The sequence below is a fragment of the Sylvia atricapilla genome, chromosome 4 (assembly GCF_009819655.1).
Source record: "Sylvia atricapilla isolate bSylAtr1 chromosome 4, bSylAtr1.pri, whole genome shotgun sequence".
NCBI lineage: Eukaryota > Metazoa > Chordata > Aves > Passeriformes > Sylviidae > Sylvia > Sylvia atricapilla.
In genome coordinates this window covers 2,199,975-2,272,063 of record NC_089143.1, presented here as the reverse complement: position 1 = coordinate 2,272,063, position 72,089 = coordinate 2,199,975, and positions in this window count along the sequence as shown.

Genomic DNA, 72,089 nt, shown 5'->3' with positions numbered 1-72,089 from the left:
TTTTAAATATAGTTTTATATAATACACCAGTAAAATCAATGGTATTTGGCAAATGTATCTATGTGTGCATGTGATTGGTTTGAATATATATTCAGGTATTTGGGTGAAAAGTCTCATTTGTGCTTGCCAAAAGCTACACCAATCCCAGCTCAGGTAGGTGATGAAGATGAGGGAGCCAAATTTTCCAAGCCAGAAAAGTGGGGCTTATTTTAGCCTGGCACAATTTCAAAAATGACACTACATCAGTGGAAAAAGAACGCTAAAGCAATACAGCTAGAGTCAGCATCTCATCTTGGCTATTTCCAGTTGAAAAATGCCTTGATAACAAAGAAAGAGGAAGTTACTTATCAATTACCAGATTTTTGTGAGCTATCTTGTATATATTAATATTTGTAAGCGATCTCCTACCAAGGTTCTTGAGAACAGGCTTCTTTATTTCATGCTTTTGCAACATCTGGAAATACTACATATTTTTCCCAGTCTCTTTACTTATTTCATTGTCATGCAGAAAAGGCATTTTTGCAAGATCTTCAGCGAGTTATCATGTACAGCTTCCGCAAAAATAAAGAGGCTTGCAGAGAAAAGGCAAGGAGATTTGACAGTGAATGGATGAATCTCAGAAGAATCCCTAGCAGTGTAAATAAACCTCCTTTGAGTGCTTACTCCATGCATGTGCATACAGCTGGTAATTACTGCAGGTCTGCAGGAAGGTATTAGACTCCTTAGTAAAGATTGGCCCAGTTTCTGGAAATCTGTTCATAGTATTAGTCCAAGAGTTAGAAACTACTCTCCAGGCTGCCTTGAAGACAGTGAGTCAGATAAATAGCTGAATGTATGCAGGTCTACAGATCCTGAATGATTGCACTTTCCCCTTGAACCAACAATGTAAAATTAATGTTTTGTGTTCCTCAAGAATTCAGAAAATCAGATAGAATTTTAAGCCCAGCTCTGATTTATTTAGAATCTCATTTATCATATCTGAAGCTAATTCCATTATTTTCTTTCAGTCGCTAAGGAAAGAAAATTACTCACACAGGTAAGAAGTGAGGCATATTAAATTATTTTCAAATTTTAAATGTAGTCAGTTTATCTTCAAATGTAAAGATATTTAAATTATATAAAAGACTTGTTTAACAGAAGAGATGGACTTGTCGTTGTAGTTAATTGAGAAGCATTTATCATGCATTTTTAATGGACATATAAGAACTCTGTTGAGCAATAAAATAGAAATGCCTCGAAAATGCCTTTAAAAGCTCCTGAGCAGCTTTTAAATGGTTATGATTTATTTAAAGCTACCACCTCAAAGTGTTACTTCACCAACTGGAATCCTGTGATCTCAGTTATCTTGAGCTTGGGATACAAGGGAGAGTATTCAGTCACAGGGTAATGTAAACAGAAAGCTTAAGAACTGACATTTTGTCAACTATCAACACTAATAATTGGTTTGATGACATTGGATATGCAGTAGTACTTCTTGCCTTTAGGATTATTCAAATATCAGAACTTAATATCACAGTATAAAAAGAATTTCTTAGAACCCCTTAAGCAGTTCCTAAAATTCATGCTTACATGTGTGGTGTCTGTGTGAAAGTTTTAATTTTATTTTACTTTTTTTAACTTCAGACCTCTTATAGTCTGCTTCCAAAGAATGAATGTCTGCTTGCAGCTGGAGTGCATTTTGTGATTCCTGGAGTACATCTTCTACCTTAATTTTATTTTAAAAAGTGCTGAAAAAATTCAGTTTCTAGTTTTTCAGAAAGGTTCACTATGCGAACTAGAGCACAGTAAATGGGAAACTTGCTTAAACTGCACTGAAATGTCTGTCTCTAAGACTGCTTAGGTATACAGAATACATCTTTTCAGACAGTCCTTCCCCTTTGCAGAGTAAATCCATATTAATTTTCATCTATTATGAATATTTTAATTGTTAGCCAGACTTGTACATTGATATGGGAGGATTTTCTTCTAGGATAAGAAACTTCTGAGTTTTGCAGAAATGGTCTGTGGTTTCTGAGTCATACATATTTCTATATAAGTATGTTCTTCACTATTCTGTTACCTGTGTAGAGTGGGTTGACTCTGTCTGGGTCAAAGCTGCTCTCCCTCCCCTCCTTCAGCTGGACAGGGGAGAGGAAATATAACAAAAGATTCATGAGATATGGAGCAAATACCATCACAGGCAAAACAGGCTTTAATTAGAGGTATTAATTGAATTTATTGCTGACAAAATCAAAGCAAGATAATGGGAAGTAAGATAAAACCTTCAAAGCAGCTTCCCTCAGTCCTTCTCTCCTTCCCAGTTCTACCTCCTTCCCCAATGGCATAAGGACACAGGGAATGGGGGTTATGGTCAGTTCATCACACATCATTTCTCCAGCTGTTCAGGGAGAGGAGTCCTTCCTCTTCATCATCATGGGGTCCTCTCCCATGGGAGATAGCTCTCCATGAACTTCTGTAATGTGAGTCCATCTCATGAGCAGTAGCTCTCTGTGAGCTGCTGCAAAGTGAGTCCATCCCAGAGGCCACTGTCCTCCCAAAACTGCTTCAGCTGGGTCACTTTTCCATGGAGGGCAGTTCTTCATGGACAGGCTGAAGCTGTGTGGGCTCCTCTCCCCACAGGTCTCTGGGGGGTTAAAACCCCCTCTCAGGCACTCACCCACTCTGCTGTGGGTCTCTGCAGCCCCATGGACTCCATGGGCTGGGGGCAGCTGCCTCACCCTGCTCTGAACAGGGGCACAGGGGAATCTCAGCTCTCCACCAGGAGCACTCCTCTCCCTCCTTCTGCACTGACCTTGGTGTCTGCAGAGCTCTTCTTCTCATTTATTCTCACCTGTTGTGGTTTGAAAACAAATCGAGTGAGAGGCTCCAAGTCAGAAAGACAATTTAATGAGAAGAAAAGGAAAAATATAAAATAAAATAAAATAATACAAAAAAAGACCACTGACAGAGTCAGAATACAACCTGAGCAGGGTGATGGAAGCAGTCCAGGTGAGGTGCTCTTCCTGAAGCAGTGATCCCATAGAAAGGTCTGGCAGCTCTGGTCCTCTGGGAATCCAGTGGATGAGAACTACTTCTACTGTCCCAAATCCCAGCTTATATCCAGGGGAGAATGCTTGGCTCCTCCCCGTGGGCGGAGCCTCTCCCAATGGGATGATGAGTCATCCAGGAGGTCCTTGATGGCCCATTAAAGAGAGATAACACCCGGAGGGAGTTATCTGTGAGTCATGCACAAGGCATTGATGGGCCATTGACTGAAGATGGTGATAGAATACATCCTAAAACACAACCCAGGACATCACCTCACCCTTCTCTGGACACAATTACATCTGTGCAATAATGGGCTTTTTCTGCTTCTAAATATGTTATCACAGAGGCATTAAAACTATTTCTAATTGGCCCAGCCTTGACCAGTGCATTCATCTTTGGAGCTGCCAGGGATTGGCTGTGCTGGACACTGAGGAAGCTTCTGGCACCTTCTCACAGAAGCCACCCCTGTAGCCCCCCCTACAGCCCCTCTCGTCAAATTAAATTAATTTAAAAATAATTTAATTTGTTAAATTAACAAAGCTTGGCCATGCAAAACCAGTACATCGTGGCACTAAAGTTAATGATATGTCTGCAACTGGAAAGGAGATGTCTAGTGCTAAGGCTGAGTCCTAAAAGTCATTGGAAAGCGTTGTGTCAGTGACAGAATACTAACAACAGCAGTTATTTTTTACCTTTATTCTTGGCAAGGTGAAAAGTAAGGATTTTTAAAGTGGGAGTTGTAGTTAAAAGGTACAAACTTTCCTTGAATGAAATATCCTTTTTTTTTTTTTTTTTTTTTTTTTTTGGGGGGGGGTATAGGACTAGTATAAGACTGAAAGAAATATATAACCAGAAAATATTTAGATACTTTTTTGGGATGAAAGACATTGATTCTAATGGTTAATCAAGATTACAATTTTTTTCAATGGGCTGTATTAGTCCTATGAGAGGAAAAGGTCTGCAGCCAAATAGCCAGTGTCCCAGATTACAGATCAAATCTGATTATCTCCGAGCAATTACTTTGAAATCCTTCTTGGGTTTTATCCATTTGGAAAGAGTTTTCATTTGACTTTTACTATTATTCATAAATAGGAAAAAAAGGTGATTCTACTGGAAATAATCTTTGCTCAAGAATAGAAAGTAAACTGGAAGATGCACAGTTTGTCAGTAGTGCTCACTATAATGCTTTTACAACTCTTACAGAATAATTATCAACATCACCTTTCTTCCTCCCTACTCCCATTATCTGAAAATGAATATTAGGAAATATTGTGTGCATTCTTTTTACTTACAATGACACGAAAACAAAAATTAGATTTTCAGCATTTACCCTAAATTTTTCTCATGTTTTGTCCTCAATTTCATTATAGCACCTATAGGCAGGTCTGGTCTTTTGCCATGACACAAAACATCCCACAAACTATAAGTTGTCTAATTCAAACGTCTGAATTTTCCACAAATATATGATCCAGTATCTGAATCAGTCCTCAGCCTGGTATTCTAAGGCATCTGAGATACTATTGGATGCTAGTGGGCAGCAGCTGAATAAAATCCTCAGTGATCAATGCAGATATGGTGGCCAGCAACTATGAATCATAAGTAGGTTTTCTTTTTATTATCTAGCAGACTATGTAGAAAAATTGTCCTGCATATGTTTGGAATTTGAATCTATAGCTTTATTTGAGTAAAATCCTCATCAAATTATAAATGTAAGTATTTTTCTTTGTGTTTTTTACCCCATTTTATTGACATGGGCCACAGCGATCCCAGATATGAACACAGACTGGTTGAACTCTTTGCAAGCAGCCCTGCAGAGAAGGATTTGGAGATGAGAGGCTGGAGATGAACCAGCAAAGTGCACCTGCAGCCTAAAAACACAACCACATCCTGGAGTGCATGGACAAAAGTGTCACCAGCAGGTTGAGGGAGGTGAGTCTGAGTCTCTGTGCAGCATCTGTACAGACTCCATCTGTAGTTCTGAGTCCAGCTTGGGGGTTCCCAGCACGAGAAAGATGTGGGCCTGTTGGAGTGGGTCCAGAGGAGATGGAGATGCTCAGACTACTGGAACTCCTCTCTCATGAACACAGGCTGAGAGCTCTGGGATTGTTCAGCATGGACAAGAGAAGGCTCCAGGCATGTCACTACTGCCTTCCAGTACCTTAAAAGGGCTTATAAAAATAAGACTTTTTAATGTAGGCAGTTAGTGATAGGACAAGGAGGAATCGTTTTAAACTAAAAAGGAGAGATTTAGATGAAATGTTAAGAAGAAATTTTTGAATGTGAAAATGGTGAGGCACTGGAACAGTTTGCCCACAGAAGTTGTGAATGTTCTATTCCTTGAGGCGTTTAAGGACAGGTTGGAGGCATTTGAGCAAGCTGGACTAGTAAAAGGTGTCCTTGCCCATGGGGAACTAGATGATCTTTGATGTCTCTTCCATCCATTCCATAATCCTGCAATTCTATTCCATCAGTGGATATAGTTTGGAACTCTCTGTGCAATAGTACACTGCCTTGGGCTTTACTGTGTTATTTAGTGCTTTTGGCTGCCATGTACAAGCATTGGCTATAGAAATTTTTTAAGCATATGTGTCAAACATATCAATATCAAACAGTGCAATATTAAGCAAGTAGAATGTCTCCTACCTTTTCAGAATAGTTTGATGTTTGCAAAAGGAAACTGATAGCCATGATAGTTTGATTTGATAAGTGATAAGCAACTGTACAAGGAATAAGAGATGTAATTCCACTAAAAATTAATAGCAGCTAGGGAATCTTTTTCCTTCACTTGGTAAACAGAAGTTCTTTAATTTTTTAGGAAAAATCTACAGATTCTTTGTTGCTGTTCTGTGGAATTGACAAACAAGGAATGAATAGCACCTTTTGTTTTGTTTTGTTTTGTTTTAGTTAACTCAAATTCTATGTTAAAATCAAATTAATATAAAGAAAAAAAAAAAACAAGAAATAATATAAATTACCCCAAGAAAGGCAAGAAAGACAATCCTCTCAACTTTTGGAATATTTTCTTATAAGTTTGCTTTTGAAAACTGCTTTAATAAATTTCTCTACTCCTAATCTAACATCTTTGGAAGATATAAAAAATAAATTCAAATAATTTTTCCCATAAGACAAGGTCTCCTAGGAAAAAATATTGATGGAAGGCATATTTGCTTTTACTTCTTTTTTTTTTCTGACCAACAAAATAACATTTTGTGTCCTTCATTTAGAAATGCTCATATTGTTATTTTTAACAGAAATATGATTTACATGGCGAAGAGTATGTGAGATAAGGCATTTTTATATACTGCTAGTTTTCCAGTCACAGTTACGTGTGCTTCACACACAAATACTGAAGAATATGTTCATTGGTTCCTGTTGGTGTAAATTTTCTTACATGCAATCATTTGGAGCAGTAAAAGAAGTCAGAGTGCCATTATGGTATCTGGTTAATGTGCTGAGGATGTCTGCCATTGCTGGTTCATTCCTTTGATATTCATCTTTTTATTGTGCTTTTCTTCTTGAATGAAGTTACATTTATTTTATGACCTTTTGGAAATGTGGCATTAATAATAGTTGAAATGGTGCCACCATAATGTGGTAATGGTTTGATTGCTGTTGAAATTCCATTTATTCTTGGTTCCTTTCTTCTGGAACTATTACAGTCTTATGTGCATAAACTTTGCATAAATTAAAGTTAAGCTGATTGTCATCATGTGTCTATAAATACCCTAAGATATATTTTTTGTTTATTTTTATATTTATCTTTTTAAAATAAGGAACATGCCCTCTTCAAAGCAAAGCAGTTAATATTACGGTGTAAAGAATTCAAGTAACTGGATGAGCAAAGCATATTTTGAAAACATGTTAGACAATAAAGGCTTATAATGGCTTGGTTTTCCTCAATTCTTACTTACATGTTATTCAGGAAATTATAGAATTTGCTAATTATCTAAGAGTTATTTTAACCCTATTGTTATTGAAATTTCTATAAAATATTTTCTATTAAATGAATATAACTTCAAATAGCTGCCTTTTAAAGACATATTCTTTATGAAATTGTTAAGCAGGAACCCTGAGTCTTAGCACACTTTCTGAACCCTTGTGATTTAAAACTGCAACCTCAGTACAAAATAGAAAAAGACTCAAAAGCAAAGTAAACCAGAGCAGTGATGGTCTAGTGAAGGTCCTGGTGAACACAAAAATCATGGTCAGATGAGGGCTGTCCCACATCCCAAAATGAAATCTTTACAAAGGGAACCCAAGTCAAAGAATATCCAGAGTTGAATGGGACTCACAGGGATCACCAAAGTTTAGGACACCCCCCAAGAGTCCAAATCTTCTTTAATCTCTGGCAGGCTTGTGCTTTGATTGTTTTCTCAGGGAGCCCTGGAATCTGTTCTGTTAAACACCAAAGGGCCCAATGGCAAGGGAACACAACACAAATAACAAATTAAGAAGTGCACACATACACACAAAAACAGATATAGACAAAGTCTGATTTTCCCTGGAATCTGCCCAGAGACAATTGCAGTATTGGACCAACTGTGATACAATCAAATCCTGAAATAAAATCTGGCTACATTTTAAGTCATTACAAATATTCTCTTCACTCACAAACTAGAAAAAAAAAACCTGCATCAAAATGCTGTGAAACCAGAATATTCAGAGGCAGTTCTGTACTTGAACTTTCCTGTCCATGTAATGAATATCAATTCATATCAAGGAGTTTCTAAGAATTTTATCTTCAAGTCCAGTTGAAAGCGATTTTGCTCACAAAAATAGTTTCATTTAAGTACTTGGGATGAATAAATGCTGCAGCATCAGACTCTTAAAATGTGAACTTTTGCATTACTAAGCTCATTGAGAAAGACATAATATTCCTTTGAACACAATGTTAACTGTTTTCATTTTTTTCTCAACAGCATAATGAGGTTCTTGTGTCTGCCATAATGTACCCAGTCTTTTAAGCACTCTTTTTGAGTAAAGGGCAGTGGCACCAACTCAGTACAGAGCAGGAATGCTGTACAGGATTTTTCCAGATTGTGGAAAATGGTTCCAGTGTGCCTAACAAGAATGCTAATTTAAAGAGAGAATCAAAAAATGAATACATATTTGCTTCTTTCAAATGATTCTTTCTAGCTTCTCCATGCAGGAACAAAAATATACCTATGGTGAATATTTACTTATCATTTTTTTTTCATATGAAATGCTTGTCTGCCCTTGGCCTTGACTTCATCTTGGGGCAGAATTCTGTTGAGCAAAACAAAAAAGATAAGATAATATTCATCTCTGCTTGGCAACTGCAGAAAAGCTAGTGAAAAATGCATTCATCTTTGTCCATAGAGCAGTAGCAAGAACTAAATATATTTGTTTCTTTCCATGTACGTTAATAAACTCAGGATAAAAAAATAATAAAAATATATATATATATATATTTCTATGTTGCTGATTCTATAGATGGTAAGGGTAAAATTACAGAAACCTCATTGATAAAGTTCAAGATATGCATAAGAATTGCAATTATGACACAAATATTTCAGCATTAATAAGTTTTGGACATTTGAGAATGTTTTTTCTCCTACTATCAAACAATTGAGAAGATATTATTTCCCTGTCAAAGATCATGATACTGGCTTGACAGGCCAGTCTTAATATCTTGGTTTCCTAGTCTCCTGGAGATGTTCTGAGGATATATTCTTCAAAGTCAGTCTGAAGAACCTTATTTGTCATGTCTGGTACAGTCAGATGCAACGACTGACTGACTAACTTACTGCAGTTAATGAAAGAAATTTCTATTTTCCTCCATGATTCCTTTTATAGGAAAAGCTTTGACAAGAAGCCTGAAACCTACTGCTCATGAACAATACAGATTTTTTTTTTTTTTACTCTGTGAAGTAATTTTGATTTTTTTTTTCCAGCTGTACAAATCACCCGTACAGAGAATGCACAGGAAATCCAGTGCACTCAGGAAGTGAAAAGAAATGAAAAGAAATGAAAAGAAACGAAGAGAAATGAAATGCCATTGGTGTGGCAGCAGCACAGCAACTTCAGTGTAGCTATAAGTATTTCCAGGTTTCTGAAAATCATATACTATTTTATATATTTCAGTAGTTCTCCAGGACATCTTGCACAAAACACAAAGGCCACAGAAAGGTTGATATGTGAAAACAATAAATTGGGGAAGGCAGCACACAGTAATGGTCATAATTAGGTCCTAATTACGGAAAAATGGTGTATAATTTTTCTTCAGATTGTAAACCAGTATTCAATATGGGTTCTATCAAATCTAGAATTTGAAATATAACTAGAATTTCTTTATTTTTTGTTGTATTTCGCAGCTTTTCTAGAGTGTACAAATGTTTGTTTGCAATCTTCAATAAAGAGGGGACAAAATACAATTCTGATTATATTTCACCTTCCAAATGTTTCTAACTTGCAAAGGTTGACCTTTTTGTTTGTTTGGGTTTTTTGTGGATTTTTTTTTTGATGGTTTTTGTTTTTGTTTGGTTGGTTTGGGTTTTTTTGTTTTCAGTTGGAATAAATTCTTAAACCAGGGAACTGCTCCCATTTCTTGCTGGTTGAAGTAAAAGAGTAGAATTGGAGACAAACATAACTTGAACAAAAATCATAGTAGTATATATTCTAACATTGGAATATTTTCTCCTAATGTGATAGGTGAATATGATACTCCAAAAATTTACTGCAATTTTATGTAGTATTTTTATTTGTTCTTCTTTTTGTTGCTTTCTTGGGGTTTTTTGGGGGGGATGAGGTTTTTTTTTTGATAAGGTCTCTAAGAGTAATTTTTTTTTTGTAGAATCATACTACTGAATAATTGTAAAAAAAGAAAGAAAAATTCCACAGCACAAATATCTTCCTCAGTCTATTATCTAGATTTTTTTTTTGTTTTGCTTTCACTAATTTTTGTTAAAATTGTGGATTTTATAAAGATATTTTTGTAATTTTTAGCCTTTGAACATAGAACAGAAATGCTAAAACCATGTAATTAACAATGATAAAGAGGTGTAATAATAATAAAGTTACAAATTCTTCTGAAATAATGTTGTATTCGACTAAGGAACCTAGTATGGCATGGAGAACATTTTGAGTCTTAGTAGATATAGCTAATTTTCTTTCTTTTTTTCCACTGCATTTTAATTCCTAAGGAAATTATATTTTCTGTTTCTTACATCAAAACAAAAATAAATCAGTATTGCTAAAAATCGAAGATATAAAAGTGTTCATTACTCACAGTATTTCCAATGTCTCTGAAAGCTTCTGAAACTTTTAAATTGAAAGCACTTTCAAGCCTCAAGGCAGAAAACACCTTAGTTAATAACATTTGTAGAATCAAATTCATCCAACAAGATGATAATTTGATTATGAATACAAAAGATTTTATGTCATGTTTAATGAATATTAAGTCTTTGCTGGATGATTTGTTCTTAGAACTCTTGCTCTTGACTGTTTTATCAGGACAAATTTTTCAGAGACAAAAATACTCAACCAATATGAACCAATTATGATGTCATTTTTGAGCTTATGTGTGTGAATGAGACACTTGGAAACTGCTTAGAAATTTAAAGACAAATTTTTCCCTCTGTATGCAACTACGTATGGAGTATACTGTAGCCCAGTTAATCTTTGCTTTAGAATTTGTGAGGATCATTCAATGCTTTGAAGTTGCAGTGTCACTGAAGGGGTTTTCTTTCTGCTTTCTTTACTTATTATTTACATCTCCTAGCTGGAGCCAGATGGTACAAAGGTAAATTGGCTGATTGACAGATATTTCAAGCACAAATTAAAGCACCAAAATAGAGCACTTTCTAAACCTAAAGAATGAAAATGCAAAGCCACTTTAAAAGCTATACCCGAGGTTACTGTGGTTGCTCCAGATAGGTAAGTTGCTAGCCTAATAAGAAGTGAAATGATCATAAATTCAGACAGGGCCATGAGAAGCATTCAGGTGCTGAATTATGAATGTGAGAGGTCCCCACAGGGCAAAGTTGTGAACTCAGAAAACACTAGGGTCATTCAAATAATGATTGTATATGTCTTGGAAAAATAATAAACAAGAAAAGGATGAACCTCAGTGTGCTGCATGGCCTTTTTCATTCTCAGTATTCCAGCATCACTGCTGTCATGCTGCAAGGTGTATTAAAAAGGGGAGGTTATGTGCTGGTGGCTGAGATGTCTTCATCCAAAACCCAGCTCCATCTGTGTGTTGCTGAAGAGCTTTTGTTACATGACACCCAGTGAGCTGGTTGCAATTTATCCTTTCCAGGAACTTCATTACTTAGCTCATTATTTATTTTTACTTAAGTATAAATAGCAACACATAGCACGAGATATTCCAGCACAAGTGCAGACCAAGCATCTTTAGGACAAAACTGTCACCAGTTCTGAATGGCTGTAGGTTGTAGGAAGGCAATATTTCTAAAGCAGGAGTCATTTGCTTTATTTTCTTGCCTGAACAAAGTGGTGAAAAGAGCAGGCTAGAAACCCTTCTGGGATTAACACTCCTGTGGGCATACAAACAAGTTTTCACTTTATTGCCTGTGCCTGATGATTTACAAGATTTTAGCTTTCAATCCTAAAACAGGATCTCAAACTCAGCAATAGAAGTTAATAGAAGTTAATAGAAGTTAATAGAAGTTAATAGAAGTTAATTAGCCCATTTAAGAACTTTGAAATCCTTGTACACTTTAAGGTGTACATTGAATCTACTTGAAGGAATGTGGAAGAAGTGTAGTTGTCTTTGCATCACTGAAAGTATGTTTTTGAAAATCCCTTTATCTTAGAATTTGTTGCTAAACTGGGATTTAAATGGCTTTAAAACTAATGCCAACTTTGTTCAAACTAAGACCAGAAATTAAAAGCAATCCAAAAAGATCTTCCTTGCCAAAGTTATAAAAATGTTTAAATATCTTGCGTAGAAGTTTTTTCAGCATTTGTTTTGAAAGTGCTCAGTTTTGAGACTGGTATCTATTTCAAGAATATTTTTTTTTCCCACCACTGTGAGAATATTATAGTATTGTATTACCAAACATAAATGACAAAACTGATATATGACAGTTCTTTGAAATGAAGATATTTTACAAATGCATTGAGATTTTACAAGCTGTCCTATTTCTATCCCAAGGGATGATTTCTCTTCTCTTCATTTAATTTCATCTGGGTTTAGAAAAAGATTTGGTTCTCTTCAATAGCAATTAAAATGAAATTGTAGTTTTTATTCATTTGCGCTAAGAAGCAGCAGATTTGGAGGGTATAATTTGTGGAGAAAGGAATGCAAATCAAGATGAAATTTTGATTCACTGTAAATATACGTTAGCTACTTGAAGCCTTGTCATATCCCATATCAAATATTCTGAGTTGGAAGGGACCAACCAGGGCCATAAAACTCACCTCCCAAGAGAATGGCCTGTACAGGGACCAAACTCACAACATGAGAATTATTAGCCCTGAGCCCATTATAACCCAACTGAAATAATATCTTATTTCACCACATTAATAGAGTTCAAAGCCCAAAGTATTTGACATTATATGTATGTATCCTAGTATTTCATCATTATCCCTATGAGAAAACTACTTCAGAGGTAAGTATTGTGACCATTTGGCAATGTGAGGCACAAAATTTAAGGTAACTTAATACCAAACTACAGTGGTTGTGAGCACTTGCTCAAAAATTATTGGTTGTGCTGATCAAACATTTCTTCACCCATTTTCGTTTGTTTTGCAAAAGCCTACAGGTCTATGTGTGCTCAGATATTTAAGAAATTACTGGCTTCTGTAGGTACAGACATATTCATGTGCAAGCTGGCTGTGCAGAAGTGACAGAACTTTCTTGTATTTATTAAGAATTTTTCCATTAGGGAAAGACTAGCCTACAGATTGTCAAAGTAAAAAGATGTGTGTGTCCCTGTAACTAGTCAGAAGTGGCCACAAAAGACTTTCAAACCCTGGTGAATGGTGTATAAAGATCATTCCAGACAATTTACTCATGATGCAGTTAGCATACAATTGAGTACTGGAATAACAGGGATAACTTCAATTGACTATGATATTCAGTAGCTGGATGCCTGGCAAAGCTGGAATCAAGATGTTTTCTTTCTATTTGTCTTTTTATCAGTTTTGGGCCTTCTACAACAATCCAATATGCTTTCAGATAACAATGGTGAGTGGTTTTTCTTTTCTTTTTGAACAGAGAATATTTTGGTAATAAACCCATGTGGGCTGTAATAAATTATTTCATATTTGTCTTTGTTTCAGGGATGCTTTTTAATAATGTGCCACTATCAACACAGCGAGTGGGAGTACCAGTAACAGGTAATTTTCTGAAATACATTATTTTACATGTTGCAATCATTGGGAAGTTTCTCAGAAATAAGAGACCTTGCCTCAGGAAGAACTGGTACCTGAAATCTGTCCTACAGTAATGACTGCAGCATTCAGTCTAAGAGAAGGGTAACACCATTACTCTGGAGGAAAAAAAAAAAAAAAAGTAAGATAAAAAAAAATCACTTGACCTGAAAAAAACAGAAAAGATATGAAGATAAAATGAAGAAGTTTGAAGTTTTGTGTTTACAGGTTGAAAAGATTTTATTTATTTCCATTTTGAATGCAGACTCTTAACTGTCCTTTTGGTGTCATTGTTTCTCAGGTGACATCTAAAGCATTTGTAAGCTCAGTTAGGGAATGCTCTGCAAATGCTGGTATTTTTGTCTCACCATATCTATTTCATAGAACTTTGAAATACAATTGTCTACAAGAAGTCCTCCTTGCAAGTTACATGAAAAGCTGTTTGCATCTGAATTAATCTGTCCAAATTAGACTAAGTGGAACAGATTTTCAGCATTTTTGAATGTCTGCTTTAATTTAGCTTTGCAGAATGGGACCTCTGAGGGCTGTATAATTGTTTGTCTAGTATGACCCGTGTAATGGTTGCTTTCTACATTACATGCTTATATTAATATGTTTTTGTTTCAAATTTTAAGAGTCTATTTTTTAACTTGGTTGAGCAGCTAGAATGCTTCTTCAGTTAATGACATATTTGGTCTGTGATTTGATTTTTATATTGGATTCAGATTTTTGGCTTGGCTACATTGCTGAGACCCTAGAGTAAACAGTTTTCTCATACAAGTCTAAATCAACTAACTTTATGTGTTTTTCTGTGGTTTTAAGAAAAACCAATATATTTAGCTCATCTTCAAAATATATATATTATATATATATACTTGGAAATATGTAGTACACTTTCATGTATATATTTTGGATAAATATTTGGATTACATCCCAGCCCTTCAGAAAAAAAGATATTTAGCTTACAGCCTTGTTTACATCAACATTGAACATGTTTAGAAGAAAGATTGTTAAGAGAGTATTTTACTTGCTCTCTAGGAAAGAGTTAATGTGTTTTGGCTTGACCTTTACAGAGCTACTTTGCAATATCAGTAGTAGGTTGCAGACCTTGACAATTCTTTATTGACCTCATAGTATCATTTATTGCCTGCATTTTTCTGGCAGGCTGCTACTTCCAACTATTTTTGTTCTCTGTAGACATTGATGATATATAGCCCTCAGTGGTCCCAAAGATACAAAATGCTGCACAGATTTTCTTTTGGTCCCTTGTCCCAACATGCTGTTTAGAATAATCTACAAGCAACATCTACACTGTTTCCTGTATTTAATCTATAGTGTTAAACCTTCAAGTCTTGGTAATTCTTTGTTACTTCAAGTGCATTTCAGAATATTTGGGTTAGAAGTGGTCTACCAGAAAGAAAAAAAGGTTTGCATTATCATGAATGATTGGTGCCTGATTTCCAGAAAAACCTTTCACACCCAAAAGATGTGCACAGACCAAGCAAACTTTGAAAGAAATCACCCACCAGTGATGATGTTTAAACAAAGTAGCTCAAGGAAATGATTGATTTGATATTCAGCCAATTTTGTGGCTTCAGACAATTACTGAAACTATTGTTTCAGCATTGAAACAGAACCTGTATTGCTTCACCTTGGATCTACAAGGAAAGAAGCTGGTAACAGAACCCTGAAAATACGTTTCACAAAGTCAGAGAAAATAAACTGAAATTAAAAAAAAAAAAAAAAGAAATGCAGCTTACAGAACTGAATATTGTACTGAATATTATTTGTACGGTAGAACGTCCTTGAGGTTTACTACAAGTTTTTATTCAGCTATGTAATATACTAGTCCAGGAACAACCAACGTTATTTAATCTATAAACACATTATTGGGTGTTAATAATAGCTTTAACCCGGTATATCTATGGCACTGAAAACTACTAACGATTTAAAGGCTGTCAGCAACATGATTTTTTAGCAAAGTAGGTGGATTACAAGTAACTGTCAGGTGTTTTGAGAAAATAAATGTACTTTTAAAGTCCATTTTTCTCACTCCATTGCAACTTATGTTCAATGTAGCCTGTAGGCACAAGAACTTCATTGTTCTGTTGAAATTTTGCTTGCCATATTATCCTTTTTTTTTCCCCCTAAATGAAAGTAATTGACCATATTTAATGTAGCTTTGGCCACAAACACTGCCATAAATAAATATCTTTCACTTTTGCACTGCAGGACTGTAATACACTTCATCTACTAGGTCCCACCAAACAAAACAAATAGAGCTATTGAGAAAAGAATGTGGAAGTTCTGTGCAGTAGCTGTGAGCACTGTCTTGCTCTGTGGAACAGAGTTTCTCTTTAAAGTTAACAGTAGATTTATATTTGCCACTTATTGGTATTTTCCTGCTACAGATTTCTAAAGAAAAAAAAAATTCTCTCTAAAAGAAATGCACAGTATAATCTAAGAACAGTCTTTTAAAAAATATTTTAGACATATTTAATAAAAATTATCAAAATGTCCTTGTTGAACTCCTGCATACTTCAGCTCCATCAGTTATGTGGTGATTATTGCTATATTTCAAGGTTTGTTTATTTATTTCATTTTTTTTTCAAGCCATTTTTAGAGCTCGCTATTTTTCTGGATCAAATTGCTCTACTCATCTTTCTAAAGGTCTTGGGCTTTGTAATTTGATTTATGTGGTAACCTTGAAACAAGGAGAGGCATTAATAAACTGTTCTGGTTTAATGAATGGCTTGTCAGGTACTGGTTGACTACTTCAGTGTCCAGGAACTCTCTTCCTCCAGGCACTCTTTAGAAGGGCAAGGCTTCAGGCTCTCTGTCATGTCTGTGCCTAGCCTCATTTAATATTTAACAGCTGTCAAGAACAGCAATGGTTTGAAGGACTTATTTGATTAGTAATAGTTTTGATATTTCTTTTCTTCTCTTAAAATTGCTGTTAAGTTTTTAGATTCAAGGAGGAAGATCTGGCATAGCTTGGGAATACTGAAACTGTCTGAGTGCATGCTGTCAGCTCTCCAGGTCAGAAATACATGAGGTACGTGGAGGCATGGGAATAACATACTCAGGTCCTTCAAAGACAAATGTGTCCTTATCTGCTTGATAATTCCTGAAATAATGCTTTCATTTATCCAGACTTTTCATTTATTTTGCCTTTCTCCTTCTGACTCAGCTCCCAGAAGGTTGGTGGAGACTGTGAGAGGCATCTCTGTAGTTTACACCACCAGTCAGAAGACTCCATACACTGTCAGGATAAACAAATTTAAAAAATCCAGTGCCTCTACTTTCACCTCCTTCTGTGGATTGGACCACAAAGCAAGCGTGTAACCTCACATCACATATCTGCAACAGCTCTGGAAAGAACTTTCCTAAAGCAGAATAATCCCCTGAGTACCCCTCCCCTAAAGTGATGCAGTGAGACCTTAGGTCACTTAAAAAGCAGATTTGAGTTGAGTGTCATCAGTACTCACGGATTCATTTTCTTTAATTTTATGGCTTCCTATCACTAGTATATGTTTTGTTGGATTTTTTTTTTTTTTTTTTTGAGGGGGTTTGTGGGGGTTACTTGGGATTTTTATTTCTCCCTACAAGAGCTAAAGGCTGCAGTGGTTGTTATACCCAGCTGTAGAAGGTAGTGGTACAATTCTGGTTGTAGCATCTAAACATTTGAGATGATAGTGCCTAAATATTTCTAGTTTTTGATCTTGCTCTTGCTGGAAATCATCAACAGGAGACAGAAGCACAAAAACCTGGAATCTTTGCACATATCAATACTGCTTATCTGCACTTATGGGTTCATTCTTACCCTTGTGGTCATTGAAATGTTTCTGATTCCCTTTCTGACAACTGTAATTTGTTTGCCCTTTTTCTGTTAATTTGAATATCTGATTTTTAGTCAACAATACCATTTTCAAGGCCATCTGTCTTGGATTTGGTGAGAAAACAAAACTGAAATTATTTGCATGTCTCATGTATTTGTCCATAACATTTGCTCATTTTTTTTCCAAAACATCCTAAAAAATATGAACCGCACACATGCACAAATTATTTAATTCAGAGACAATTGAATATAGAGAGTTGTTACTGAAATAAACAGGAAATTTTACTCCTGTGGTAAGAGAAAAGTGAGCTCGTTTAGAATCCTGAAACTTGGTCCCTATTAATGGGTGTCCCTTCTAGAGTGTCATACACAGTCCAAGGATCTTTGTATTTTATTATTATTGCAGGTTTTGCTCTTATTATTTTACTGTGATTCCACTCTAACATTCAAAGACATATACCTAGAGTTAGTAAAAGTTGGAATTCTACTTAGTTTTAAAGTCGAGATTAAATTCAGTCAAATATGCATTGGATGATAGTTGTAGCAGTCAAATTGCACAGAAATGGATTCTGAAATGGAGGAGCTGGATTTAATAAAATGGCCATTGCTTGGGAAATAAGCAGTATTTATTTATATAAAGATTTTTCTGAGCCATAACGTTTTTTTTCAGATAATCTCAAAAAATTTGTAAAAGAACCTTTGCTGTGTGTGATTGGACTTTCTCATCAGAGCAAAGAGCAAGGAGGAGATGGAACAATCTCAGTGCAGCACGTGTGGCATGTACCTTCACAAAACTACCCTTGCTAGATTCTGTGGTCAAACCAAGATCCCTAAATCCTAATGATAGTCCTCCACCATTCGTTGTACATAATTATTTTGTGTTTGATGTTGTATACTACATCAGAGACTGTAATAGCCAAATAAATCACTGAAAATATGATTAGCAGTTCTAGGGAAACTTCTAACATTTGTGTGATTTGTTCAATTTCTGTCTTTTGACTTTGGCTATCTGTCATTTTCAGAAACAAAGAATTAAAAGATAGGGAAAATATTTTTGGGTTTTTTTTACAACAAAGATAATGCTTTTAGAACTAATTTAATGACAGACTGTTCCTGTCAAAATTTTATATTTCTCTTCAGCAGGTTAGGTTTTACATTTTACTAACTGACATGCTTTTGGTGTTGCACAGATTTTGTATCCTATTCAGAATGTTCAGTTAAGTGACTGATCTACTATTTTATACAACCTACATGAAGCTGATCTGTTCTTAGCATACCTTCAATATGAGCTTGTGCTCCTTTAGTATAAATAAAAAATAAACATATTTCTGTTAATCACAGCTTTAAGACCACGACTCCTTTGCTTGGAAACCCTCTTAAATGACTTGGTTTGAGTAAGATTTTTCTTCCATCAACTACAAGATTTTTGGTTCTGATTAGTTTTTACTTTGGACTCTAGGAGTCCAAAATATTAGAATTAACAAGCAAAAATTTAATGTTAATGCTATGAGCTCTTCTACCTTGAGTTTTGACTTTGCTTTTTACCAATATGGGCTATTATTTGATATCAAATTGGTTTTAGCATCAATAATTTCACACGGAATAGAAAACATTTATGGAGCAGTCTATCTTGCTATTGAATTTTGGTAACCGAGCTAATAAAAAGCACCATCAGATCTAGAGAAAAATCTAAGATGTGTATCTCTCTCTCTCTGTATACACAGATAGATATATGTCTGTAGCTCCAAACAAGTCAAACCAGAGGGACATAGTGATGTATTCATTCAAGCTGGCAGTAATAAGTGAGCTGGGAGCAAAGAGAGATGGTTAAGTATACTTTGGGAGACATGGTGCTGAAGAAGATAAGAATCATTAGGAAAAATGGAAGCTGGGGACAGTCTATTTTGCAATCAAGTAGTATGGAACTAAAAAATAGGTGATGGCTGTCAGGTTGATAGTTCTGTGGGGATTTTTGGAGTAGATCTATCTATCTATCTATCTATAGATGTATTTCTTTTTCTTACAGATCCAGAGAGAAAAACGCTTGATACTATAAAGGAGCTTTTGAGGAAAACTGCAGTGAAAACTGTAAATAATAATAAACCAGTACCACAACGTGGCTGAGATCAGCACCGCTCAGTTATTTTCTTGTTCTGCTGTGATTTTCAATATCCAGCTGAGTGTGATTGATTCTTACCTGGGGATTAGTTTACACATACTACCAAAATAACACAGACCTGAGTCAGTGAGCATTTACACCCTATTTGCATCCAAGTGTACCTTGATAATACAACTGGGATGGAAGAACACAACAGACTATTTCTCTTCTGGGACTCCTGATTATTTCTTCACATTGACATTAAAAAGATTTTCAGGAAAATGTCCAGAATGAGGCAAAAGAAATTTAGTCTAGAGCCAGTTTCTTTCTCTCTTTGCTTCTGTGGACAGTGGAAAGTAAATATAAGGCCTGAAACATGAATGAAATGAAGAAAGAACATAGATTTTTGCAGATTGATATTTCATTTCATTCCTATAATCTGGCAGAGAAAAAAAAAAAAAAAAGCATACAGTGTTCCAGAAACATTTTTTTTTCTGCAGATGAGCAAGGATTTCAGTTAAAAAATGGCCATCCACTGATCACATAAATTAAGCCCTTTGCTATCCATTAACAATTAACTTTTTTCAGGTTGAAGGATCACGAGTCTGTTTTTCTCCCATAGGTCACAGCCATCCAGGAGTCTGCAGAGACTTTCTGCAGTAGATCAGAGGGTCATTGATGCATCTTCCAGAGTTCAGACTGCTTATCTTTTTGGATACAACATTTTTGGAAAGGGTGTTACTTTTTACATTATCTGAACCCCACATGATTTAGTTGAAAATAGTAGAGTATTCAATAATAGATTAATTATGAAACAAATAAATTAATTAATTTCATGCAACAAGAACCTTCATGATACACTGTGGTCTCTTGTGATTACATGCATGGGCAGCTGTATATAAGTTAAGGAAAATCAAACAGGTGTAGAATCTTAGGACTTATTTTTCCATATGAAGGTAATGGTGGTTTCAGGTTTTAGTTAAAAATTCTGCTTTTCTAGCTAGTTTTCTTACCTCCTCTTGAGTCTTAGTCAGTTAGATAAAGAGTAATCTTTATTGTTTTAAAGGGACTTCCACATTTTGACTACAGCCAAAAGATTAAAAATAACTGGATCTTTTGTAAATCAGAGTAGCCCCATTTTAGTAATTTCAGTAGCATTGACTGGAATACAGTAACAACAGTAACAGCATAGAATCACAGAATCATTAAGGTTGGAAAGACCTCTAAGGTCATTGAAGTAATTAGTGACTGAAGAGCATTAATTTAATGTAGCCATCTTCACCACTAAACCATATCCCCAAGTCCACTTCTACTCATTTTTGAAGACTAGCAGGGATGGTTATTCCACCACCTCCCTGAGAATATTTTTCCAATGCCTGACGCTTTCAGTGAAGAAATTATCCTTAATACCTAATCTAAAGCTTCCCTGTCACAACCTTCCCAGGCCTGTGAGGCCATTTCCTGTGTTCTTGTCACCTCACATAGGAAAAGAGACTGGCACCCAGCTCTCTACAGCTGCCTTTCAGGTAGTTGTCAAGTAGTTGTCATGATAAGGTCCCCTCTGAGCCTCTTTTTCTTCAGACTAAATGTCCTGGGTTGTAGTTCAGGATATATTCTATCACCATCTTCAGTCCATGGCCCATCAATGCCTTGTGCATGACTCACAGATAACTCCCTCCGGCTGTTATCTCTCTTTAATGGGCCATCAAGGAGCTCCTGGATGACTCAGCATCCCATTGGGAGATGCTCCGCCCACGGGGAGGAGCCAAGCATTCTCCCCTGGATAGAAGCTGGGATTTGGGACAGTAGAAGCAGCCCTCACCCATTGGATTCCCAGAGGACTGGAGCCACCAGACCTTTCTATGGGATCACTGCTTCAGGAAGAGCACCTCACCTGGACTGCTTCCATCACCCTGATCAGGGTGAATTCTGACTCTGTCAGTGGTTTGTCTTTTTGTATTGTTGCATTTATTTTATTTTATTTTCCTTTTCTTCTTATTAAGTTGTATTTCTGACTTGGAGCCTCTCACTCAGTTTGTTTTCAAACCACAACACTAAACACCCCCAGCTCTCTTAGCCACTCCTTGTAATAACTGTTCACTAGCCTTTTCATTATCTTTGTTGTGCTTGGTCTTAAATATTGCCTAAGGTATTTTATAATATGCAAATTTCCCCTAATTCCATAGGGAACATTTGCCTAGGCCTCTCATGCATAGGCACAAAAAGAATTCACAGTCTCAGTCTTAGGGCTGGAGTGAATCAACTGAATTTTTAAGAACCCAAAACATTTACAGAAGACCCCTGACAAGTCTTTCATGCATGGCCCTTAGGAGTTATTTGAGCAAATCTGATCCAGTAACATCAATGGAAAGTATGAAAAAACCTGTGAGGCAATGACATAATGTGTCCCAGAGGTTGTTGGTGACAGTACAGTGGGCTTGGATGCATACTGGGTGATGATTTCCATGTCTGCTCTGTAGGATCACCTCAGGTGATCTCAGGTAATGAGATGTGACTCTAAGGATGTCTGCAATGTGTCTAAGAGGAACTGGAGAAGGTTTTGCTCAGGTAAATGCTAATTTTTCCTCCAATACAAATTCTTATTTAGGTAAAGTCTTAAAAATTTGCTGAAAAAGATCTGGCAGACATACCCCAGAAATATGACTGAGATGTTACATGTAATTTTGATGATACATAATAAATAAAAAAGACAGAAAAACAACAGTATGAATAAATTTAAGCTTCTATGTATGGTTCTGAGTCCCCAAGTCTAATGATTTATTTGCAATCCCGCTAGGTTGATGCATTGCCATTGTATTATTTTTGTTAAAATGTGGTTTATAATGCTGTTACTGATATCTCCCTTTTTGCATTCAGTAGAAGGCATGTGCTCACTCAGAGCTTCACTGGCATTGGGCATATTATGTAAGTCACTTGGGAAGTATTTCATGCACTCATTACACTTTATCAGCACGAAAGGAAGCACAGAGAATGAAAACAAAAGGTTTCACACAGAGCAATAGCAAACAAGATGTGCTCTGTAAAATATTCATGAAAGGCTTGCAGTGTAGCTGAGAGGTATCTGAAGATAGAAGATTTTGTGATAGCATACACATTTCTCAGTCTTAAAAAATTGCATAAGCCCCCAGGTACAATTATTCATAGCCTTGCACATCCTCATTCAGTAGTCTTGAAGCATTAAACACTTGTTTATAAAAGACAGAATTCCCTGGGCTTCATTGATTGTTCTTATGGTGCCTTGAAGACAGTGTTAACCATTTAGATTAGTAATACTTGGAACTCTGTACAAGACAGCTGCATATTTTCTGTGACACACAGCTGTAGGAAACAAAATATCATTGATGAAAACAAGTTAGAAGAACAAAGAGTTTATTGTAGCCCACATGATGGCTTCAGCTTTGATTCAGCAAGTGTTTGAGACACAGGAGAATAATTTTATGAGCTTGAGCAGAGCCAAAGTGCAATGGTGGAAATTGGTGTAGGAGGTTTTTTATGTGTCTTATTTCATTGACATCAAAAGTAACTGAAAATGAAAAAAGAGAGAAGGTTATAATAAAATGCACATGTTAATATTCACTTGCTAAATTCTGCTTAAAGTCTTGTAATCTCAAAGCTAATTTAATCCAATTGCCTTTTAGCTACAATGTCTTGCTCCAACTTCCAAATATAATGACTTTCTAATATAACTTGTACTGTTCTGTATCCAAAGTTGGATTTAGTCATGCAATTTATTCAATCAGAACCAACATATTTTGTAATTAGGCCTCACACCTGCACAATCTCTATACTAATATATTAATAAATCCATCTTAAGCCTAGAGGAAAGGCAGCTCTAGATGCAACACTAAACTGCAATTATATTGTGTAAAACATAGTATAGATATGCAATTCTATTGTGAAAACCATACTATAGATATTCCATATCACTGCATTCCATTATTTTGGCATTTCATCATAGGCTGGGCTGTATGGTGATTTTATTATTCATATAGTGTTTTACTATCAAAGACAAAAGTAAAGACTAAAGGTTGAAAAAAAACTTGTGGAAAATTAGTGTGCACTATTTAGTGTACATAGAATGTAGACATTAAAAAACTACCTGAAGAACACATTATAAAAACATGAAATACATCAAAGCAGAAAATGTCACTTTTGTTACTGGTTATTTAATTGGTAACACTAATATGTACATTCTAAGCCCAAGATTTTTTTGTATAATTAATGGGGATTTTTGATAGGCACTTTTTGCAGAAACAGAATGGAAGATGTTTGTGGATATTGCGAGAGAGTGAGATTTTACACTTAAAAATTGAGTAGGAGCCAAATTACTCTCTAAGTATTTAGGGTTTTTTTTTGCCTGCTGGACAAGGAGTTGCAGAAAGCTCTAATCTAAAAATTCCTTCTTAATTTGATAGTATTTTCTCATTGCTTTGCCACCCACTGTAAAGTGTTATGCATAGGAACTGCTGATTCTTAACCACATTTAATGTACACTGGTGTAAACATCCTATTTTTCATCTCCATGGGCTGCTTTACAAACCAGAAATGTTCTGGGGTTTTCTGACAGCCAAAAAAGTCATATAATGGTGTGGGAAATACTTGTAAATGCAGCCAACCAGTTAAATATATGGACTTTGTCTGATTTGAAATAAAACTATTGTAAACATTTGTGTGTACTTTTGTACACCAGTCATTTTTCCTGCTTGATTGCTCATTTACTCTCCTTAATTTTACACCTCATTTTGCTTTAGAAATGTGGCTTTGAAGTAGGGGAGAATATGCAAGTTTTCTGGAGCAGTTTGATAAGTCTGCAAGAACCTATGAAAGGCCAAGTTCTCACCAGTTCTAAACTTGCCACTAATGAGACAAAGGTGCATATCACTTGGAAAACAGAAGAGAAAGCACCTGATATACCTTCTCTTCGAAAACCACGGGCAAAAATGTGCTTCCAGGTGGAACTTGGTTCTATTTAAATTTGAAACCTAGTTTGTGGTTGACTGTATTTGTCTCTAAATGCCTGTGTGGTAAATGCCTCCTAGTAAAAATCACTGTGTGGCTTATACAGTAACTTGATATTTAATCGGGTTATGCAAAAAAAACCAAAACAAGTTTCTGTAGCTCTGCTTTATGTCTGAGAAAGAAAATGCATCTCCTAATGATACTGAAATGCTGTCACAACTCTTTCTCATTGATCCACTTCATCTGTGGATAAAGAGACATCATGCGTCCTTTTTAGCAGAAAAAGAGAATTGGGAAAATACTTTAGAGAATTTTGTGAACAATTAAGCACTGCAGAAATTGTGTAGTAAGAGAAAAGTGGAGACTAAAGGAACTCAGAAAGTCAGGTTGAGTCAAAATATAGACCAAGACTAATACTCTGTCACACAAATTTTATGTTTTGGATTTGTCTTACAGCTTTGAAGGATTTGGGCTAAAAGAAAACCATGAGGAAGGATAAAAAGCTATGATACTGATATGAGGAGAAAGAGAAAAAAATTAAAGTGATCACAGGGAGACAGAAGGAGGTGTTTACTGTGGAGAAACTAGGTAGAGTAAGAAAGAGAGACCAAAAAGAAAAGCCTGTTCACAAAGAGAAAATCACAAATTCAAGAAATGAGGTGTCCTGACATGTTGTGTCCTAGGCCAGCTTTCCAAAAGTTTCCTGTATTCCTTCAATTCTCTCTCACTTCTGGCTTTCTCTCGGAAGTGGAGGGAGGACTGACTACCTCAATGGCTTCACCCTTGAAACATTTCCCTTCCTTATTATAAATTAATGGGAAGATACGCAAACAGAACTTGATATCCCAGAAAAATGTCTTTCCCATGGTAAATCTAAAGAAGTAAAGGATAAATCAAGTTTCCCCGACTCCAGTCAGAATGTGTAGGCTCAAACTGCCTAAATAATTTTTTTCTCAGAAGAAGAACCTCTCTTTTCTTGAATGTGAAATTTTAAAAAGTGCTCCAGAAGACTGAAATTATTATTCGTCAAGACAAAGATTCGCTTCACTTGTACAAGACATTCTCATTCTTTATTAATACCTTTTGTTGAGAGGAGAGGGTTCAAACTGGAAAAATGTGGTGAGGAATAAAAAGTTTTGCTCAAAGTGACCTTGCAGCTGGGAATCCTAAGAATGTTGGGAAAACTCCATTTACTATGCCTACAGTTGTTCATGCTCTATCTGTTTTGAAAAGTAGAATTCCTGTGTAGAGATAACACTCTCACAGACATGCCTGAAACTCCTGTTGGCAAAGAGAGAGATCATAAAAGCACAGCCTTGTGACAAACTCTGCATGCAATTGATATCTTGGGTTGGCAGTGATAGGATGATCCAAGCCCGAGGAAACCTGTGGCCTCGTGTGTCTCTGTGTTGTGGTTTGAAAACAAACTGAGTGAGAGGCTCCAAGTCAGAAATACAATTTAATGAGAAGAAAATGGAAAAATAAAATAAGTGCAATAATGCAAAAAAAGACCACTGACACAGTCAGAATAAAACCTGATCAGGGTGAGGGAAGCAGTCCAGGTGAGGTGCTCTTCCTGAAGCAGTGATCCCATAGAAAGGTCTGGTAGCTCCAGTCCTCTGGGAATCCAGTGGGTGAGGGCTGCTTCTACTGTCCCAAATCCCAGCTTCTACCCAGGGGAGAATGCTTGGCTCCTCCCCATGGGCGGAGCATCTCCCAATGGGATGCTTAGTCATCCAGGAGGTCCTTGATGGCCCATTAAAGAGAGATAACAGCCGGAGGGAGTTATCTGTGAGTCATGCACAAGGCATTGATGGGCCATGGACTGAAGATGGTGATAGAATACATCCTAAACTACAACCCAGGACACTGCCACCCAGCATTGTTAGCAAGGTAATGACATAAATCTATTCTGAATTTCAGCTGGGGTTTGGTGCTTGGCCTGCTTACCTACATGTGGCAACACAGATGTCTATATTCCTAAAACCTGGTCTCAAGGAGGAAAAACAATCAGTATCCAAACAGTTTTGTAAGGGTGTAAAAATGTTCATTTAGTTTTAGCTAAATATTTGAATATATTTTTCAATTATTTTTCTTAAATATGGGTTCTTTAGGACACAGAACAAATGATGTAAAGAGGAGATTTGTAAAAAATGTCACTGCACTTGTAAATGCTCATTGATTACATATGGAGCCTGCAAATATACAATTAATTGTTAGTTGCAGAAGTAAAAATTCAGTTACCTTGGATGATGTGCCGTGTATCCAGTTTACCTATGTTATAGATTGTACATTTTCTCCATTGCCTTGAAATATCCCTGGGTTTGTAACTAGAAATTAAAATTCCCAGCTAAGAAATGCCCTTGTCATTTATGCATCTATCACACAAGATTGTTTCTCAGAAGAAAAAAATTAATAATTCAAGACTCCTGCTACCCCTCTATAAAAACTGCTCAGCATTTGCACAGAAAGGACTTTACATTTAGATGTTCACTGCTTCTAAGGATTTCACTTTAACAGGAAATTACCACAATATTAGAAAACAGGGATCAAGGTAACATCATAAGTAAAATCTGCAAGACTTTTATTTATGCTTGTTAATGGCATATTTCGATTCAAAATATTTAATGAGCTTAGGTTTATTTTAGTAACACAAACTATGAAATGTGTTCGTTTTTGTGAATAATAAAATGATATATGTTGTAGAATCATTGTTCTCAAATGGTGATCATCAGGTCTCTAACATCTCAGTGATGCACAGTTATGTCCCAAAACTGTGCTTCTATGTAGTATTATGATTTAAACATTTAAAAATAAGAATGTATTTGGTCCTCCCACAATGTTCATGGTAGTTATGACTGAGATTTGCATAACTTGGTATGGGATAAATTAATGACTTTACAGAGTTACATTACTTTTAATGTGTATCTGAATTTTCGATCTTTTTCTTCAAAAAAAGGACTTAGTGGACTAAAATATGACTAGGAATTTTCTAGAAAAATATATTGATTGACCTCCATCAAAATGGAGTGATATTAAATATTACTTGTATGTCAAACAATCTATCTGCCTGATCTAATGGGATCTCATATGCCAATTTGTACAAGATACAGGTACAATAAAAATGTGGCTTAGGAATCAAAAGGCTGTCAATATAATTTACAACATTATTGAATTTCCGTTTGCCAAGCTGCTAAAATATCATAAAGTTATAGACTAATAAACTCAGGATGATACATAAAATCCCATAGATCTTAACTCTAAAAGAGACAAAAAAATACAGAAAAGAGGTGTATGTATATTCTTTATTTAATTCTTTTTCCCAGAAACTGCATCTTACTTTAACTACTAGTTCCCAGTCAGAGAACATTAAACTTGCAATGTTAACTTGTTAGCTAAATTTCTCTTTACTGTTAGACAATTCTTGTTGAAACTCTTTCCTTGTCTTCAGGTGTTTTTTGGAGTTTCATCAGGAAAACTGAGTAAAAGACAGCCATAAGTGATGTGTGTGTTTACAATAACTGTTGATATATGTTATTGGAAGTAAAATATTCAGCTTGTGTATTTGGCAAACTACACATCTGCAATGTTCTTTCCTTGATCAGTGAGTGGCAGAAAACCTGATGAAGTTATCTAAAAGTGAAGCATTTATGAGACAACACTGGCTTCACTGCTGTGGATATAACAGTGAAGATAAAGACCTGAGGAAATCAGTGTTTCGTCATGAGACCCGTGATGTTAATGAAGGTGAAGACAATGCCATTCCTCACTGGGCAGAAGGTATCAGAGAGGCCAGGAAAGAGTGGAATGCAAGCAGGTGGTCTGATGTGCTTTCTTGCATTACTGTAGGATTATACTGTAAGGTTATGAAAATGCACAGGGAAATAAAGCCTCAGATCAATGCTAAGCTGTATCATTTAATGGACCAAAGCAAAAATGTTTTTAGAGACCAAACTTAGGTACCTTGCTGAGCTCAGATAGAGGAAAAAAAAAAAAAACAAAACACCACAACAAAAACTCAGCTTCCAGAAAATGTGCTTTCACTGTTATCTTAGAGACCTCATTTTCAAAAAGCAATTTGATACCTTCAGCCTGAACAAGTAATTCATTTTGCTGAAGACATTTAAGAAGATGATGCATAGGCTCTGCTTCAGAAACTGGCCACCTTGCTTTCTCCAGGACTCAGACTGAGTAGACTGCCCATCACTGGGCTTTGCTGCTCTTGCTGGTAAGGTACAAGTAGTAGGGAGACAACTTTATAAAATAAAACTGCAGTTTTAACCCCATCCATTTGCAGTTCAGATGAAATTTTCACTCTCTGAATCACCGTTTGGGTCTTTTAAGGTCTAAAGCTCAGGACAGAATATTTGCATGCTAGGGAGAAGGTGTGTTCTATCAAAGACTGAAGAATTATCAGGGAATGTGAGGCCTTTATTAATGCAAAACTTTCTTCATTTTTTAAAATCTCAGATATAATTCTCACTTTAAAATACAAATTGTTCTCAAATGCCAGAATCTCTATTCCATAAAATCTCTTCCTATTGCATTTGTTTTTGTTTTCTAAAGAGGGCCACTATGTAGGAATAATAATTGCAGTACAGTTTCTGATCTAGAAACAGACTGTGAACTTTCAATACACCTGGAGTCTAGTGGGCATCCTTTTAAGATTTTCAGTGTTGAATTTGTTCGTTCGCACCAGAATGTAGTTAAAAGTAAAACAATAAATTACTAGGCACTCCTGAAAGGAATTGGAAAATCTCTACAGGGCTTGTGCCAACCTGTAGAAATCAGTAACACAAACAGAACAGTTTTCTGTGATTTTTCAAACTCACAGACTAGAGATACTGTTCCTCACTTCTGAGTAGGAGGAATTTCCGAGAACCTCTGAAGGGGATTTCTGTCTCACCAGTTTTCTAATGAAAATGAATGAGAAACTTGCAAGTTTTCACAAACTTCTCTTGAGTCTCTGCCAGTTTTCAGAACGCAGCACTGTAGTAATTGCACTGAGCACCAAGACTGATGTCAGGATTAAAGGTTATAAGCTATGAGGGCAGGCTGAGAGTTTAGATCCATAATGTTTGAGAATGCAGGCTGTTGAAAAACTGTATTGAATGCATACCTGAAGCTTCAGAAAGGGAAATAGGTTGGTTTTTTTTTCCAGCATAACTGTGCTAATTGGACAAGTGGATGTGAATAGTTATTATAGGAAAAACAATTTAGGGTAGGTACCAGAAATAATTTTTCTACATGGATAACCTGTAAGTATGGACTGTTACAAGGATGAACAAAAAATAGAATCATTAAAAAACCACAATGCACACAGAAAACTGATGTCATACAGAGCTGGACTATTGCTTATTCATTAGCTGTGGGTGTGGGGCCAATTGTTAATCTAAGCCAAACCTGCTGTATATTGCTTTAGCAGTTCTAAGCAGAATTAAACCTGCTCTGACTAACTGGGGATTTATCCCACATGGGAGAACTCTCTGAGCAGTGTAAAGCTGTCATTGCAGCATCTTGGCAAAGGAAATGCTTATTGGAAATGTACTGGGGCAGGAAGGGCTTTACTTGGAGCACACCATGCTTCAGTCATCCCTGCCAATGTAATTGCCTCTAAGGGGCTCTGCCATCTGGTGCAAGTTAGAGAAAGCCTGAGGGTATTTCAGCTTATACTGGGATTTAACCTATGAGCAGGAGAGTGCTTAACTGGCTTTAGGCCAAATTCACCTTCTTCTCTTCGGAATTAAGCAGAGAATTTCTATAATTATAAAATCTACTTAAAATCCATTGAAGTTCAATTAGTTAATATGGAATTGATTCTGATTTCAGGTGGGGAATAGATCTTGGAACCAAATGAACTTCAGTGTTCCATGTTTTTCATGCAAATACTCCTAATAAGAAGAAAAACAGGCAAATGTCAAATGCACAGGCAAAACGTTCTCAGAACAGATTTTTTTTTCAGAATGTTTCCATTAAGTCAATTAGAAACTCTAACTTGCTGAAACAAGTCCAAGAGTAATAATGAAAATACCTAAATAAATAAAAGGTGCACATATGCAATTCAATAGGAATGATGTGTGGATACAGACCTGTCATCACTCCCTCACTACATAATTTTGCTTATTCCACACCTGTGGCATATAGCACAAGTGAAAGAGATAACCAGGTTTAATGTTACAGCTGCATATATTTGTATACTTTGGAATGTTTTTACGAATTGTAATTATTATCAATGCTCCTGCAAATCTGTAATGTTGTTAATTTGTCATTTGACTCTCGTAATAATTTCTTATTTCAGTCATATCATGCTCCTGAGATAGTTTTTTTTTTTTGATGGCTGGGGTTGTTGTTGTTGTTTGGCTTTCGGGTGGCTTTTTTGCTTGTTTGTTTGGGGTTCTTTTGTTTTCTAGGGACAGAAAAAACAGATATGCAAACCTTCCTGGAATAACTTACCTTCATGATTCCCTGTGACTGTGAGAACTTGATTCCCTCACTGCAGCTAACTTTACAACTCTCAAGGAATAGATTCTTGGACAATGATTTAAACCCTTCAAAATGCACAAGTACCATTCTTCTCTCACCAGCTACAATCAGAATTTGTATTGTTAATGGTTATTACTGTCATTTTCTTCCCAGTAAGTCTCATTTATTAGAAGACAAAATCTATGGATTGTGGAGCAACAGTCCAATCAGGATACTTCAAAGATTTCTTACCTTTGCAGGAAACAGGTCCTTAGTATGACTCACACCTACAGCCCCTTTGGCAAAAGTAGTTTTCTTGGTTTACTTTAAAATATTGCAATTTTTCTTGTACACACAGTTTTCCACAAGAAGCATTGACCATATATGAACAAAAAAAAGAGTAAACTAACAGTGGATATGCTAAACAGAGGCTCAAGTTCAAAAAATGGACCTTTCTAAGACATTATTAAAAAACTGAAATAAAAATAAGAATTTCATTATATAGTTCATATTTTTACACATTTGTGTTCCTCTTGTTCCATTTGTATCATAATGGGAACATCTAGCATTGGAATAAATGAGCATAAAACTTCAGCTTATTGGGAAGATTTTTTTTCCCAAGTCCAAGCCAATTTAAGAACAGAAACTACCCCTAAATTAAGTAGAATAGGCAATAGAAAGGTTGGATTGTGCCACTGGGAACTGTGAAAACATCAGGATTTAATTAAGACTAAAAAATGTTGTTGAAGACTGTTAGCAAGTATAGAGTGGAAGCTCAGAGGTGAGTATGTGTTTTGTGAGCCTGCAGTGTCTGAGGTATCAGTATCAAATTCTAATAAACAAAAAAAAGTGTCAATGAGGGTCATACATATATTTCTTCATCTCATCTATTTATTGACTTATTACTCATGGAGTTTGAAAAAACAATCTCTAGACTCATAAAAGCATGTTGGACCAATGAAATCTGGATTTCTTGCCTAGAAAAAAAAAAAAAAAAACAAGGCAAGGTAAGAGCTTGGGAGTGATGATCCACTCTTAGAAATAACTGTAAAAAGGAGGAGGACAGAAGAAGAGACAAATAGCAAAGGTAAGATGGGTATTTAATACAAAATGACCATGTTCTGTCAGCCAATAAGTCACCAACTGACTGACAGTGGCCAGTTTGTCCAGTAAACACACAAGTTTTCATGTCTAGCTGGGGCTAGTGGCTGAAGGTTCTCTATTCACCCCATAGAAAAGGAAACTAAAAAGTGGTCATCATAAATTAGCACAATAGTGCATGAAGTGATCTGTGCTTTTATGTTCAGACAAGTCATCAGCACTGAAGGTCCTTTGGCATGACATGTCATAAAAACATTGCCAAAGTCAGCAAGGAGTCCAGTGTGTGCCTGTCAAATGCTAAATCACACTGCTCTCACTATTCTGCCCAGGGCCTCACCCCAGGAGAGCGTTCTGCATCTTTGTCCCTACCTGATCCATTAGCAATTTGCTGCATATTTTTTCGCTGGTTGGACTGCCTAATACCTTCTTTCACATGATTACTCTGGTTCCCATAAGTGGCATTTTATCATGATTTGCAGTATTCAGAGAAATGAAAATATATCTCAGATAATGGGCAATCTAAAGAGAACATAAAAATCGGTATGATTATTTTTATGAATGCTGAAAGCTTAATTGTCTTCTTTACATTACTGCATAAAATGCCATTTTTAGGTTGGTTTGCACAGTTCCTTATTCATTGTGTCATTGCCAAGTATTCAATGATGTACACACATTCTGAACAACTTTGTGGAATTCAGAAGTAATACTCTTAATGCAGCATTGCAAATGAAAAAGATTAGATAATTTTAGCTCACAGAAATGAACCCTAAGTAGGGCTAAACAAACAGCATGTTTGCTGATGTTTACTGGAAACTGCAATTAGGTAGAACTGAAAGTGATATTTTACTACCATTTGAATTAATCTAATTTTTTAATTGCTGCTTTTGAGCTTTCCTATATTAAGGGAAATTTCATAAAAGTGATTTCAAATACACTCCTGCAATATTTCACTTGAAATTTCTTTTTCATGCTGTTATTTTTTTTATTCTTATTTTTATTTTGGAAAAACCTCAGTAATTCAATGCAATAAAAATCAGTTTGCCAACATTTCCTTGTATGAAACTTACTTTTTCTTTCCCGCTAAAATCTCTTTCAAATTATACTCTAGTTTTCAGTACTGCTTTACTGACTTTCACCCATTTCTATAATTTCCTATCAGTATATCTCTCTCCTTCCATCTATCTGTGAGCTCTCTCCCTTACATCTCTGCTGTTTGTCTGCATTTAACAAAATCAAGTTAAGACTTGTTAGTTAGTTAACAAGTTAGTTAAGACTGCAGAACTGAACTAATGAACTCGCCTTCAGTGAGGTTAATTGACTCAGACACAGGACCAGACATCTATAAATATACTGTTTTCTTTCTTCAGCCAGTCTGATCCTGGCTAATTGCAGGGATTCTGTACAGGGTATTTCATCATGATACCCCAAAGCAGCAAATCAAATTTTCTTTTTTCACTTGTGTATATATTAGACATCTTTCCCACATACACTTTCCCTCTACTTCCTTGTACATTGCTGGTTTTTTTTTTAAAAAGTAATCAGTGCCATGACTGATTTTGTGGTCAAACAATACATTTTACAATGCAGCAATCCTTTTTACAGCACAAGAAACCCTCTACATTTCCGAAAATAGGACCAGATTAATGATCACCTGAGTTTTGCTTTGTGGGATTTTAGATAGCGAGAAAATGGATCTTTAAAATCATACATTTTATGGAGGAACTAAGACTTTAATTAATGATTAATTAATCTCACATCATGTGCTAGTGAAGTATTAAAATTTAATTTACATGTCCAGTCCCTTGGCTTTTCATGTTAAGAACGTTATACCATTACAAATTTGAGCACTGTCTCTTCAAATAATTCAGTAAGATATACTTTGCACAACTGAATTAAATTTGCACAATATGTATAGGGCAGAAAACCTGATAAAATAAGGTGGTGTCATGTATTATTTCCACTTAAATTTAAATTTTTCACCAGCCTCCAGTTTTCTTAAGGAATCACCACAAGAAATTTTTGAAATCCCCTCTCAAACCTCCTGTGTCTCTAATCCCATAACAATTTCTCTTAAAGATCTTGACACCTTGGCAGAGTGCTGAAAAACTGCCAGTTTCTTACTAACAGGTTTTATGATATCTTCTGTCTGTTCAGCTCAGGAGCCTTCTATTTTTTTTTTTTTTTTCAGGATCCTTTTGGGAAATGGCATTTATGGGATCAAAAGGGTTCTTCCTGACTATGATAAGAACTGTTTATCAGAGATCACACTGTGCTCCTCTGAAGCCCAACCCTTAGTTGCACAGTTTTCCTGTGTACTTTTACAGGTTTTTCCCCAAACACAGAACATTGCACAACATTTTCTTACCAAATCCTGCCCGCAGCTATTATCTTGTCCTGCTTTTAAAAATCCCTTATTTGTATGTGAATGGCTTTCTTATTTTGTTTTATCTGTCATGTAATACTAAAGCTGGCAAAACTGTTTGTTCAGGTGTCTTTCTGCCACTGAGAAGGACAATTAGGACAGTGTCTTCTGTCACTGGAAGTTAAAGGGATCAGTAAAACACTAGTATAATTCTATGATGCTGTTGAACAAAACGTGTGTACTATTCTGGCAAATGGTCAGTGTATTCACACAAGTGAATGCAAGATTTGTTTGACTATCTTTTCTTTTTCTTTGCTTGCTTTAACCTAAATATTTAATGTTCTGGGATTTGTAGATATGGGGCTCAGTGCCATGTTTAACAATGCAGAAACTGTGGATAAGAATTATTACAAAGCCGTGGAGAGCTCTGTATATAAAACAATGTCAGGATCAGTTGCAGTAATCAATGATTTTTTTTTTTTCTTTTTTGCTTCAGTACTCAATCTGGCATCTGCTCTATCCCCTAACAGAGGATTGTTTTCTTGAGGATGATCACTATGTGTTCAGTGTTATTTGAAAATCTATACTACTGCACGCATTTGTGTATTTATGCACAGTTGGGTTAAGTTACTATGTCTGTTTCCTCCAGCTGGCTTATTTTAAATTGCAAAAACTACTAGCATTCATTGTTTTTCTAAAAAAACCTGTACATGCAGCTAAAATAATTTTTGTAAAACATATCTTCCCGAATCATAAAATTAATATGTTCCTATGGGATATATTCTTCATGAAGAAAATTGCATATACACTTGTCCAAGAATCATAGAACAGAAAAATCCTCCCTCCTGCTTTATCTGCTTACTTGTCATTTGTTTTCACAATCTTCCTCGTGGTTTTTGATCTTCACAATTTGCAGAGAAAGCAGCCTAGCTTAGAAAGTACTAATACTTTACTTGATTTCTGTGCAACATGTACTCCTAATTGAACATTTACCTTCAGAAAACCTCTGAAAAGAAGAATCAAACTAACAGTAGAATTTAGAAGAAAAAGAGAACCCTGAAAAAAATTATCCTTCCACAAAAATAAGCAAGGTTTCTAAGATAAAATGTAATATATGTGCAAATATTAGTTCACACAGTGGCTTCAAGTTTTGTGCTATCAAATTAGAGACTCTTCTCTCCTCATCCTTGGGCCTGGTGGAAAACTGACAAACAGTGAAGCAGAAGGGCACTGAGGAATGCTACAATAGCCACAATAGATCTCTGACTGAGTTATCTTGGTTTTTGAAAATTCTCCAAAACATGGATATGTGTATGTACATTTCTTGCACTTAATCTCATTCCTGTGGAAGAAAAAATACAAATCCTGCTGAACTCAACAAAAATTTTGCATTGTTAAATCTTCTTTTGCTTCCCTTTTTGTTTTGGAAATATTTTAATAAGATGCCATGATTCAGACTTTGTATAATTTTATCATTATATGGAGGAAAACACTAAAATAATTTCCTATTAAAAATGCATCCAAATATTGTGCAAGACAAATAGGTGGATTTTTTTGTTTTGTTTTCTTTATTTGTCAGATACTTATAAGCCTAGACTTAATCAGGAAAGCTTTTAAGGACAGTCCATCAAGATATTAAAGTAATCATGACAATTTTGTACAAGATACGAGCAAAAAAGTCCTAGTCCACAATATAGCTCTATTCATTAACACAACTGGTTTTAATGATATTGGCAAAAGGAATACAGCTAATGCAATGGTAACTCAATTAATTGACCAATGCAATACTGATGAACTCTTTAAATTCTAGCAATTGTTTAGTCTTAAGTTATCACAGAACCACAGATATTACACCATCTGTATTTATTAAAACTCCCTTTTAAAGGCTTAACTTTGTGACATTTTCTATACCTTTTACAACTGTTATAGCAATGAAAAAGGAGCACATCTGAGAATCAGATATTGGTTAAATTGCAGATAACAATGCGCAGTTCTGACCTCATTATGGTGTCTTAAGTTTTAGCTTTCATGTTTTTCAGATTCTGCGCTGCCCTGTGGTGCAGTTCTGAGCCTCATATTAAGTGTTAGTAAGCTCTCTTCACAGAGTGGATAGACAAAACAAATCCTCTTCCTGCTGAAGACCAAGGACAACTTTCAAGCCCAAAAGCAAAAACAGTGGTGTGTATTGAAGAAGGAAAACAAGAAAGGATGAGACTTGACAACCCAGAGCTGTAATTCGACAATTAAACCCCAATATGCAAATGGACCAAAACTTATAAAAGTATAAGACCTCATGACCAGTCATCCATTTTGTGACCATTCTAAGTCCACCTTGGGTGTAGCCCTGGTCAGGCTCTTGCCCTGCCCAACGTGTATCCTACTTGGTCTTTTGAAAGATTTTAGATATAGCTCTCATACACTCATCTTTTCCCTGGATGAATTAAACAGCTCCATGGAGCTCAAGCCAAGGGAAGCAGTATATATACTCACAATCAAAACAGAGAATTATGCATATTATTGTGTCCTACAATTGGCTGTCTTGCTACAGCCAATGTCATCAGTCTGAAATATCATAATATTTTGTCTTTTATATTCAGTGAAGGATTTTCCTTTACAGTCCATGACTTTTTTTTTCCTCCCCCTTCGGATTTTCTTTTCTTTTTTTTTTTTTTTTTTTTCTTTTCTTTTTCTTTTTTTTTTTTTTTTTTTGCTTCATAGGCAGATCTTTGACTCCTTTTTTAAGGGAGGTTAAGAAAAACATCTTGAGTGTACTAGAAGTCCACAGCCATCTATAAGACTTTTGGATACTCCCCATCTCAGATGAGAAGGGCTCACATGAAGTATTATGAGAGGGAGGTGTAGTCTTCAGAGTCTTGCTGTCTCACTGTCTCATATCCACTTATTGATTAACAGCTGTATTGATATCTATTAATACACAGATAATTCCTCCTTCTGTCCTAGTCAGTGTCAAAGTCAATACCAGGCTGGAGCTGCTAATAAAGACAATCATATCTTACTGTCAGCTCAGACCACGAATTTGATATGGTTATTTTAATCCTATCTCTATTTCCTTATTCCTTAGTCACCCTCATCTTCCTGTCAAATATTCTAACTATTCAGTACTAATGACATCTTCCAAATTTGTGTCAATGGTAAATTAGTTAATATATTTTTTTCTGCTTTTAGGAACTTTGCTAATGAATTTGTTCAATAGTAATCAACCTACACCAGATCATTAAGAAAATGGTATGTTAATTTCTCTTGACACATTATCAGCTTTCAATACAACCAGCTGACTTGTCTCCTCTCTCTAAAGTCTCAGCTGAACCTCATTATTTTCAATCTAATTTCCAAACTTCCCAGCGTGCAGTACTTGAGATTCAAATAAAATACAGTTTTAGAGAAATGAAATGCAGCAAATTAGATTTTTCCAGAAAAAGAAATTATCAGGATGCTGGTCTGCTATGAAATATCCATGGTAAATACTTTATATTTTCATTCCTTATGTTGTGTATCTCCAAAAAAATAAACAGCTTTTGTGTGATACCACTATCATTTGAAAAGCGGTATTTCAAACCTTCAGTAGTGAGGCCATGACTTTATTGTCAGTTCATTAAGTACTGTGGCACACAAAACAGTTATATATCCCCTTTCATTAGTATCAGCCCATTCCTTCTCCTCCTCTCCCAGTTTAAGCCAAGAGAAATCACTTGACAAACTCTGAAAGTGCATTTACAAGGATTTATCATGCTGACTTTTGTGCAGCCATGCTAGAAACTAATAATGACTTTTAATCAGACTTTTTATCTGTCTTCCTTTCATCCATTCCTGCACATTGACTTCCAATATCTTCTTATCTTCCTTTCAATAAATTTGCTTCTGCACTTCCTTCCTTCTGCATGGTTTTTTTTAACTTTTCATTTACTTCACTCTTGCAGTATCAAATAATTTGAAGCGACATCTGAAAAAAAATCATAGCACTCTTTAGAAGTACAAGTAGAGGCAAAAATGAAAGCAAAATTTTCTTTTTTCACATTTGAAATATAATTCCAAAAAAAAAGCTTATCAGTGTACCTGAAAATTCCTAAGGATAAGGAAAATATGTTCCTGTTCAAATACAGCTTAAATTTGAGTATCCTTTTTCAGTCTATATTCTTTCACTACCTGATTATTTGTTATCTGTGGGGAATTTTTTTCTTAAAAAAAATTAAAAATATGTATTTTTTTACCTCCTTTTTTTGGTTTTTGTCTCCCAACTTTACCACATAAACTCATGATCTTATTCAGCTTAAATATTCCAGTTTGAAAGGCTTCTTTATAAAAATAATGAAGAATGCTAAAGAACTTATGTGTATATGGCATCCTGAATTGTTTTCCCAGGTTCTCATTAGAAAGACTTGTCATAAAAAAAACCTTGTAGCAAACCAGAACTTCAAAGTTTGGAGCCATTTAACACATCTGAATGGGATGACAGGAATAAGACGAATACATGACAAATCTGATGGATATCTTTTTCTCCAAATGTAAAGGAATGCAACCTGCTGAGGAAGGGTTAGGGGCAGTATCACTATCACTTTTAACTAGAAAATTAAGATTAATTTACCAAAGTATACCCGAGAATTTCTTCAGAAAAGTCAGCAAAAAATATTTAAAGTAGCAGCTAAAATTGCTTGCACCAGAAGTGTGTTTCCAATCATATTCACTTGGTCAGGAGTTATTGAGACAGTAAGATAATTTAGAATCACATGAAAAGAGAAGATTCTCTGCTCTAGACCAATATAGTGAGAAGGGTCTAACTCATCTCCTATTGATTGAGGAACTTTAATTCAGTCCCATCTCATATATCCCTGCTGAATACATATTAATCTACTGATTTATCACCTCTGAAATAATCTTCACATCATCCAGTGAATTAATCAGGAGATGAATTAAATATTTTAATAGCATATGTCTAGTACAGGTAGAATGATTTCCCCTTCTAATTATAATATCTAATTTTCTTCTTACTATTCTTCAGCAGCTGTAGTGTTGGTCATGTTGGGTTTTTTAAATTTAATTTTCTTTCTTATATGCAACCTCTTCACCTTAAAATGATCTTTTATCTTGCATAAAAACAGATGACAAGACTATTTTTCAGTTCACAACTTTTTCATAATTACATTTTTGGCCTCAAGGGAAAAACTGTATACATTATCAAATCCCTTGGCTTTGCAACTGAGTAGCTTTAACAGTCTTGCACGCTGCCTGCAGCTATTGTAATTTATTTTGAATATTAGAAAATCCTCAAATTATAAGTTCTAACAAGGTTGAGTCCTGTTCAAATTGAAACTCATTATGTTCCTTAGTGCCTTGTAAACTGGTCCTGTAGATTTCTTAAGTTGTTTATTTCTTTTCTCTTCTCTACAGTCCTTACAGTAACCACTAACCATTCATGCTGTAGTGGCTCTAATAATTTTATTTGTCAATATTAAATCCAGTGGCCTTTTACCACCTGCATCTACAGAAACATTACAGTGCAATTCAGGAATGTTCCTGGGCAGTGCAGCACTGGTTGTGGAAGTGTGAAATGCTTCCTGAAACTCTCTAAAAGTATCACAGAATCAAAGAATGAGTAATATTGGAAGGGATCACCATGGGTCACCTGATCCAACCTTCCTGCTCAAGCAGGATTATCCCAGAGCACATGGGACAGGATTATGTCCAGACAGTTCTGGAGCATCTCCAGTGAGGGAGATCCCACAGCCTCTCTGGGCAATCCCACAGAGTCAAGAACTTCCTCCTGTTCAAGGAGAACCTCCTGTGACCTGGTTTCTGCCCATTGCCCCTTGTCCTATTGCTTAGCACCACTGAGAGTTAAGCTCCAAGAAAAATTATAAAGCCTGAAGAGTCATCATATAATTTATCCATTTGTGAAGAATTTTAGGTAGAAACAGCTCAGTAGCATCCTCTCCTGGTTAAGTGACCATGGCCCTGAGAGAGTCCAGGGCTCCCTCAAAATCTCTGTGTTTTAATGGGTTTCACAGATACTTGTCTGAAAATCAGAGCTCTAGAAAAAGGAAAGGAACTCTGTATCTAGTCAGGATCTAACTGAAAGTATGATCTACTCAAATACCATGCTTATTTACAGTTCACAAATACAGATGTAAAGTATAAATGCCGTAAATTGGAAACAATGCACTGCTCAGCAGAGAGATTTCTGCTTAGATATTTGTAGAAGTTAATTCAGTATTTATGAAACTCATAGTTAAATTATTACAATGGCCAAAGTGACAAGATTAGTTGTTTACACACCTAATTCTGTATCTCCCTATTTCAAAGTTATACTATTAATAATTAGGAATTAGCTTTCAAATAACATTCTTAGGAATACAGAATTGTTTTCCAGGAAAAGGAAAGTGAGTTTTCCCCTCACATCTCTTAGGACAACCTCTGATACCTAGAGGACTAAAATTCTTCAGGTTTAACTCAACTATCCATGTTTACCACTCACCCAGACAGAAGGTAATTATGCATATAGCAGTTGACACAAAAATCTCAGTAATACTTGCCCAATTTTTATAATTCTACCTTCATATATTTGTCCTGACATGGAAAGGAAACCCTGGTACTGGTTTCGAGTCAGACTCTCTTATGAGTGCTATGAATGAATACAGAGAAATAAATCTATGTCAGTCCTCACAACCACTATGAGATCTTCTCCAAGTCCTCCTCACTTGATAAAGGGTCTCTTCACTCTGCATCTGGCATTATAACTATTTCTGGAAGTTTCTTACTGAGGTCCTTCCCTGATTGGCTTGATCTGCTTGAAAGCCTTTGATTAGTTAATTAGCACCTGAGATCTAAATAACAGTGAATTGTGCATTAGCTAAGAGAACATATAATTTTTTTTTCTATGGCTTTTTTAGGTATTAGGATAAGCACTCATATATGCAAATTTTTCATTCTCTCTCCCTCTCTCTCTCTTTTTTTTTTTTTTTTCCCCTAATTAAGATAAGCTCACAAATTAGATTGAGATAGCAGTTGCAATCCTAAATTTTTTTTGTCTGGGTGCTTGATTTGAGAATGGCTGTACATAACAATAAGGTCTGTCCTTGCCAGGCTGTGTGAGCTCACAGCTTTTCTAGGTTTTTTATTTTAAATCTTGCTGCAATATTAAGCGAGTAAAATAGGTTTTTGGTGCATTTAGATATTCTTTTTTTTCCTAAAACAAATGACACTGAGCCTTATTACAATTCTGAGAGGTCTTTTTGAGTTTTAAGTCGTTGAAGCAATCCTGTCTGTGTTGTCCTATCAGTTGCAGTTACACTGGAGACTGGAAGAAGGAACACATTGAGTCTAATGTTTTCTGACTGCTTATGTTGATCCAGCTGTGGTTTCTCCACGACAAGGGGTAGACTTTTTTCAGTAAAGGTCTCTGAAAATATTAGAAAGAAGCTCATTTAAATTGAGACAGTACGATGAAACAGCTTGAGATAAAATATGAATATCTATTTTTTTAAAATGATTTATTTCTGCTTGTGGAAGTCCAGAAAATATGCTAAAGTAGAAAAAAGTAACCTATTTTTGCACATATAGGAAAGAAAAAAACCCTACAAAACCCAGGAATATTTATTCACCCCATAATTTATTATTATAAGCAGTATTTCTTTGACTTTGTCCTAGCCCCAGATTATTTCTGCTTCATACAAAATAGCTTTCTTTGGATAGTTTCAAGTTTGATTGGTACTTCATGCAATTTTAAATACATCTACAAAATCTACTGCAGTAAAGCTGCTTAAGGTTTATGGAGGTTTTGCTATACCCTTGATTCATAAATAAGAAGTACATCATAAACACTTGAAATGGAATAGAATCCTAATTACTAGTAAAAAACTATGTTTATTTTGGTATAATGTGGAGTGGTTCCCATTCTAACTGCATATCTTTGCCTTGGCAGCCCAAAGAAATCACTGCATTTGTTTCCAAGGAATATAGAATACAGGCCTACGTTTTCCAGTCTCTCATCTGTCCCAAGGACTACTGTCATACTATAAAAAGACAAGATTGTAACTCTCTTACATTTTCTTTCATTTCTGAGCAACACATTGGTATAAAAGTAAAAACTGAACAGGTTTTATTCTCCTTGTGCTACCCCATATTTTGACTAAATATTTAGGTGAAACTGGCCAGAAAAGAGCCAAAACCAGAAGACTAGAAGTCCGAAATATGCATATCCACTTGCAATCTACATATTGGGAGAATGATGGATTGCAAATGCAGCGTGCCCCTGAATTCCAAGGATAAATGAAGAGTTTTAAAGTAATTAAATGTGAAAGACTCTCACAGCAGCAACATGAAAAAGTAAATATAATGTTATAGTGGCTAAAAGACACAAAAGAAAATAAACTTCTGTTGAAATGATTTTATATAATGGTAGGGCTTCTTTACGGTTTTCATAATAAACAAATGGAATTTAGGAAAGTCTACACTTGCTTCACAATCTAAACATGTATCTGTGACATAATAATGACAGCTATGAGACACTGCGTCTGTGTTTCCTCTTACTGAGCAAAAGCTCTGCATGAAAATAACTCTGCATTTCAATGGAAGTGGCCAGAAAACTTTCTTTATTCTTTGACAGAAGCAATAAACTGATGCTGGAGTACAAAACTGAGTGAGAAAAGTGCTCAAGCATGTAACTTTCCTCATTCTCCAGGGAATTAGAAAAAAAATAAAGTAAAAAGGGAAAGAAGGCACAAGGAATTATTAAATGTGCCAGTAGTACACAAATGGGAAAAAAGTGTGACTCAGAAGGGAGTTTTCCCATCCTGGTATACAGATAAGGAGATAGATGTTTCAAAGCTTTCAGCAGAAACACACATAAATGTAGGGATTAGTTTTTGCACCTAGCCAGCTGCTTTTGTTGAAATCAATGAGATCTGAGTTATGGTGTTTGAAACTTTAATGAGTTCACAAAAGTTTCGATTTTCTCTCTGTAGAGTGTCAAAATAATAGCTAAATGTTATATGGGGCTGAGTTTCGTCCTGATTTGAGCCTTTTCTAGTGTTATCTGAGCTTTTTTAGGTCTTCCCAGTAGATTCACTTCGTTCTTCATCTTTAACTGTAAGCGAAGCAAGTCTGGTTTTGTAGCTACCCTAGGATTTTACAGTGACAATATTTTCTTAAATGTTTGGTTTTGTTAGTTCCTGAATGTTTTGAAGAAACAAATGTTTTCTATGAAAAGATTTTTAAGTACCACCATATGTTCAAACAGGACTGAGCACATTAGCTGTTCTAACTAAAATGTATGAAAAATAATATTTAAAATGGCTCTTATTGCCTTTTAGAAACAAAGGTATTCTAATCCATTAGGTTTTCAAAAAGGTATTTTTGTGCACAGTTGCTGTTTTTCAGTCTGCATGTTGTACTACTATAATGAGCTCCTATTGTATGTGAGCAGTGTTTGAAGTTGTTTCACCCAAAGAAATATTCCTGCCTTGCTTCCTAAGTGTGGTCTAAAAGTAGAGGTATTAATATTGTAGCACTTCTAATATTCATTTTTCATTTCAGTGCAAAACATACACTTGAAGCCAATTAATAATCATGACAGTAAAGTTGAAGCCTGTTAATAATCATGTCAGTAAATGACTAAATAGAATTTCATTTAAGACTATTATAGATTTCTGTAGTTTTAGGGGCTATCTGTATTTTATTACTTTTATTTTAGGAAAGAGGCATTTCTGAGATAAAATTCTGAAGCATTATATAAAAAGATATTTCTCTCTCCAAATAATATAAGGCTTCACTGAAACGAAAGAATGGTTTCTTAAAAAGTACATTGAGAAAACTCCACTTGGTCCTTCCCCCATCCTACAGAGCCTAGCAGTGCTGCATCAGTCTTAGACTTCTGGAAGAGCAGTCAATAATCCCTGCATTCCAAAGATTATATATAATTATTTCAGAGGAACATGTCTTCCAAAACAAGTTTTCAGTTCTTTCTTTCCCTGCATCCACTTTTAAATGCATTTAAATTACCTTATTTTGTGCCATTATGTACATTAGATACTAGGCACTTAAAACAAGCTTGTACCTGTACAATGACAATTTGACAAAAGTATCATATAGCAGGGGATTGAAAAACAAAAGCCAAATCTAATTCCCTGTTCTGATTACCAGAACACACAGCATGTTCTACAGCAACATCAGTCTGGACATTCTACCTGCTGGGGGCAAGGATGTGCAACGATGCACAGAGCCAGAACAAGCCTAGTATTGCTTTCAGAAATAGTGATTAGACCTTGATTTCGGATTCCTTCAGAGAATGGATATTGCAGGTAGAGAAAGAATTCACCACAGTTTTGGAAAGCAGAGGAGTGATGGAAGACGAAATCTCTTTTCAGGGAGAAATCTCTTTTTTTGACCTAATTGCATCTCTGAACTCTGGTGAAGGTAGCCAGATTTATCATTGGAAGAAATAATAAATAATAAATAAATGATATGTATGGAAGAAGAAATCTGCAACAGAGTTTTCAGAGTTAGATACAAAAATTTCTTAGGGAAATTGCACCTACTGAATATTATAGGACTCCTATAGATGAGTCATGTAATTAATTCATACATAAATGCTTGCCACTGTGTGAGCACAATTAAGCTAATGATTTTTCTCCCTACTGTTTTAAACTGTGGATTCATAATAACGGGGATTTTAGTCCTGTGTTGCAGTATTCTACATTAGCTGTCTTATCTGAAATCTCCCATTCTGGGCTTTATCTATGTAATACCAATGTAAAATTAAAATGTTATACTTAAAGGAAAATGTTTGAAACCATTTTCATGTTAGTACTATATAACTATGTCATCATGTAGCCTAAAATATCCTTGCTAAAATTAACTGACAAATTGCAGAAAATTGTTCTCTGGGTTGGCAGAAATGAATTCTATTAAAGCTAATGAAAATTGCACATCTGTGGCATAAGACCATATGTCCAGAAGAGAAGCAGTATGTAGAATAACCTTCTTTCAAATTTAAACCCAATCACTGAAGTTTTTCCATCAGGGAGTCAAACTCACCAGACTTATGAGAGCTATGAAAAAGTCTGTGCTCTCACAAATTTTGAATCAGTAGCAGATATAAAACAGTGATCAAATCAAATTAACCATAGTATTAGATTATTTTAACATGTCTAGAGTCTGATATATCCTTCACATATATATATATTTAATTTAAAATATCTGAAAAATTACAATACGGGTACATAAAATAATATTGTGTAATTGTAAAAAGGGATGAAAAACCCTTTGGTACTACTAAGATCTGTGCTTTAAATAAGAAAGTGTAATTTTGGTACACTAGAAGATAGATTTACCAGCAGAGCTGAGCCAAGCATCTGTTTTTCACTGCATTACATTTTTGTTCACTTTTCCAAACGGGAAAAACAGGAACTAGTAGAACTGGCTGAAGAACATCAAACTCCTCCAGTCCAATATGCCTAGCTAGTTTTTTTATTGATGATAATTGTTTTCTTGTAAAGGGGAAAAAAATTCAGTAATGTCTATAGTATAAACATTACTTTTGTGATTTGGTTTTGATACAAAAGGTTTCTTGTCATTCCCTGGGACCTGTTCCTGGCAAGTATAATTGTCTTACAAAAATATGCCTCCCCCATCCCTACATACTGATTATATATATGTATATAGATATAGATATGCACATTATATATATATACACATATATATGTATTATAACCCCTCTTTATCCTCCTGTACTCTAAGATTAACTCAGAAGTCTTTGAAATGGATGAAGCATTGTATCAGCCAGATAAAGGAACAATCTTAGACCCTATGAATGGACCTTGAGTTAACTTCTGGATTTATGAAGAAGAAATATGCACTGGTTGGAGATTAATTTTGGTCTAAAATGACCTGTAAAATTAACAAAACTGGTATATTTTTTCAGAGTTATATAAAAATGCTGCTCTTTAAGCATCAATAAATAGAGAGATTATGACAAATGGCACAAAAAATACACTTTCTGGCAGTGCCTAGTAACAACATTCTGAATATGGGATTTCTTTATTACTGTCTCTTTTCTATATTCATGGTTACCCCATCTGTAATTTTCCTAGTTTGGTATCCTCTTAGGAACAAATACACTCATTTTAGAAGAGGCCAAAAGTGACAGTCAACACTGAATATTCCCTCCCTAAAGAATCTCTTTTGCCAAGCTTTCCCACACACTTTATTTTCAGCAAAAATTTTATAACACCTTTCCTTGAATAACAGCAATGAACGACTTGAAAGACATTTCTTTTTCTTTCTGTCACTGTCTGAGATTCTTCATCCCATGCCTGTAAGATTGTGGTGGTTTGCCCTGGGCAGGATGCCAGCCCTGAACTGAAGGTGCTCTACCACTCTCCCTGGGAAGAGAAAACAGAATGAATGGTTCATGGTTTGAGACAAAGGTAGGGAGAGACAACATCTATCATCACAGGAAAAACATTCAGCTTTGGGAAATCAACTGAATTAATGGCCAAGCAAATCAGAAAACAATAATGAGTAGTGAAATCAAATCTTAAAATACACCTTCCTCCCATGCCTTCTCTCACCCCAGGCTTAACTTTATCCCCAGATCTCTACCTACTTCACCCTGCCCCCAGCAACACATTCTGATGGGAAATGGGGGCTGTTTACACATCTCTGCCACTCCTTAAAGAGAGAATTCACACCCTCCTCCTGCTCCAGAGCAGGGTCACTCCCAACACAGATAATCCTTCACAAACTTCTCCAACATGAGACATTCCCACAGGCTGCAGTTCTTTTTTTAGTTTTGTTGGTTTTTTTTTTTTTTTTTTTTTTCCCTTTGATTTGTTACCCCCAAGGTGCTGCCACCATCACAGAAGGGTTTGGCTTTGACCTGGGTCTGTCTTAAGAGGAGCTGACTGGCATGGCCATAAAAGAGGCTTTTGGCAGCTTTTCAGAGAGGCCACCACTGAGCTCACCCCCTCCCAAAATCTGGCCACACAAACCCAACACAGAGACATGCATAATCAAGTGCAGAAATAGTGTTTTGGGGTCAATCTTCAAGTTATTTATTTTTACTCTGTTAGCAATCACTTTTGACCCGCTAATATGACTACCTAGCCACAAAAATACAGTTATCTGTGTGTTTCAAATCACAAGATATCATGTCAGCATAATTTGCATGAAAATGTTTGTACTGGCTTTCACCAGGGTAGAGTTAATTTTCTTCACCGTAGCTGGTGTGGGGCTGTTTTTTGAAATTGTTCTGGGAACAAGTGTTGATAACACAGGGATGTTTCTGTTATTGCTGGGCAGCTCTTGCAGAGTCTATGACATTTCTGCACCTCACCCAACCTCCCCTGGCAAGAACTGGGATGCAGGAGACTGTTAGCGAGGAAAACACATAATCAATCAATGATCAAGTGGGTGCTTTATTAAGAGCTCTGGGAGTCGGGGTACCCAAACCCAAATCCAACTCGGGCCCAAGAAGGTCCCAATATTATACCCCTCTGTTACACAACTTTGTGTCAATCATTAATCTCCATTGTTCTATTGTATACACCCAACATGAATTTTGGTAAATACCTTCCCTTGTGATTCTCACAATTCTGGTTTAAGGTAATAATCACGTTCAGCTACCAACAATCATTACAATTATATCATCTATCTTATGATGATTAGGTACAGTTTCACCCGACCTAGTACAGAATAGCTTTATTTCTAAAATACATAACCCTAAGTACAAATCGTCCTAATCCTCCCTTTCCCCTGATTACCCATGCAAAGTTATACTTGATTTGGTTAGAACAATGAAAGCCACATTCTGGTTGCAGTGAAGCTGAGGTTCTATTCCTCAGCTTTGTGGCCACAGAAATTCTTAACCCTATCTTAACAAGGTTGGAAGAGGACACACCTGGGGCAGCTGACCCTCATTGATCAAGGAGCTGTTCCAGGCCATGGGGCATCATGCTCAGGAAATAAATTGAGGGAAAGAAGGAAGGAGAGAGGGTGGTTTGAGTAATGGCACTTGTTTTCCCAGGTCACCTTTACATGTGATGCGGCCTTGCTTTCCTGGAGATAGCTGAAAACCTCCTCGCCCACAGGATGGGGTGAATGAATTCTGTGTTCTGTTGTGCTTGCTGTTGTGGCTTTTGCTTTCCTGATTAACCTGTCTTTATCTCAATTCATGAGATTCCTCACTTTTACTCTTCCAATTCTTTCCCCCATCCTGTTGAAAGGACAGTTATCATGGGGCTTAGTTGCCAGCTGGTGTTAGACTAAAGCAAGAGCAAATATTTTGTTTTTTTAAAAAGAAGGCTGAAATACAAGAAAATAGCTGCAAAACATAGAGAGCTTACATGTATTTTTAATAGTAGCCTTTTAACTTCCCTTTCTTCTAAGACTTTTCTGTTCATTTAATGAGACAATTTGATGAGATTGTATTAGTTTCCACAGTCAGTCACTGAGTAACTATTTTTTAATTGTGGGAAAACTGAAATAAGAAGAATAATTTGACAGGCATGGTAGGGGTTTATTTTGTTATTGTTAATACTTGTGTATTTTTTGTTATTCAATTCTGAGAAATTTGGTAGAATTTCTAAAAGCAATAATGAAGTTAGTCTTACTTTAGTAAACTTTAAAGAGGATTTAGGCTTGTACATTTTTGAATCACTTTTAGAACTAGAACAGTGAATATGAACACTTTGAAAATACTTTGTGTATTTTTCTGTTTGTCTCTTCTGCAATATTTAACACCTCAAACCAAAAGAATTCAATACTTTATTCATTAGTATACTAATGAATACTAGTATAATAATGTTTCCAGACATTTTTAAAAAATCCATTAATTTTTTAGTAACATTTAAACTTAAATCTCAGTAATGGTTAAACAAGTATTTGGGCTTTCTGAAAACTTACTGGTTTAAATATGAAAGCAAATACCACAAATTCTCACCCTTCATGATAGTTTGAGGAGTGTTTTGTCATCATAATGTCCTCAAAGTATGAAAAAATAGATGAAAGAAGGTATGTCTCCAAAGGAAACACATAATTTTCTTTAGAATTAGAATCTTAGATGCTGAATGCTTCAGTGAATCAGCTCTGACTCTCATATTGTCCTGAATAATACCATTTTTTATGTTTTTTCAATAATCTTGTGCTTTACTACATGAATTCAGGAAACTATACAGATGCACTTTGATATAATGTATAATAAATCATAAATAATTAATACAGAATATGAAACAGTATTTATAGTTTATTATATATAGGATACAATATGTCTATATAGTATACAATACAGAGAGCTTAGGGTTTATATGGTATATTATATACATGTGGCTTTTATAGAAATATCTTTTAATACATTTATATAGCTACATTTAATATATATGAAAAATATGTAACATTCAGACTTCAAATATCCCTTAAGAATACATTTAAATTTAGAGTTTCACATCAGCCTCACAAATAAATATAGACGGTATATGGTCCAATATTATACCAGGTAAATAAACATGAATTAGTGGAGAAAGTTTAGTTGCAATAGAGTCTTTAGCAAGTATTTTTCACCCTTTAATTTGGTTTTAACTCCTGGAATGTCAGAGTTGGGTCTACAAAACTAGGAAAAATCTGGTTCTCATTGAAAAATATTGACCTGATTACATCAATTTTTTAATTGCTCTTTTTTGTGCCTTGAGCTTAAGTAAGAGGAAAGAAATTGTCTGGAGGAAAGTTATAGCACCAACTTTCAGATTTGTTTAAGGTGCTGTGGCTGTTCTCTGGCTGACAACAGAACATGGGAGTACCAATAAAGTTGAAATCTCATCAAAATGGACAAGTTATTTTTAGTGTTCTTTTCAACATATCTTTTCAGTGCTATAGTATTTCCTAGCAAGGACTTCTGAACTTTACTGAAGACTATATATGGTCAGTAAGGTAGGGATTCAAATCCATGGTTTTGAAAAGAGACAAAAATGCATAGAGTATAAATGCTCAACTAAGTTAAAAAAGAATATACAGAAACCCTGTCTCTAAATATGCACAGTTTTTCATAAATTCTTACTTGTGTATCTGAGTGAAATCTCTGAGAGTTCAAACAAGAGAGTAGGAGTACACTAATTTATACTACTTTTATACTAATTTATACTACTTTATACTACTAATTTATGCTACTTTTCTCATTCCCATAATATTCTTGTTCTTGATGTTCTTCTTACTGTACTGGTTCTTCATGAAATATTGTTATTTAAGCCTTTGAGGGCTTTAATTACATTCTTTATTCTTGATTATGAAGTTTCATGGAAGGAAAAAAAAAAACCCTTATAGTTTCTCCTTTTATAGCAGTAATTTTTTTCTGTGAAAAATACCTGAATAATATTGAAAATACTTAAAAGACCCAAACCTTGAATCATAAGCTCTCATCTTGTTTTATGTTTTCTTTCACCCATGTCAAATATACAGACATTATTATTATGAGGGAAATATTATATCCTCTAGAACCATTTTTAACAGGTGCAAAGAAATTGTATTCTTAGCTGTAATAGACTGTTGGTAACTGTTGAATTGATCAAAATTTATCTCAAGAGGTTTTCCATGACTGTAATCAGTGGTGATTTCTTTTTGGCATAGAAAAATTGTATTTCAGAATTGGTTCTAAATGTCAACAATTTGTATTTATCACTTGCTATTTAAAAAAAACAAACAGACTGGGTCTATTGAAGTCAATACAAGTTTAGCTATTACCTTCAAAAGGAGAAGGATAATGGCTTCAATGATCCAGTTTTTGTTCTCAGTGGCTTGTTATAAATCAAAAGTAACTTGAAGCAAATTTCCTGTAATTAAAACATGCATATGGTGCTATGTGCTTAAACATCTTTCCTGCTGAAGACTCTCTTCCAGATCTCTTGCTGAGCTATGGTTTTGTTGTCTGTGGGGGTTCCGACTGTTTTTATATCTACTATGATTAAATAACTCTGAAACATCTAAATATTTTGTATAAAAGATTAAGCAGGCCAACTTTTATAAGAAATAAATCTGATGCTAAGTGCCATCCTCTGTTTTTTTATGAGGGCTTTACTAATTTCCCAGAGACTTGCCTGAAACTCTTCACTTACAGGCATTTTTTGGGGTTTGGAGGGTACAGAACAACCTAAGCCACTTAAACTCTTTGGCTTTACTGTCACTAACCCTCTCCCTGCAAGTTGTGAGGAGTGCAGATGGACTGGCAGATGCAGTCAGTGTACAAAGAAAAAAAAGGGGCTTCATTACTAGTCAACATCAGGAGTCTGAAGTTTTAAGAGGCCTCTATTAAAAGTGTTTGAACCTTTTTTAAAATAGGAAGAGGAGCAGAAAAGTGTCTGTATTCTAGAACTTTGGCAACTGGTCAGAAACTGATGTTCCTGCGCAATGTAAATTCCATAAGAAATATTTTGTAGCATTTCCTCTTGACTCCTTTTATACTGCAAAGCTGCATCACAGATTTTAAAATACACTTGTTATTCTTTGTTATCTTCATTTTGTTGCCTTTTGCTCATTCTTAAACTTTCTAAATCCTGCTATTTTTCTTTGCAGGCTCTGATATCATTCAATGGATGAGAACCTTTGCACACTATGCAAGGGTGCCCTCATGATAAGTACAAGGCACCCAAAGCCACACAAAGCTCATAATTACGGTTAAAGGCTATTGAGGAAGACTTCTTTACATTATTTTTTAAATAGTAACATTATTGAGATATGTCCTTCCAAATCATGTTAAATCATTATAAACTTGTAAAACAATAAGTGTGCTATCCTGTTTTGTCTGGGCCAAAGTTGATTTTCCTGTCATTGCTTGAATACATGGGGGCATTTGGTAGACAATGATGAAGGATGGGGAAATCTGGTGTGTGCCTTAAGGGGATTTGATCTTTGGTGATAGTATCCAATGAATGAAATTGCATGATCTTGCTTGCTATATAACACTGGGTAATATCAGTTCCATGACCACACTGAGTGACTCATAGTGTGTCTTTGCCACTCTGGACCCAAGGATCAGAACCAGACTGCCCATTGATGGCCACATCAGTGAAGAATGAACTTTAATGAAACCAAAGAAGTGAAAACTTTGACTTGGAGGTGACCTCATCAATATCTGTCAGTATTGGAAGGGAAGGTGCCAAGAGAATGGAGGCAGGCTTTCAGTGTTACCAAGCAATAGAATGAGATGCAACAGACAGAAATTTATGGGCAGAAAGTACTACCTGAATATGAAGAGGAACTTCTTTATTGTGCATTTGTCTTGAGCACTGTTGTGGTTTGAAAACAGAGTGAGAGGCTCCAAGACAGAAATACAACTTAATAAGAAGAAAAGGAAAAAAATCAAATAAAATAAATGCAACAATACAAAAAGAAAAACCACTGACAGAGTCAGAATACAACCTGCTCAGGGTGGTGGAAACAGTCCAGGTGAGGTGCTCTTCCTGAAGCAGTGATCCCATAAAAAGCTCTGGTCCTCTGGGAATCCAGTGGGTGAGGGCTGCTTCTACTGTCCCAAATCCCAGTTTCTATCCAGGGGAGAATGCTTGGCTCCTCCCCGTGGGCGGAGCCTCTCCCAATGGGATGCTGAGTCATCCAGGAGCTCCTTGATGGCCCATTAAAGAGAGATAACAGCCAGAGGGAGTTACCTGTGAGTCATGCACAAGGCATTGATGGGCCATGGACTGAAGATGGTGATAGAATACATCCTAAACTACAACCTAGGGCAAACACTGGAACAGATTGTCCAGAGGGCTTGTAGAGTTTCCCTCGCTGCAGATATTCAAGAACCATCTGGATGCAATCCTGAGCAATGTGATCTAGAACAACCCTGCCTGAGCAGAGCTGGGACCTGATGACCCACTCCAGTCCCTTCCAACCCCACCCATGCTGTGATTCTGCAGCTCTGTAAAATGTCACGGGGTCCTGTGACTCTGTAAAATGTCATGAAGCGTAGAATTTGGCATGGTGTAAATGGTATGGAGTAAGGGTTGGACACTGAGTTAGTTTTGGCTGGAACTGAATTTCTTTTCTTCTTAGTAGCTGTTACAGTTCTGAATTCAGTATGACGGTACGTTGATGTTTGGTTGTTGCCAAACAGTGCTTACCCCAAGTCAAGGACTTTTCAGTGTCCCAGGCTCTGCCAGGGAGGAAGAGCACAAAAAACTGGGAGCATGGCCAGGAGATCTGGCCTGAACTGACCAAAGGGATATTCCACAGCACAGAGTCATACTGGGTATATAAACTGGGGGGAAGTTGGCTGGGAGACACCTGTGGCTGCTGTGAGAGGGTGAGGGGGACTGAGTGTGCTGATTTGTGGTATTTAGTTGTCAGCTGGGGGTAAACTGCAGCACGTGGGAATGGGAAGAAGAGAGACTAGTGATGAACATGAACTTAAAAAGTAATGTGGGCTTTACCTGCAGCACAACTCAGGAGTATTTATATCTGGTTCTAAATGTTTTTTGCAAACTTCTTCCCACTGTATTTTTTTTCCCTGTCATTATATCTTTCTACTTTTGATCCTTATAGCTTCTCTTCTTATTTTTGCCTCAAGATTTTTCCTCGATTTTTTCCAGGGTTTTGACACCTCCACTAGAAAGTTCTGGGAGAAATGCTGCTCTTAAAAACACCTTTTTATATTACTCTGATTTTTTACAACTTGTCAGGCAATTTAGTTCGTTTTTTTGCTGATAGTGAACAAATGACTGCCAAAAACATTCTTTGTGGGTTGGCTAATGATAAATTTGGATTCCAGTATTTCAAACTCAAATTCATGCTAAAAATAAGCAGAGTGAACATCTGTGACAAGCAGGTAATTTTTAATAATATCAGACAGTTACTTTCTGTAGAGAATTACTACTCTCTCATCCTTAATCAACCTCCCCTGTAATAGCAGCTGCCAATTAGGGGTGTTGTCTCTTGACAGAGTGCTCAACCCATGTTTAATTTATTTTAAATGTGTTGTGTTTTTCCATTTATGGAAAAATTTATGCCATAAGAGTCTCATGTCATGTTATACCGAGTGGTGAGATACACAGATCCCAGTGGAGCACCTACAGATTCAAGCAGATTCTCAGGGGACAAATCCTCTAATCTAAGCTCCTGACAGTTTTAGAGAAGGAAGAATACTTAATTTTCCTTTTTATATATATATCTATAGCAAAACCCACATTCCTTTCTGTTCAGAGACCCTTACTGATTTCCATGAGAATTTTCCCTTTGATATCACGCAACATATTGATCTAAAAGTTAGCTAGTTGTGTTAGTTATCAACTACATTACAAAAAAAAGAATCTTATGGAAAAATACCCTAATTTAAATTATAGGGTTTGAAGGAATGAATCTATTAGTGTAAATACACCTTACATTGTTGTTGTTAAATTTTACCTTATATTTTAGAGTATAAAAATCCAATTTAGATAATATTTAGATCATATTTTATTAAATTCTATCCCTTTGCCTACACCTTTCTTTTTCCACATCCAAACACATGTATAGGTTCACCATAATAAATTTCAAGTAACCATTGAAGCTTTGGTGATTTGACTCAAATGTCCATATTGCTGCAGGCAATTTTAAGGCCTTATCTTATGTTGATTAGATATTAAAATTTCTGCAAAGAAGGAAACTCACCGCCTTATTTGTCATTCTTCTTCCTTCAATTACTCTTTTATTTCTAAAGGGCAGCTAAGGCATATTGAATAATTTCATAACTAGACAGGCAGAGACTGGCAAAGATTTTCTTTTTTTTTTTTGTGAAGCAATTCCTGGTTTCCTTTAGTGGTGCGAAAAACTGAATAGTTAAATAACAACTCCTGCTACCTGCAAAACAAGATGTAAAATTGGCTGTAAATCAGGCAGTATGGTCCTAATCTTCACAAAGTATAAGCTTGAAAACGCCATCAACTGTTACTTAGAGAGACTGTACAGTTCTCATGCTATTTTGATTCTAGACTTTTATTTGGCTTAAGAACCACATTCATGGCTGCAAGTATGTCTGGATAATTAAAAGACTTGGAAAAAATGTCATCTCCTGGGACTTTAAACAGTATTTAGCTTATTTTGTTGATGAGCAAGGCTTTTCTTAAAAGAACAGAAAAAACCAAACCCCCCCTCAAAAAAAGGCAAAAAAACCCACCCAAAAAAACAACTATCCATGACCAGAATAGTATAAAAATTGATATGTTTAAATACTAAAAAAATTAATTTATGGTTCAAAATTCAGTTTAGAGAACAAAGAATTGGCCATTTCCCTGTTTAGGCCAGTTTTTTTTTCTCCATAAAGGTAAATTTGATTTGTTCTAATTAATGGATTACTAGATTTTCTGCACAAGGTGAGGAATCAGCAGCCTGTCAAACCGTACATTAAAACATATTTTAGGTTAAAATGACTATATACAAGCATGTGGAAATATACATGAATACATGAAGCCTAGTTGAATTCCCCCTTCCTTAAAAAAAATGAAATAGAACTGAAACTCCACAGAAACTTTCTAGACTTTATGTAAAATCTTCATAAAATTTGTGCAGTATTCTCATTCCAGTCTGTATCAGGCAATTCAGTGTGTGTGTAGTTTATGAAATTGATAATGTCTGTGCTTTGTACATCTTATTCTAAAGAGAAGCAAATAGAGCAAAAAAGAGAAAGCAGAACAATGAGAAATAACAGAATGTGAGGAACCAAAATAAAGAGAGAACATGGGGAAAAATGGGAAGGGGAAAGCTGAAAAGAAAATGGAAATTTTGTCTTTTAAGAAAATGATTGAGTGTTAAACCAATTTCTTTTCAAGCTGTATCACTTCCTGGAAATACCACAAGGCATAGGCATAGTTATCAAGAGGATAGATCTTTTCATCCCTTAGGCTTGAGCATTTTGTTTTACAAGACACAGGGAACTTTTGGAATTTCACTGTGGCTGTTGATGTTTCCTTTTCTATTTAGTAAAGACTTAGATTTTTATCAAGCCATCTTGCTCGTTGAAAATATTTTCTTTTATTGGCTAATTATTTGTATCATAGTAATGACCTTCTTGCTTAATTCTCCCAAGAAAAATAAATTAATTTATTTGGTACACATCTTCTTGATGATTTATTGTTGTTATTTTGAAGGCTTATTTTTATTTTACTATTTCACCCCATGACTCAGTCTTTCCCAACTATACCACTTTGTTTGTCTTGAGCATAGAACTTGTTTACCTTGTTTGGCATACCTGGATTTTTTTCTTAGTTGATAATCATCAAAATGTCTCTAAGAACTTTTGGTAGATAAAGCAGCAATAGCAAGCTCATACGAAATAACGTGTTTTATCTTGAAATCATTTTAATGTAGTTTTGTGTCAAGCCAACTCTTTTTACCAGTTCTGTTATATAGATTTTACTGGCTTTTGCCAGGGTTATCTTTTAGAATTACCATAGTGTTAAGAGAGATGAGAAATTCAAAGGTTTCTCTCACTAAATAATTCCTGTTTAACATAGTATTGAAAGAAAAATGTCCCTCTGAAACAGAAGAGTGGATCAGAAGGAGTCATATATCCAAAATCTTGTCAGGTATCTATACCAAGAAGCTCTTACATGAACACATACCTCCACTGGCTATAGACAGCATTTGAGACCACTCTCCTGGCTTTAAACCCTTTAGACCCTCCTGGCTCTAAAGTGCCCTGTTTCCTCTGCCAGTAGCTCTGCGTCTTCATATGCCCTATACTTCCCTGTGTTGGCTGCACAGCCTTTGTTGCAGAGGTCAGATGGTCCTGTTGAAATCAGCAGAAAATAAGGCAGTGCATGTGTGTGTGCATGCTCACACACAAATATACTATATGCATTGTGTTTGACCTTTTCCATTTATCTGATTCTACATTTCAAAGAAAAAGTGAGCTATTGTCCTACTTCAATCCATCACGGGAAACATTAGAAATTTCAAAAATGCCTACGTGATAGAAACAGGTATTTCTTCTCTCAGCTCCAGATTTTCATCTTTGTCCTTTCTCGTCTTAATTGTTGTACCTTTTGTGCACTGATCTCACAAAAATTGCAGTGACCCGTCGTTTCTGTGTATTTGACCTTCTCTTTGCACTTTTGCAGGAATGTTATTAAATAGAAGTACAGTTCAGTATCTAGTGATGTTTCTAGCAGATTCTCCTTAAGAGTATTTGAGATAAACCCAACCATTTCCAAAAATGAGAAATATTTTTGCAGTAATGCTCAGCAACTTTTTCTGCTGGACTCATCATATAAGTGAAATTTCCAGGTAGTCACCTAGGCTGCTTCAACAGTCCAAAGCTGCTCTTAGAGAGATTAGAGCAGAAAATAGGTTATCAATGGAAACAAGGTGTTTTTTTTTTGTTTTTTTTTTTTTTTCCTTTTAAATATATCTACATTCATCATTTATTTTAAATGCTGCACACATTCAGAAAGATAGTTTTTAAGGGCAAAAAACTGTTGCATCTATATTTTTGGAAGTAAGTCAAAGCTTTGATATAGAGATGAGATAAACCCATAGGAACTCAGCTTCATGCCGACAGACTTGAGTTCTTTTGCTGAGATATACCAGCTGTAAATTCTGTGGCCACACACAGCATCTGCAGACTTAAAGGTAAACTTTCTTTTGGTCATACTCTGATTCTGTAATCCAGACCTATCTGGGAGGGAGGGTGCCCTTACATGTAAAAAAACACCCCCAGAATTCAGTATAATAAAAATAGCACCTTTGAGTTTGGTCAAGTATCTGTCTCTGCCCTTGTAATCCCCTTTTTTCCCCCTGTAGTTGTTATATTTTGTTGGAATTTAGCTGCTAAAAATTGCTGAATGATTTTTTATAAACTGAGCGTGTTTCACAGTCACAGAGAAAAATCCTTGTAAAGAAGATGCAGCACATTCATTCCGCATGGTGATGACAGACTGGGCAATGGATTAGACCCAATGCATTGAGATTAACAGGACCATCTCCATTTGCCTGATCCAAATTCTTATCCAAATCCATAATTTTCAGTTTTCTACCATGAAAAAAGAAAATGTTCTTTTATGGATGCTGGATTGCAGCTAATTGATTTTTTCTGAAAAGTTTCAGCACTCAAAATAATCTTAATTTTTTTTCACCGAACTCCAAATTCAGTAAATAAACAAGCAAATAAAGAAAAAAAATCAATAAAAGAAAAATATTTACTAAGATTAGATGTTTGTGGCACTTCATTTCGCACTTCAGTCACCAGGCAACCTCTTACTTCAGATACTGGGATTAGAATTTACAGTTTGGCACCAAAATGTAGGCTGCTAACCAGAAGGGGAGACATCTGTCTCTGTAAGATGGACTAGTTAAGAAAACTGCTCTGTATGAGGTAGTCTGACATGGGTATACTGAAGTAAAGGGTAGTGGTCCACATCCATCCGTCATATAAAAGTCAACCTTCATGAGTCAGGCTCAATGATTGAGAAAGGATCTTTTTTTTTATGCCTCACAAAGTTTTCATTTAGACTTTATAGCTTTTACTTCTCACCTTTTCTGTATGAACTTATCTCTTTCATGGCAGGTAAATCATTGAAGAATAATAGATGTGTAGCTGCCCATGGACACATGGCATTTTGTGACTTATATCCAGTGAAATACCCTGCATATAATTAGATTAAAATAACTCCCCGATTTGTTTTTTTTTGCAATTTCTAATTACATTTAAAAGTTCATACATACTGCCTTTAGCTGTGATTAAGGCCTGAAAAAGCAGATGCCACCTCCTCTTCCACCACACATCAGAAAGGTTACTTGAAGTCCTGCAAATGGGAGTAAATTACTAGAAGAGGCCAGCTCACAACAGAGAAAATCCTACGCAAACTTACTGGATTTTGTGTATTTTTAATGTTGCCAGGAACAAGAGGAAAATATTTGAGTACTTCTGAAAGTTTGCTTTAGAAAGTTTCTCAGTTTTACTAGGGGTGATACCACTGTACGTTGTAGAACTAACATCACAAGTTCTGTTGTGTTTGTTACATGTGACTGTACAAGGAAATTTATGAGTTGGCAGTTCAAAAAGTATCTGCCTTCTATCTCTGTGAGCCAAAAATCTTAAAGGGCATTTTGATTAATTATTTACTTTTGAGGTAAATACTGGGGACTCCAGTAGAGGTGTGCTGGTATCAGTATCAGAATTGTTGCTGGAAATGGAAAACAGCTGAAGTCTTGGCAGATCTTTCTGGTCATGTTACTCTTTAGTGGCTCAGCTTGTTTAGCTGCATCAACCAAAGACACAAGTCCTTTTTCCCACCCAGAATATCTCTGTTCTGTCTCTTTAAGTGCAGTTCTGATGAATAATAAAGATGTATTTGGTCCATCACGACCAGTTATGTGTTTATGTTCAACACTGCAGTAGCATGTTCTACAAAGCCCCATACTGCTACACTTCAGGGTTGTGTATACTTGTCCCAAAGACTGATACATTTCTAATTCCTCTATTAGGTTTCTTACTGCCTCTTCATGTTTTGGGTTTCATTTCCATGGTTTCCCATTTTACGAAAGTGAGTACAGCAGGTAAGCAATAATAGAATGTCTAGGCACAAAATTTCTCCAGTATCTTAAAGTTCACATTAACTGCTGTAATTATTTCCTACATGGGGTCATCTGCAGCTGTTTGATTTTTCCTAAGGTACCTGGAGGAATTACCATGTGGTTCTGCTATACATCAAGTATCTAAAACCATAATATCTTGGTTATTGATGTTTCTCATTCAGGATCTCAAATTCTATTTTGTGGGGTGCTTGCCACACTGTTGGCACTGCTCCCCTGACCTTTTCAGGGGAATCTCCTTGAATTATTTAACCTGTTAATCAATATTTATCATATTGAAAAATTTTATATCTTGAGGGAGTGAGACTGTCTGTAAAAATTCAGCAAGCACAGCATGAGCAGTCACAGGTGAGTGTTAATACTCCTGTGGGAGTCTGGTAATTGTATATTGTATACCTTCAAAAGGCAAAGAAAATTTCTTTCTCTTTTTATCTTGTGAGGGCACCATAAAGAACATATCTTTTACATCTAGCACTACCATCCATGGGTGGCAAGTCTTGTACTGTGGCTGTTAGGTTTGTAGCATTGAGTATTGCAATTAGTGGGGCTCTGTTGGCACTTAAGCACTGTTAATCATAGTTAGGTGCCATTTTCTGTCCAGTTTTCGGACTGGATGAACCAGTGATTATAGGGAATGGCTTCTGGAGAGGATTACATATCCATGTATTTCTTATGCTAATTACTAACAGTGTGAACTTCCACTGCATAGTCAAAACTCTATGAGCAGCTGCCTGTCTCCTTGTAGTGTTCTGTTCCCTGACCAATTCATCAAATCTTTACAATGAAGAGGAAATGCATGTGAAGGAAAGAGATTGCTAAATCCTTCGGGGAACAAAGCAGAATTCTTAGGAGAGAGTTATGCAATACGAGTGAGGGTAAATACATTCTTATTTAGGGCACTTCAAGCCTGTTCAGTTCCTCTGTGCCATGTGGTTGCCTGCACATTTAGGCCTTAGGGATAAATTCTGAGCTCTATTGACAAGGTTTATTGACAAGCTTGAAATTTTACCTTTTGTTTTTTTGTTTATCTGATTTCTGTTGGAAAACTGTAGTTACTTAGAACTGGAGTTATGAGAGGGGAACAGGTGGTGTTTGAGAAATTCCAGCAGGAATTTATTTCTCCATGTCTGCTTGGCACATGAATACAAACACACTGCAGGAGAAAAAAAGCAAATCTGTCCCAAAATCTGTTTGTGTTAATGCACTTACATTGAAGATTATAAAGAAATAAGGAGAAATGCATGTGTGAAAACCACTGTGTTATGGTTTTCATGTCAGCCATTTAAGATAAGAATAAGTCCACAATTAAATAATACACAATTAAATAATAATAAATTGCATAAATAGAAAACTTTAAACAAAGGAGACTTGTCCTCCACACTGAAGCAGAAATTTAAATACATGATCTTTCATTTAAAGATACTTGGCTCTTCTTAAATGTGCAAATCTTTACATCAAGCATCTCTGCAGAGTGAATTGTAAAGGGAGAAATAGTTCAGACAATACTATACAGATTAGCATTTAAACATGTCCTTAACCCAGAGTAAGCCTATGGCAATTCTGTCCCTGTGAAAGCAACCCTTTTACATCCCTTTTAAGCATCTTTTCACTCACAGGGTCTTCATCTATTCACAGATTGTAAATACTAGTGGGAAGCTTCTAAAATGTGTTTTTAGGTCCTAGAAGTGACATTGCTACATGATTCAGTTGTGATGTTGTAAAATAACAGCCAGTTATACAGAAATGCCTTTACTACCTGGGGAAGTACTTCTCCGTGTGAGAGGAATGCTCTATCTCAGCACAGAAATATTATTATGTCCTTTCTTTTCTACTCTGCACTTCAATAGGATTTGCTGGAGAGTGGCTGTTTTCAGCTGTCATGTCTTTCTTGGAGGTTATATCATTACATAGCTTCAGACATTTAAAAAAAAAAGCCCACAGCACCGATTAGAATTCAGCCAGTGGTATTTAATGAACACTAAAAGTGCCAAATCAAATGTGTAATGAGACTTCTCAATTCAAGCACCCTTATCTTTGTTTTGTCTCTGATTTTTACAACCTAGAGTGAAGACTGGCCTTTCAAATACCCTTTCTGTATGCATCCTGTGATACAGCACTGCCCAGATTTAGTGAAGTGCAGTCTGCTAAATGGCACCGAATGACCGAAATTTATCTTCAGTGCATTTTTTTTCTTTCTTTCTGCTGTTGTGCTATCCACTTGGAGTTAGAAAAGGATGAAGGTGCATTCTTTCACATAGTCCCATTGCTGTCCTATTTCTTTAATTCCTAAACTCCAAGAAGGGTCCTTAGGAAGGAAGATTCCTAGACCACTGTTGCTCTATTGTTTGAAAGCAAAACGTTGTCCCAAATCAAGATCTTAGTTCAATCTCAGGCTGGATAGGAGGCTGAATTTTAACCTTTAACATGTTCTGTCCTTTTTATATACTGGTATTGCCAGATTGGCTGCACAATTTAGGTTGTGAGCAGCAGTAGCAGAAGGGCATGTTCCACCCTGCAAAGAAAATCATACCACAGAAAGCAGCAGAGGGACATTGGCTCATTGGACATAAGATGATAGGGAGGAAGAAGCAAAAGGGATAGAATGGCAACCAGGTGACTCACCACCCAAGTGAGTTGTTTTTGTGATAAAAAATTATTAGATTAGAAATAAAAATCCCATTTCACGTTAAAACATGGGTCTCATTACTATAATATAATGCTTGACTTTACCATGTTACCCTGAATATTTTCCTGTCCTGGTCGCTTAAACACTTTTTTCTCCTGTTCAAATATTTTTGCTGGCTGGCTCTAGCTTTCCACAATGTCACAAAACACTTGGGACTTGTCTATGGCTTAGTACAACTTCATGCTCAATACAACTCCAAATGGATATTTTCTCCATGTCTTCCCCATCTCTTCTCTTCTGCTTTCCTCAGTAGAGATGATTTGATACAGTTGCTAATAATTTATTGAACTGTTTAGAAGACTTTAGCATAAAAGATATTAACATTGATGATCAAAGAGAGAGGGAAAAGTTATGGATCAATGCAAAAGAAGGTGAAGAATTATCTAAATTGATTGAACAGACTATGGTATCTCTTCACTACTCGAGCTCCCTGCTCAGCTGTGCCTTTTTTGTTGTTGTTTTTTGGGTTTTTTTTTTTTTGATGCACGAGAAAACTCCATGATAATCCTGATGTATAGAAAGACTGTCAGCAATGTATTTGCTACTAATAGTACTTTGACATATCAGAAGAGAAAAGTGCATTATCAAGAAAATTTAGTAAGATACTCCTACTGATTTAAAAGGGAATATGAAGCTTAAATCCACTCTAAAAATATTGTGCAATGTTGTGGAAAAAAGGGAACTTGCTAAGGCTATTTAGACATGGATGTATCATAACTCCCCATTGTTATTTTCATTATAGAGGGAAAATGCTTTATATTCACGAATGTTTGATAATCTGGAAGTCAACCATTTCTTTATAAAGGGTGAAAAGTAAGATGAGTTCTTTAATAGAAGAGAAATAAGAAAGCTGCCCTGCCAGTAGCAATTTGAAAATGTTCACACAAATCTTTGAGATACAAATGGCATCCTACAAATGACACCCCATTTACTTTATGCACCAGATGACATTATAGGCCAAATCTTCCCCTGTCCAGAAAATATGGAACAATGAACAAGGCATGAATAATTTGTGGCAAGATTTAAACTTATAAAACTTGAAATATATGAAAGAGTAAACGAGAAGGAGAAGCATGTGGTGCTGAACAACAGAACATGGAGATAAAGGGAGCTAAGAGAATTTTCAAGCCAGAAAAGTAAATAGTAAGTTCCTACTCACACGTTTGAGAAGGTTCAGTTACGTTTATTTGTCATTGACTTTCTTCCTGAGAGATACATGCACAGATGGTTAGTTACTCAATTGAAAAATATTACATTAAAATTAATATATCTAAACTCAAGGTAAGTGGGGAGGCTGTCAGTCTCATGTAATTTTTTTGATTGAATTATTGACTTTGAAAGAAAATGATAGTTTAATCAGGCAAGAAGCACACACAGAATTTATGTTTGTTTGGTACTTTGACTATAGAATCAAAAGGTATTAGTACTCTGCTAATATTCCAGAGGACATTATTATTTCTCAGGGTAAATTTCCCTAAGTGAAAGACCATAATACAAAAACACAGCAACCATTTTGTTCAATCTTTTTTACTGGCAGAGAGCATAATTCAACTATCTTCTCCCATGAATAAGAATTTCCAGTCAGCCCATTGCTGGTTCAGAGTGAACCTCAGCAAATCTATAGACTATAACCAGAGTTTAATGACATTTTGCAGTTTCATGGTGCTGTATATTTTTTTGTTTTAACTTGTGGGTGCCTCAAGTAGAAATTAACTAGAAACTCAATGTTAAGTACAATTCTAACACTGGCCACAAACTGTCTTGAAGGAAAAATTTAAATTAATCTGGTAAAAAGCCAAAGCCTATTTCTTTGTGCAGTACAATTTTGGTGGGCTAACTTTTGAACAGAAACTTGCTGCGTTTGGTTATTTATAGCATCTCATTTACATATGCAATCCAGCTAATTCTGTGTGGAAATGTCTTTCAGAATGTGTTTTTGCAAATGTGCATTTCTTCAAGAAATAAGATAGAAGCATTAATTAAAATAGTATCTGTTTGCCACTCCTGCAATGCTTGCAGTCAGACTTCTATAACAGTCATATTGTCAGAATATTTTTCTAAGTAATTATGGAAAGAGAAATAGAAAGTTCTAACTCTTTAGCAGAATTAAAATTGGAAGAAAAAGACCCAATAGGGATTAGGTAAAAAAAAAACATTAAAATATTCTACATTGCCAGTTTGCTTCTATAAATGAGACCCTTAGTGAGACTTAAAGGTCTAGAATTTGCCAGCAGTAAGAAAATTTATAGAAAGGTAGAGCAATCTGTTGCTATTTTTGTCATTAGCATTTCTTAAGACTAATTATAAAATTCCTGAGATTAACCTTGTCCGAACAACAAAGACATGAGTAAGGCATGCTTTGAAGGTAGGTTTAGTGAAAGGATTCATCTGTGCTGAAGTCATACATGTAACTTGCAGGATAAGTAATTTCTCTGCTTCTGTACCTGGGCTGTTGCTCAGAGCTAAGCCTGGCTCAATGAGGCCCAGCTTTGGCATCTCTGTAGCACGTTTCCTTCTAATTGCTGCAACTGCACATGAGCTGTCAGTAGTGAAGTTCAGATTTATTATTTTTTTCAAGATAAAAATGGAAATCCATCTAACCTGCATCACTTTCCCATATCTTTGTAGACTGATGCCTGGAGCCCTCTGATCTGAAGGTTTTAAAAGCTGTCCATTGAGCCTGTCCATAGCCCAGGGTGAGAGCCAGGAAGAGGATATGCTTGGAAATTATCTTTCACATATGCACTTTAGGGCTGAACAAGCTGTATAAAAATACCACATTAAATTGCTGGCAATTTGGGAAATTATATAACAAACAGGTACAACCATTCTGCCTGAGAACAGAAGAAATCTCCTACAGCTTGTATGAGGATAAAAAAATAATTATGTGATGGCAAGAAAGGTAAAAGAAAAGTCTTTTACCAAATATATCATATATATCAAGTATATAATGTCTTATATCAAATACATTCTGTAAGTCATAGGCCAGACTGGCAACATACATAGTAAAATTTAATGACCTTAATTATTCATCAATAATTAAGAAAAGTCTTATATCTTTCAGTCGTTTCCACTCGTGACATTAGGCAAGAAGCTGTTAGCAATGGCTAAAGGGGTATATGGAGCCATAGTTTCCTTGGACTGACTTGATGTGCACCAGCAACTCCCTGGGCAGATCCTGGTGCCATCATGTGATGCAGGAAAACTATCTGCTGCCCAGTCCTGGAAATGCTGCAGCTGTATGTATTCCTGCTATCACAAGATAAATAAGTACATTAAGCATCTCCTGAGCTTATCAGCAGACTGTTGTAAAGGCAAAAAATAGCACAATTTATTTTGGTAGTTAAAAAAACCCTTTTTGCTTGTTTGTCTTTACTCAATACCCTGTGTAAAAACCAAAAGAGTTTGGAATTAAACTGAAAAGAAAAGATGTTTTTTGGTTTAGTAACACAAGCAATGCTTCAGTCACGACATAGTTCCTCACAGAGCTTCTTTTTCCAACAGAAAGAATGGTTTTGGCTAAAAATCACACAGTTCTGGAACTGAATGGTATATTGAGTGGGTGGCTTTTCTTCTTCTTCGGGGAAGTTCAGTCTCTTTGTTTTATCTGGCAAAAGGAAACTGATATCTGGAAACAGTATCACAATATGACATAATGTCTTGAATGCAAAATTCAAAGAGATATTACATACAGTGAAGAAGAATATATTTTACTCAGGAGGGGCTATATCTATGCTGCAAAGCAAAGAGAATCACTTTGAAGTGTCATTGGCTCAGACAGATTCCTGTACATCTCAGAGCTAGAACATCTTGAACTTCACAGCTAAGTTTTATTAAAAAGTTTGTTTGGTTCAATCTTTCTACACAGTTTTTTTTATATACATGTTTATATACAGGTGTAGGTTTTTATATATATGTACAGACACTGTGTTTAAAATTAGTAATTGAATATCAAATACATTCTGAAAGTCATAGACAGCCCAGACTTGCATCATGCATAGTAAAATTTAATGACCTAGTCATCAATAATTAATTCCCTTGACTCTCTCCCAGCGACTGCAATTTGTCACAGTGTTTCCATAAAGTTTGGGATATGAAGGAGATGAAGGGCTTGAAAACTGAAAATACAGTTTTACAAATTACATGACTGACAGTAGGTAGACCCAGGAAATTATGTATATTAAGAGACTCTGCATAAAAGGAATCCTTTTGCTTTTTAAAAACCCTTTACTTATTCAAATATATTCCCATATTCTGTGTTTCAGCTTGCCATGCTTTAATAGTGTTAATGTTTCTCTCAAGCAAAGTATTTCAATAATTTAATTCATGTGTTTAAAATTTATTAAAAGCCTTTTGAAAGCATTTAAAAACAAGACTGAAAAGAAGGTAATTACCTGTGGTCACTGCTTCTAGTACAGTCTTGTCCTTTCATCTTGACATCATCATGATTTATCTGTATTTTGCCTATTTGTTCACATGTTTATATGGGAGGTAGCTCATATTTATTTATGAGTAGTTTTCTGGGGGTCTGTGAAAATGTTACAGATGTATGTGTAGTATAAATCAGATGCACTAGAAAAAAGTAGAATTTCTCCTTGCTCTATGTGCCATTGTTGGGGTTCTTTTTATTTAAAAAAACAAGTGAGGAAAATGATGCAGAGTCAAGAGTATTTATGAAATCCTTCGCAGACCATGATTAATTTTCCTAATTAGATCATTGGGAAGGAAAAACTGATAAAACACCATATATTCCCAGTAAAAAAAATCCAGAACCTGGACTTTATACCAGGATAAACCTCACAAAATCTTTTTGGACAGTATACATATACATTAAAGGTAGCATAAACAGTTTTAATTACTTTCCTGAGTAATGTAACACATCCTGAACATTGTTTCTACATCGTCAAAAATTAACCTAACCAACCAACAAGCTAGGTCCAAAACCTGTTCTGTCATTGGTTAGCATGACAAAGAAAATAATTTAAAAGTTTAATGAAAATCCAAGGATGTGTTCAGAGATAAGGATTACTTGGTATTCCACACTGAGATACAAAACAGATCCCTTGAATTTAAATTTTCAGAATTCTGGTGACCAATTCTACTTCAGCACAAAGAGGTTTACTGTATTTTTCTTATCTGGTAACTTTAAAGTTCATCTCATTTGATTGGCCATTGATTTTTTTTCAGTTTCTTCAATGTTCCTTAAACCCTGAGACATGGTTAGATTAATTAAGTATTAAGCTGGTTATGTGTTTTAGGGTAGGAAATACACAATTTTGTAAAAGGTTCAAAGTTTGCAAGAAAGAAAAAACAACTTCAACTTTTGGACAATTTTTAGGATATGCAGAAAGAAACTGAAGACAGTCAAGTTTTATTCCTGACTTCTATTTAGTATTCTGATATAAGCTTCTCCGAATTCTTAGTCTGGTGTTATCATGACACATTATACTGTCGCTTTGTGGGTTTTTTTCCCTTTTTTTAAGTAATAAATACTTATACTTTCATTAACTTTAGCCAACATTGGTTAATAACTGCTAATGTTCATTTTTTTACAGCTGCTTTGAATGCCATATTGCAAAATGTGAATCAGTTAATATATTTAGTTATAAATAGATAATTTACCAAATGGAAATATTATCTTCATTTTGAGCTATTTATTTAAGGCAACAATAATAACTTTTGTAATGCAATAGTTGGAAAAGAACCTTTTGTGTACTTCAAATTGTATTATGGAGCCTCTGGTACTAATAATCTTTTACCTTTTTTGAGATAAGACAGGTCCAGTGCCAAGAGTGTCTTAAAAGTTACCTGAAGGTAACTTACCATTTTCAGAGTCACAAGGTAAGTGTACCACTCCTCTAATAATTTTAAAGCTTGAAGTCTTGATCATTAACTACTTTTCTGTAATTACCTCTTTTTATTAGTTTACATACAGAAAAATTTATTGGCTGTATTATAGGTTATTCTATTCTAGTTTGGCTCCATAGCCTAACATAAAATTCATAGAAAAAGTGTGTATTTATCACTAGCTTCTTTATAAATTATTCTGATTTCTGAAAATATTTTGAAGATATGCAAAAAAATGTTATAATTTTTTGGAAAGAAAATTTTTTGATCCACTTAAAAACATTTTGCAGATTAAAAAAAATCCCAAAAAAACCCAGACAAGCAAGATGGGGAAATGATCTGCTGTGTTATACCTTTTTGCCTAACTTTTTTGTTTCTTTATAGCTTTCCTGAATTGTAAAATAGCTGTTACATTTTTTCTTAAGTGAAAAGTCCAGTTTCTGAACTCTATTATGAATTTGAAAAAGTGCAAGTTATCTAGTAAATGATTGCCTGAAATAATGATCCTTATGTTATATGAAGCATAAATCCTCAATAATAACAATATTAACAATAATAATTACTTCTTCCATGAATTCTACTTGCTGTCATTACTCTTCAGACAATGCATAAAACCAACTCATTAAACACTCAGTGAAGACCAGTGAGGTCATGCGTAAGCAGTTCACTGTGCTGTACTCCTTAGACAAAGTTACTTAATAATTTTTTTCCATTTTAAGATTAGATTTAAGAAATAAAGCACAATTCCTAATTCACCTGAGTGGAGGAGCATGCTGTCCTTCTAGGACCATAATAAAATCATTGCTTTAAACACAAAGATGAAACATGTTGGAATTTAATTAGGGTAGCTTTTGGGTGATTTGACAACATATGTGGTAGAGATACCGTGGCATCTGTATGGGGAAGGAGAGGCACAGCAGCATCCCTGGGGGTGGTTCCTCTCTCAACATTGCCCTGTGTCTGTGAGCATCCCCACAGAAATCTCAAGGAAGCAAAAGAGGAAGTGGATACAAGTCTGGGTCAAGAAGTACCTGCACAATTTTTAGGCAGCTGTCACATTGTTTAACCTTCCAAGTGGCGAGTATAATGGGAAGATCTAACATTCCCTAAAAAAAAAAAATATTTCAAAGAGGAAACAGTGTTAAAAATCTTGATTCTATATCCATGTCTGTAAAATGTAATGTTTAACGGATGCAAGTTGGAGGAGGAGAAAGAAAGAGGTCAGATTCCATCTTCTAACAAATCTGCAGAACTTTCTATTTTACAGGAGTGAAATACTTCTTTATGTTTACAACATATTCTGTAAGGATGGCTGGGTTTCTGCTTACTCTTTTAACATATTTTCTCCTGAAAAATGTTGTTTCAGCTTGCTACTATTGGCAATACTGCTCCCCATTTCCTCTCAGATATTCAGTGATGTTGAAGACTCAAGTGACTAATAGCTGGGTTTTTGTGGATGCTTTTGGCAATGGAGTTCAATATATCAGGTAAAGCCCAGATAGCAGTGATTCAGTGTGTTGCTTCTCCAATTCCCTTATCTCCTGAGATCCCGACAACTCCAGCAAGGGCCAGTAGCAGTACACAAGATGTTAAATGCATATGTCTTCCACAGCTTCCCCAGGACAATTTGGGGTTTGAATACAGAAAGAGACACTGAAAACTTCATTTTATTTCATTCTGTGATTGAACTGGCTTGAACCAGACAATAAGCAGATGTTTACAGTCCTCACACAATAGAACAGCAGCAGTAGCTTGGGAATGTGTGCTTTCTGCTGTGCTTCCCCCACAGAACCTTAAACCCCTAAACATCAAACCGTTAAGCAATGGTTTAAACTTGATAAGAACAGAATGGTGTCTGGTTTTGCCATTAAATTACTGTGAAGCTGAGTCTACCTCTCTGTGGGTGATTAAGAAGGGATTAGTACCTAATCTCATAGATAGATAGCAGATTGAAATATTTTGAATTATCTATACCGCACTGGTGAGATGATAATACATCAGATATGAACACTGATTCAAGAACAGATATGGTTCCAATTCTTCTCTACAGTGTAACAACAAAACAGAAATGTCTTTGAAGAGAAAGCAAACACTTTTAGTCTCAGAATCACATGAAGGTCATGGCCAGGATGTCTTGAACTAAAGTGTCAAGTGTTGCTTCAGTCCAGTCTGGGGGCAAAACCCCAAAAAGTAAGAAAAAATTAAATAAAAGAAAAACGACAGAATAAAAAGAGAAAAAAATGTTCCACCTTTCATGAGACAGTTTTGCTCACATTTCATAGAACTTTAAACTTTGTCTTACTCTGTAGTATGTAGAAAACTGTAATAGAACGCTACATGACAATTGCCATGAGCTGGAGATTAAAGACAAATTTGCAAATGTGGAAGCTGTAGATCAGTAACTCTGTCAAACATGAACTTAAAAGTAACTATCTTCTCCAGAAAGAATGTACATAATGAAAGACTGAAAAAAGGAAAACGTACCTTCAACATGATGTCAAAATATATTAAAGGTGTACATTTATGAAATGTCATGTTCAAAAGTGGTACTTGTCAGCTCAGAAACCATCCAAAGGTATTTTAAATGGTCAAGTAGCCCATATCAAGATAAATTTGATATGATTTACTTTGTAAATAGCTCTCATGGTCCTTTTTTTTTTTTTTCTTTCAGCTCTATTAAAAGTTTTCATTTGAGTCACTAATGTATGAAGATTCTTATGCACTTGCATACTAAGAACACGTCTTGAAAAAGTCAATTTTTATGGAGGGGAGGCTTATAATCACCATCTTTTTTTCCAGAGCATAGAGAAATGTCAGTTTAACCTTATTTAAGTTGTTAAGAAATGGTTGAAGATAAAGACAACTGATTTCTGAAAGTCCTTGCATCATCTCTGATTGGGACACAGAGTCCCTGTGATCCCTTTCTGGAACAATTTCTAGAGAATGGATCATATTCAAAAACCATAAGAAATCTCCCCTCCAAATCCAAAATCTTTTATTGCCAAAACTGTTGTTAAACTATTGTCTTGAGTACTTAAGGTGTTCAAAATGAAAAAGTCTTTGGGGAAGAATCCTTCACACATGTGTAAATAATACTTATAAAATTAAACAAAAAAACCCAAGATGAGCAATATTAAAGGTTAATATAGTCATGCAGTAACTTTGGAAGATGCAAATTTTACTGTTTATCCATAATAGGAAAAGATCAGATAACCGAAAAATATTTCAGGACTTCCCCCTTTTTGTGTTTTTTTTTGTCTTACTTTTCCCTTTCTTTTATAAAACTTATTATGTTTTGGGCATCTCCAATAAATGTTCACTGAAAAAATGTCAGTAATAGATGCACAAATTAGAGATAGAAATATTCTGAATGATCAATTTCCTGCTACATCAAGCAAGCAAGCAGGGGTTAGGAGTTGCAGAAGGTGAAGAGAGTATACAAATATCATATTCATTTGCTGTTGGGTGGATTTTTCACCATTAATTCATTTCTTGCTGCAAATACATCTATTTTCATCTTCACAATGACCTGTGCCAACAAGTTCATAATTTACTCAGAATTTTTAAAAACAATCCCACCCTTTAAAGGGAATTTTTCTTTATGTTCAGTTTCTTTCCTTGATATTCCTTACTTCCTATATTCTTGACTATTCAGAGAACTATTGCACCAAGCTTTTGTCATGTAGGTGAATCCTGGTGAGCCCATATTTGGAGCACAGTGTTATTAAGCCATGCAGAACTGACCAGTTTGGCCTTGTGTAGT